This window comes from Urocitellus parryii, chromosome 5 (assembly GCF_045843805.1).
Source record: "Urocitellus parryii isolate mUroPar1 chromosome 5, mUroPar1.hap1, whole genome shotgun sequence".
Taxonomy (NCBI): domain Eukaryota; kingdom Metazoa; phylum Chordata; class Mammalia; order Rodentia; family Sciuridae; genus Urocitellus; species Urocitellus parryii.
The window spans coordinates 14,896,500-14,968,588 of NC_135535.1; positions in this window are offsets into that span (position 1 = coordinate 14,896,500).

Sequence of the window (72,089 nt, forward strand, 5' to 3'; positions counted from 1 at the left end):
AAAAGTTGGTTATGATCTACATACTGTGGGAGCAGGCTCCAAATTCCTCCATAGGACACCCATAGCGCAAGAGTTAACAACTAGAATCAACAAATGGGACTTACTCAAACTAAAAAGTTTTTTCTCAGCAAAAGAAACAATAAGAGAGATAAACAGGGAGCCTACATCCTGGGAACAAATCTTTACTCCACACACTTCAGATAGAGCCCTAATAACCAGAATATATAAAGAACTCAAAAAATTAGACAATAAGACAACAAGTAACCCAATCAATAAATGGGCAAAGGACCTGAACAGACACTTCTCAGAAGAGGACATACAATCAATCAATAAGTACATGAAAAAATGCTCACCATCGCTAGCAGTCAGAGAAATGCAAATCAAAACTACCCTAAGATACCATCTCACTCCAGTAAGATTGGCAGCCATTAGGAAGTCAAATAACAATAAGTGCTGGAGAGGATGTGGGGAAAAGGGCACTCTTGTTCATTGCTGGTGGGACTGCAAATTGGTGCAGCCAATTTGGAAAGCAGTATGGAGATTTCTTGGAAAGCTGGGAATGGAACCACCATTTGACCCAGCTATTCCCCTTCTCGGTCTATTCCCTAAAGACCTAATAAGAGCATGCTACAGGGACACTGCTACATCGATGTTCATAGCAGCACAATTCACGATAGCAAGATTGTGGAATCAGCCTAGATGCCCTTCAATAGATGAATGGATTAAAAAAATGTGGCATTTATACACAATGGAGTATTACTCTGCATTTAAAAATGACAAAATCATAGAATTTGGAGGGAAATGGATGGCATTAGAGCAGATTATGCTAAGTGAAGCTAGTCAATCTTTAAAAAACAAATACCAAATGACTCCTCTGATATAAGGGGAGGAAACAAGGACAGGATAGGGACGAAGAGCTTGAGACGAAGATTTTCATTAACAGGGTTGAGAGGTGGGAGGGAAAGGAAACGAGAAGGGGAATCGCATGGAAATGGAAGGCGATCCTCAGGGTTATACAAAATGACATATAAGAGGAAAGGAGGGGTAAGACAAGATAATTCAAATGGAAGAAGTGATTTACAGTAGAAGGGGTAGAGAGAGAAAAGGGGAGGGGAGGGGAGGGGAGGGGGGATAGTAGAGAATAGGACAGACAGCAGAATACATCAGACACTAGAAAGGCAATATGTCAATCAATGGAAGGGTAACTGATGTGATGCAGCAATCTGTATACGGGATAAAATTGGGAGTTCATAACTCATTTGAATCAAACTGTGAAATATGATGTATGAGGAACTATGTAATGTTTTGAACGACCAACAATAAAAAAAAAAAAAAAAGAAATAATGAGAGTGAATTGCTAATTACCCTGGTTTGATCTGCAAATGCTGCATGCATTTGTTGAAACATCACTGAACCCCATTAATGTGCATAATTAATGCATGTTAATCCAAAAACTTTTAAATTTGTATTTAAAAAAAAACCCGCAAACATACAGGCATCAAAAGATAACGTCCTAGAATGCTCTTAGCAGCATTGTTGGTAATATTGAACTGGAAGCTACCCAGATGTTCAACAGTAGAATGGGCAGATAAATTAAAACGTATTCATACAATAAAGTTCCAACCAGCAACGAGTGTTAATGAAACAGCCCTATACAATAAATGAAGGAATCTAGTGAGAATAACTTAAGCAAAACCAGCCAGAAACAAAAGAGCATGCCGGGTTCGATTCCATTTAAATAAAGGCACCATGGGCCTGTGGTGGGAGAAGACAGCTATGGATTATTGCTCAAGGGCCACAAGGGACAGTCCTGGGTTACTGGTAATGCTCTATTGCTTGATGTAGGTGGAGGCTGCCTGCTTGGGTTCCTTTGTATAAATTCATCATGTCTTACATTTTGATTTCTTGCACCTTTCTAACGTATGCTATAGACTTTGTAATGCATTGGTTAAAACAAATAGCGTGAAATAGTATAAATCAATAGAGTTGAGGGAGGGGGTTTGCCAGAGTCCTTTAGCTCACTCCAAGGTGTCGCTTCTGGGGCCCAGCTCAGCTCCATCACAGAAGGCTGGGGTGGGCTCCACTCCCTCCTCCTCCCCCAAGCTACCTGGACCAGGGAAGCCCGGCCTCCCAGGTCCTCAGCTCCCTGGCCCCTTGCACCAGCCTTGCCCACCGCTCAGCCAACATCCCCACCTTCCAGCTGCCCCAGGGCCGTAGGATCATCCCCGTCCAGAACCACCTGCCACCTCCTGAGAAATAGAGGGGACAAACCAGTTCCTAAGCAGAGGGCGTGTTTCCCTGTTCACCCCCTTTCCAGTCAGTTGCGCCATCGCGGCTCCACCCTCCCGTGGGAAGCTGGCTCCTTGCTGGTACTGAGGGAGGCTCTCCTCTCCTCCTGCAGTGACTCCTCCTTATGGGGGGCTGGCTCTTCTCCACATCCCGGGTGGGTGCCTCGAACGCTTTGTCTCCCTTAACCTCACGACGATCTCCGATGGCAGGTGCCATCCTTATCCTCACTTTCCAGATGAGGAAGGAAGAGCCAGCAAAGGATTTGCCAAGGTGACTCATTCCTGGGAGTGAATTTGTGCATCCTTCCAGGGGACCTTAAGTGAATTCCTGGAACAGGTCCCAGAAGAGTGGGGGAGGGGCGGGGTTGTTCTTTCTAAACATTCTAAACCTGTCACTTCAATTACAGAGGTATACATAATCAGGATATGAGGGATGTGTGTTAAATGCCTGGCAGAGATATAAACGGGAAGGAACAAAGGAGAGGCGAAATAGTCTCACAAATAGGGAAAGCAAGAAACGTGGGTTGAAGAAAGTGGGATGTGAGTGGCCCTCCATAAGCAGCCAGGAGGTGGACAGCAGAGACAGATGCAGGAGGTGGAGCATGCTGGGAACACTGAGAAAGCATGCAAGGTCCAGTTTGCCTGCTGTGCAGAGGACACTGAGAAGCAATTGAGTGGCGGGGCTGGAAGAAGAGGCGGGGTGGGTGCAGATGACAATATGGTAGTCAATTTTATGGGTCAATCTGGACCATGGAGTTTCCAGATACATGGTCAAATGTTATGCTGGGATGTTTCTGCGAAGGTCTTTTTGGATAATATTAACATCTAAATTGATGGACTCAGTAAAGCAGATTTCCCTAGGGGTGGGTGGGCCTCCTCCAATCAGTTGAAGGTATAACTAGAACAAAAATACTGACAGCACCCTGAATAAGAAAGAATTCCTCTTGTCTGACTGCCTTGGAACTTGTAAATCAGCTTTTTCCTGACTTTGGACTTGAACTGAAATATCAGCTGTTCCTGGATCTCCAGCCTGCCAGCCTTCCAACTAGAATCCACCATGCTCTCCCCGTGGTCAGAACTTTGGGTTTGGACTGGAACTAGATCATCAGCTCTCCTGGGTCACCAACTTGCTGACTCACTTGCAGAGGCTGGGCCTTCTCAGCCTTCATGATCTTGAGAATCAGTTTCATATAATATCTATCTATCTATCATCGTCTGTATCTTATTTGTTCTACTTCCCTGGACAACCCTGGCTGACCCAGGCAGAAAAATTGTTTGACACTCAATTCCACAAACAATGACAAACAAGGGAAAGGGCTTAGCAGGTGCGGGTGGGAAGGTTAATGCAGCAGCAGTAGCATGGAGGCATTTCTTCCTAGAGGCAACACCAAGTTCAAGAGCACCTCTTCAACTGGCTCTTAAGGGTTGGGAGATGATGGGTTAAAGGACTGGCTCTAAAGGAATTCTAGCTTCAGGTTCAGGTTGCACAGGTCGCACACAGGCAAGGGGCTCTGTCATCTGGCTTATTTTTCAATGGACTAGAGTATCCACTGAACACCTCCCTTCCTACTCAGTCCTTCATCATTCACTGTGTCCTTCCCCCAGGGGACTCCGATGAACTCTGTTCCCAGAAATACTCTGTGCACATATATGCATGTACTTTCTTACAAACACACTAGAACCTTGCTTTTTTCAGTTGACAATATTACATTAAAGGCCATTCCTTACCAACACATCAAGATCCCCACCATTCTTTTAATGGCTATCTAATAGTCCATGGCAGGGGTGACCATAGTTTTACTTCACCAGTTCCCTGGAGATGGGCACTTAAGTTGCTTTCATTCTTTTTTTTTTTTTTTTTTTTTTACTGGAGATTGAACTCAGGGCCACTCAACCACTGAGCCGCATCCCCAGCCCTAGTTTGTATTTTCTTTAGAGACAGGTCTCACTGAGTTGCTTAGCACCTCACTTTTGCTGAGGCTGGCTTTGAACTCATGATCCTCCTGCCTCAGCACCCTGAGCTGCTGGGATTACGGGTGCGTACCACCATGCCAGGCTCATTCTTAAACAATCACAAACAATGCTGCAACAAACAAAACCTTGTACACATGTCACTTCGCACATATGCAAGCATTTAGGTGACAGAAGTCAGACATCGTCACTCCCCTGCCCAAGACCCTCCACACGCTTCCTGCCACACTCGGAACAATGTCTAAAGTTCTTCCCACAGCTGTCAAGGTCTCCCAGGATCCGACTTAAGGCTTCTCTCCAGTTTTGCTCTTCCCTATCTCACCCTCCTCCAGTCACACTGGCCTCTTGCCTTCCACAAACACCATCTCCTCTCCCCCCCCCCCCCCCGAGGTCTTGGCATTTATAATTCCCTCTGCTCAGGGATCTGCATGGCCTCTCCCTCCTCTACCAGGTCTCTGTTCAGAAATCTTCCCGGAGAGCCCTTTCCTGCTGTCTAGTTTCTTTCATCACTTTCACTCCTCTTTCCCCATCCTATTTTCTTCATGGCACTTACTGCTCCCTGAAAATATGATTGTTTATTTTTATTTCTGTGTTCATTTGCTATCTCCCCAGGAAAAGATAATAAAACATAAACTCCATGAGAGTAAGGATTTTGTTCACTGCTATGTCCACATCTTCAAGAACAGCAGCTGGTATACAGTAGGTGCTCAATAAACATTTGTAGAAGGAAGAGAAAAGTTTAACACTTGCATTCTCCCTCGGGGGAGGTCCAGCTGCCCTTGGTGCACACTGTCTCAATCATCTTAACAAAGTGTCTGCCCTCGGGCGGGGCTCAGGGAATACACATCCCAGGAGTAATTGCCCATGTTCTAGCTACTTCTATGCTGTTTCTTTTTCTCTCTAGATTACAAACTCTCTGAGGCCGGGGACCCCTACCTACGCTTTATGTCACCTGACATAGAGCTTTGTGCACCACAGACTGTGCATTTGTGGAAGTCTGGGTTTCTAAAGTGAATGGTAAGTGCTGGGCACCTACACTCCATTAAAATTTTTAAATAGCAACTTAACATTTCTACTTTCATTATTGGGTTCATTATAAAGAAGGAACACACACATTAAATCAGAGAATGACCATGTGGGGAAGATTCTGACCCTCATTCTGATTCATTGGATGATTTTATGTCTACGGTATTAGCAACCTGCTATTTGACCGTGCCGCAATAATTTTGTTGAATGCAGAATCAGATCCACTTAGAAGATGATTGGGTTCTTTTTAAAGTCCCACTTTTACCATTTTTACAGGATGCATCCTTGAGCTAGCATTTGGGGACATCTTGTTTCGGAAAGTTGCGTCTTCAGTGAAATACAATAGCTGTAATGAGAAGCACTTTTTGGAATAAGCAAGTGAAAGTGAGAAGAGACTTTATTTTTGATCCAAGGGTCACAAGAGAATGAAATCGTCCAACACTTTTGGCCCTTGAGAGAGCTAAAGAGCTGAGCTGAAGCTGTTTCATTATAAAGGGAAGCGGAGAGGGGAAGGAAAGGAGGGACAGAATGTTAGTGTTATTCAGTTAATTTCCTACAGAAAACTCCAAGCATGCCGCCCCAGAACCCCTGCCCTGTGGTGCCCATCTGGAGCTGGGCTTCATCTCGTGGGATCAGGGGCCATGCTCGGGCACTGAGATGACGTGGGTTCCTGTTTCATCCAGACATTTGCTTGTTAGGCACAAAGCTCAGGAGAATTTGTATTCTCTCTGATTCTGGGGAAATCAAATTTAGAAACAGGACAAAGAGAGAATTTTCTGGAATCTAATGACTCCTATTATAAGCCAAAGGCAAAAAAAAAAAAAATGTTAGCTCAGGGCGGCAGGATAATGAAGTTGGTCATTAGCAGCTAGGAAATACCATTCCTGCAAACCCTGCTCTGGTGAACCACGTGAAATTGGTTGCAAGATTACAGATTGCCAATTTATCCTGCACTCCCTGATCTGTCGCATAGCTCGAGAGCTGGGTATTGTCACCGGGTGCCTGTTTGGACGAAAACAAAAGGAAGCTGAAGAAAACTGAAAAAAATCTGCTAAAATCTGGAAACAATGTAGAAGCGTGGACGTTTTCAAAGGTGATCAGATTCTCAAGGATGGAGCAGGATTTCTCATCCACGAAGGAGACCCCTCCCCCATTGGAAGGAAGAAAATATTACCCCCCCTCAACCAAAGGATCATTTAACATGAGAAACTAAAGCCTTTTTGATAAATGACTATGAATGGCAAAGTATCATGCACAAAGAGAAGTTTCTATCTTTATCTTTCTTGTTGATAATGTTTTTAAGATTAGCATGAAAATGTGTACTAGAGTTTAAAATTTGAGGAGAACACGCAGAGCCCATTTTAAGAAATACTGTGTTGAAGATCTGGCTTCTGTCAACTCCAGCTTTTATCATATGGTCACTGGCTTTTAACTGACACATTTGGTATAAGCCTGAAAATATGTTAACTATTACTTAGAGGTAAAGAGGAAAACGCATGGAAATGTGGTGCATTTCTTTAATATGACTGTGCTTCTATTTCTGTGAGCCGTGAAGCATCAGGTTTTACTTGGGGGCATGCCTTCCCCTCAAGAGTGGATTGTTGAGTTAGTATTATGGATAAAAGTCCTTAGTTCATCACTCAAAGATGCATGTGGTGCTAACTGGACCAAGGGTAAAAGTCTATAAAACTCCAAGGCGTCAAAGCAGTGACATGCTGGAGTTACTATTACTGATTTATGAGAACAGAGCTTGTCTGTGTGGTTGGTTTTGAGTCATTTTAGCAGCACACTCCCCCACACGGAAGGGTTTTTGGAGTCCAGGCTGAGAGGCAGGTAGTAATTAAGAACATGGGCCTTAGAGTTGGGCAGATCGCCATGTAGGGTTTGTGATCCTAACCCAGTCACTTGCTTGAGTCCGAGTTTTCTTATTTATGAAGGGAGATAATGATAACCATTTCCTACATTTCAATGATTAGGCCAAAAATGTACATAAATATATATGTAATCAAAACCTCATCTAAAGATAACCTGCCACATGGTAGACACCCAGGAGTTGTGTATGGGTTGAACGCTGAATGGGCACTTCCAAGGCAGACAATGTCCTTAGCTCAGTGTCCTCTGCCTCACAGACCTCTGGGCCCAAGTCACTTTTTTTTTTTTTTTTAATACCAGGGATTGAACCTAGGAGTCTTAGCAACTGAGCCACACCCCAGCCCTTTTTTATATTTTATTTAGAGACAGGGTCTCACCAAGTTGCTTAGGGCCTCACTAAATTGCTGAGGCTGGCTAGAGATCCTCCTGGGTCAGCCTTCCAAGCCACAGCCCAAGTCACTTCTCATCCAAGGCCAACACTCCTGACGGTCCTGAGGTCTCTAAGCTCTTGGTCGCCTATTTGTGCTGTGCTATTTGATTTTCCGTCTCTCTTCCTCTCCCTCTCTGCCTCCCTCTCACTTTCTCCTACATCTCTCTGGTCCGAACTCCAAGGCCACAGAGGGTCTGGAGTCGGGAGAGGTGGGTGAGTTCATCTGTAACCTGTGTACATATGGCACAGGCACAACTTGTGACAAAATCAAAACACAGTTTTCTATTTGTCTAACCCTTTTAAAGTGATTCCATGAACAGACTGGTAGTTCCTCAAAAGGTTACACAAATAGTTATCATAAGACCCAGCGACGCCACTCCTAGGTATGTATCAAAGAGAAGTGAAAATACATGACCAAACAAAACCTGTGTGCCCGCGTTCACAGCAGCCTTGTTCAGAACAGGCAGAAAGTGAAAACAACCCAATTGTCCATCAACTGGTAAATAAAAGATAGTAGCCTTATAATGGAATAGTATTTGGCTAGAAGAAGAAACAAAGCACTGATTCGTGATATAACATGGATAAACCTTGAAAACATTATGCTAAGTGAAAAAGCCAGTCACAAAATACCAGATAATGTGTGGTTCTATTTATATGAAATGCCCAGAATAAACAAAGAGACAGGAAGTAGGTTGGTGGTTGCCTAGGGTTGGTGAGTTTGGAGGAAATTGGAATGATACTAATTGGCATGGGATTTATTTGGGGGGGAGTGTGAAAGTGATATAAAATTGATTGTGGCAATGGTTATACTGGACTTGGGATGAAGAGGCAAAAGTCCTTCTTTTCCTTCTGAGAGGATTCACACGCACCTCGCCAAAAGAACTCTCCCCCCAGATCTTCTCTGGCATGCTGGCCCCTTTGTGTATCTTGGATCTGGATAAGGGATTCAAGGGCTGCCAAGTTGTTCTTAAGGATTCACTTTGTAAATTCTGTGATTGGAATGGGACCCCCCTTGGTCTTGAGGCATTTGAATGTCTGGGCACACTAAGTACAAGTGCCGAACCTACTTGTCACCTGGCCAGGTCCCTGGCCATCTCTGCTCTCTGGGACAGTCCTACCCAGCAACCTCTCTTCAAGACCAGTGAGAGACCTAGGGGACTCTGCTACCACCTTCTTGAAGGTTAGCCACAGGGGCACCTGGGCTAGCCTGTGGTTTTCACCTGGGACAATGGTGGGGTGGGAGCAGGCAAATTTACTCCTTGGCTCAGTTGCTAACAGTTAAGAACAGAAGTCCAGCAGCAAAGACAGTTCTCAAATCCAGGGTACAACATATGACTCACTATTTTTTTAAGAGAGAGAGAGAGAGAGAGAATGAATCTTTTTTGTAGATGGACACAACACAATGCCTTTATTTTTATGTGGTGCTCAGAATCAAACCCGGTCCCGCCGTGCTAGGCGAGCGCTCTACCACTGAGCCACATCCCCAGCCCCCAGTAGTTCATTTTTTAAAACCAAATGTAATCTGTTCCAAGCTGTCCAACTTTCTCCAGGCTGATGGGAGACATCTTGAGGATTCAGTAACTGGGACTGGAAAAGGAGACTCTTTTCTCCTCCATTAGGTAATTTAAGAATTCTGGAATTCATGAGGCCAGAAAACTGGGGTAAGAGGCAACTCCTTCCATCTCAGTGGTTTCTAATTTTACCACTGTTCCTCTATGTGTACCTACTGAGCATGCGTGTCCACCATCCATCTCACGGATGCTGCTTACAGGTGGGTCCAGAAACACCGTGAGAAAATGGTCCCTATGGCAACCTGCAGCCATTCCCCCCTGGGGGTGCTCTTCAGGGCATCAGTCTCTGGCATCCCATCCCCACACTTCTCCAGGTCTTGGGGGACCACTTCCACTTCCCTGAACAAAATCTCATTCCTTCACCAGTTTCTTTGAGTAGATTTTTAGAAATCCAGTGCTGGTCTGGGAGATCCAGTGCTGGTCTGGGAAATCAGATTCTGACTTCGCTATTCCTTTGTGGCTTGGTTGGTTTGCCTGCTTGCTTCACAGTTGACCCTGTTATAGAATCTTGGCCAACCATAAGGCTGGGAACACATGTTCAGGACCCTTCAACAGAATAATTCTGGGCATATGGATTCCCGGGTGGCCACCATTGTAGATTAAACCACAAATGGTGGGAAAGCTGGTAGAGGAGACATATCAGGAGGATTCACCTTCAAGCCAAATTCCCAAGCATGGGGCTGGGGTTGTAGCTCGGCGGTAGAGCGCTCACCTCGCACCTGCAAGACCCTGGGTTCAGTCCTCAACACCACCTAAAAATATATGAATAAAATAAAGGTATTGTGTCCAACTACAACTAAAAAACATTTTTTAAAAAAATTCCCAAGCACCCTCGGGACCTACAGGGCTAGACAGCTGTCATGGCTCTTGTGCTTGTGAGTATAGTCACTGTCTCCCTGTCCCCAGCTACTCCAGGGTCTGTCACAAGTTCCCTGCCATGGAGGATGCAGGTATCTGATAGCACTCCAGCTACACCCACCTATTCCCGGAACCAAGCCAGCCCTTCACTAAAGTAAATTTCAGATTTAGGATTTTGTGTGGAAGGAAAACAATAAGTATAGATTTGTACTCCCTGGGAAAGAAACTAGACAGGCCCTTGCCCCACTTCTATTTTATTAAAAATCCTCTGCTCCTTCAAAGATGCCTGTGTTCCAACCTCTGAAATCCTGGAAATCTCACCGTCTCCCTTCCTGCCACCCAGATAGAGCAAGGCCCGGTTCCTCTCCCCCCACCTCTGGGGAGTCTCTGGTGACCACGTCAATCTGAGAGGGGCCCCCAAGCCCCTCTGAATCCTGATATTGCTTGTCATCCAATTCACATCAGCTTTTCTCATTCTAATGTTTTATACATTTTATCCCCTTGAAGTCAGGGGCCGTGTCCCCTGCTCTGGGCCTCCCATCTCTTCCCTGCCCTCTACCCCCAAATATTGTTTTGATGAAAACAATTATTTTATAGGTAGCTCATGCCCATGACACAGTACACATCAAGTATCAAACTAAGTGTCCACATGCACCCCTTCACAAATCCTCACGGCCGCCTATAAAGTGGGGGCCATGATTACCCCCATTTTTTAGAGAAGAAATAGGAACTTCGAGAGGCTGAGTCTTCTACGGGAAGTAACAAGACTGAGTCTTAAAACTCGAGTCCATCCGACGCCCAAGTGTGCGCTCTCAGTTTCTAAGAGTTGCTGTCAGTGAGATCACAAAGCAGAAAATGGAAAACAAGGGTTACTTCTTAAATATTCCTTTAAAGACCAGTGGTAATCCCAGGAAAGACTCCAAGACTCAAAAAGGGCCTCATCCCCGTCTGACAACTTGCTCAGGGCAGAGAGGGGTTTAAATGTGGGATTCTTGACCCTCGAGCTGACGCGCCTTCTTCCACACCCTGCTGCTCTATCTATGACAAAAACACTCCTTTGGAAAACTTAGTCCCTTTGTACTTCTCTACTGCAGAACAAACCACCCTTTAGCAAAAACCAAAACAGTAATTTTCTGTGGAGTGGATAATCACTCACTCCAGCAAATTGAAACGACAGGCTGTGGTTGGAGCAGGGAGCATGTGAAAAACTGTTTGCTTTGTTTCCCTCTGTAAATAAAAAGTTAGCGGGTATCTGTGTGTACACAGTGTGTCCGCAATTCCCAGTTCACCCACCTGCTCCTGGTCCAGCCACCTGCTGCCCTATTGAATGCTTTTTACAGACTAGGGCAGAACCAAAGAGAATCTAAGTCACTTATAAGCTCTCCTCATTTTAAAAAATGCACGTCCTGGAGAACTTACAGGACAAAGCGTGGGAAAAGCTGACTGGGAGAAAGGGGAGACAGAGAAAGCCACACTTCCCAGAATGCCCCTCCCAGCCCTGACCAGGTTTTAATCGAGGTCAGATCAACATCTCACACCCGCCAGACAGTTCCGCGGTGGAGATGCCAGGAGAAGTGAGACTTGATCTCCAATTTCAAAGGCTCCCGGTGATGGGGTAAACGGAATGTCGGAAGGAAGGAACACCCTTAGATGGGGAAGATTAAAAGGAAATTAAAAAGCCTTCAAGTATCAAAGGAGCTTTCTTCAAGAAGAACTTTCTAGGGACAGTATAGCACACATAGCAGTGAGACTGTCAGACAGCTGGGGTTTGAGCCCTGGCTCCGTTACCAATTAAGGCGCAGCCCTGCACCTTAATTTCAGCATCTGAAAAATAGTGAAGAAATCCATATTTTTATCCTGGAGCTGTCAGGATGGGAGAAGATGTGGCTCGTCAGATACCTGTTGTTGAAGTACTTGGTATGCTTAGCAAATCGAGGTTAAGTAAAGCAGGATAAGGGGTGATAGTGAGATGGGTTTGGGGATTTTATTTGGGAAAAAAAAATATCTGGGAAGTAACCGGGAAGGCCTTCCTGAGGAGCTAGAACTTCAATGAGGTGAAGGAGAGAGCTATGCAGAAAGCGTTCCCCAGGAAGGATGACAGGTTCAGGGTGAACAAGACAGCCAGTGAGGCTGGACTGCAGAGAAGAGGCCAGAAGACCCCAGGAGGTCCAGGCCCATGGCAGGATCAGAGTTTTGGTTTCAGATGTGCTTGGAAGCCATTTGTGGGTTTTGAGGGAGTGATGTGATGTAACAGCCACATGTTGCTGGGTGACAATAGACATGACGGTACTAGGAGTGAAGACAAGGCCATCCATTAGGAAGCTGGGTCACTTAACCAAAGCCAAAAACAATTGTCGTCCCATCGTAGCAGAGAAGGCAGAGGGATGGTCAGATTTGAGCTGTATTTTGAAGACACAGCTCCCAGGACTTGATGACATCATGGCATTCATTTGCTGGTTTGTTTACTGGCCATTTCTGGCAGTAGAAATTCAACTCCAAAAGGGCAGAGATGGGTTTTTGTTTTCTCTGATTTTTTTTTTCTTTTTATTGCTGTAGCATAGTTTTTAAAATAGTGCCTGGAGTATAACCAGCACTCAGTACCTATTTGCTATATATGTATTTAATGGGATGTAAGGTAAAGAGGTATCAAAATGGCTTCGTCATGGATGAACACTCCCACACGCCCTGAGGCTGATTCATTATCATTTGCTCCTATGTTTTTCTTAAGACAAGTGAATGGGAAAAGCACACACATACAGAGAGACAGACAGACAGACAGGCAAACAGAGATTGATTCATTCATACATTCATTTAAGAATCACAGCACATGACCTTGGGAGGTCATCTAATACAGCCCCATGCCCTCAAATGATAAAAATAGTCATGTTCCTTTTGACACAACTGAGAGCTGAAATGACTTACCTAATACAATCAAACCTCAGGATAATAATGGATACATTTATTTTGCATTTACCATACGTCGGGTCCCTTGCAAAGTGCTTCCTCACAGAAGTACTAACTGCTGGTACCCCACTCTAGAGATGAGGAAAACGTGACACCATAGGGCCATACAGACAGGAAATTATGGAGCTGAGACTTAAATCTAGTCTCATTTTGATATTAGAGCCACAACATACACAGTGCCAGTAGTCACATAACCCATGTGTTATACCCACCCATGTTGATCCCTACCTTCCTGGGTTAAGTATATAAGAATAGTGGTTTCTGTGGGTTCCTCCACTGACTTTCATCCTGTCTTTTTGGACCTGGCTCCTATTGAGCTAAGGAAATAAGGTGAGAGTCAATCTATTACTCCCTCTATCCCTGGTTTTAATCTCCCTCTCCCACCATAGAGCAGAATGTGTGGCAGGTTAGCTGGAACATGTGATATTTGGTGTTGTTAGAACAAATTGTGAAAAGCTAAGGGATTGATTTCTAGGGTCTATTCAAAAGACTCAGAAAGCAATTGTAGTTTGTCTTTCTTTTATGTCCAAATCAGTTATAAATGGCCCAGAAAAGGAAAACCTTTCCATAGGCTTCATAGGTCACTGGTTATCTTTGATTACCTTTTCAAAGTTTCCATGCATTTTAAAGCCATATTGATCGAGACTGTTTTCCCATTTCCAGTACTTATTTACGAAATGTTTTATATTAGCCAATAGCTAACGTTGAACCACCAACTCAGTATGGCATCAGTTATAGAGAATTAAAAACTCCAGGTATCTCCCACTATGTTAAACTTTCAAAGATAACAAGTTGTTTATTCCTCAAGCTTTATAAGAAGGTAGCTTTTTATTGAAATAAGTATTAGAATTATTAGAAGCTTTTAGAAATTATTTAACACTTTTGAATACTAGAATTTAGGAGACAGTCACAAAATCAGGTGTTTCATATTAAATATGAAATGTACATATGTGTATACACATATGTATGCATGTTAAATCAGGAAGGGTATGGAATTTTTATCTATTTTAATTTTAATCTATTTGATTGTCTATGAACCTATAGTTTGGACCAAGCACTAGACAGAGAGCTATGATACATGAAGGAATAAATTGCATGTAGAAAACCAGTACAGAAAGATTTTCCATTTTCTAACACGGAGAGATCAAAAGTTCCACTTGCATTTGGCCCATGTCAAGTCATGAAGGCTATTTACTGCCACATTGTCTCATCTGAGAAAGAGAGATAATAGGGCCAATGGAACCTTCAACTACCACACCAACAGCTAACATCTTGGGAAGTTTATGCCAGGTCCTGTCCTAAGCATTTTAAATACCTTAACTCAGCCCTCACAACAACTGTGTGAAGCAGATAGGATTATTATGTCATTTTGCAGATGAGGACAATGTACAATGTAAAACTGACTGACTTACACAAATGATGTGACAAGTGAGTGGCTGAGCAGGGATTTTAAGGCAGGAAGTCTGGCTCCAAAGTCCAGACTTAACCCCAGCATCCCAGTGTCTCTCACCAACCACAAGATTGTCATTTAAATAACATCAGTTTAAAAGCTGTTAGGACATGCTAAGCCTTACTGTTGAAATAGTTCATCTTTTTTTTTCTTTCCTCTTTGACTCCTTGCAACCACCCAATGAAGTCGGGTTTGCTATCCCAATTTTATAAGTGAGGAGTTTAGAACTTCAAAAAACTTTGCTTTATTTTATTGTTTCGACTTTCTTCTCCCATAGTGTTATTGGTGTTAGGAAGGCAGAAATAGGATGAATACTTGAGAACACAGATTCCCAATACTAAAAGGAAGGGAATTAAAAAGAACTAAGCTCAACTTCAAAAAAAGAAAAAATACTGAGTCCAACCCTTGTATAAGGCTTACGTTTTCCTCCATTATCTCTGGTAAGAATTGAACCAGGTTGTTACCTCTAGACCTGGATGGAAAAGCTGAATTCTGTTTCAGACTAAAAGAAGAAAACGTCTCTTCACTTTAAAGAAGTTGAAATAGAACAAGATGAAGTCATTTATTGGGAAAAAAAAATCCATGGGAAAGAGTTTAAAAAGCTGTAAGAATTCAAGACTACTTCCAAATAAACCATAAAGAGCTGAAGGAGAGTAAAGATGGAGAAACTACAGGAAAACTGATTAGTGGAGATGACCCTGCCTCCTATCAAGAGCATAAAGGGTTTCATAGCCAGACCTGGAAATGGCACATATTATTTCTGCCCAGGTCCCATTGGCCAGATGGCAGTCACATGGGCCCTCCTAACTGCAAAGGAGGCTGGGAACTGTAGTCTTCCTATGTAACTAGGAAGAAGAAAATAAAACAGATTTGAGAATATTATTTATGCCCTCAATTATAATAATTTCTACAATTCTACCCTCAGATTTCCACTTAATATTTGAGACGATGCCGCAGTCTGGCTGGGCACAATTCAGGAGCCACTTGTCAAAAGAAACAAACTTTATTTTTAAAACTACAAACGCCAAACAAAACAGCTCCTCAGGAAAAACCCTCAGAGCCCAACTGCCACCACCGGCTTCCACAAGCCTCTCCACACAAACCACTCCACCTCCCACAATCCTCCTGCTCTTGAGGCCGATTGGCTGGGTCAGGTGGGCGGAGCCAAAGAAGTCCCCCAATGAGCAGTTCCGTAGTCTGAAGGGCAGGGAAACAGCCCAATGAACATCACCGCAGAGGAGCCAATCAGCTAGATGTTGCTGGGGCCGCTGTGAGCCAATCATCAGCTGGCAGTCTGAAGGGCAGGGAAACAGCCCAATGAACATCACCGCAGAGGAGCCAATCAGCTAGATGTTGCTGGGGCCACTGTGAGCCAATCATCAGCTGGCAGTCTGAAGGGCAGGGAAACAGCCCAATGAACATCACCGCAGAGGAGCCAATCAGCTAGATGTTGCTGGGGCCACTGTGAGCATCAGCCGGCAGCTGGAAGTTTGCTGGCAGCTGGAAGTTTGCTGGGGCCCCTTTGGCTGTGGCTCTCAACATCTCCCCCTCTCTGTTTAAATAAAACAGATTTGAGAATATTATTTATGCCCTCAATTATAATAATTTCTACAATTCTACCCTCAGATTTCCACTTAATATTTGAGACGACAATTGTATAAATGAACCAAATGAACTTTACCCCTAATATCGAACACTTTTCTTAAACTATTATAGGGAGGACATTAAATATTTATTGAATGAATGAATAAATTAACCTCATAAGTATGGACATGACAAATGAATTAACCTCACAAGTATGGACATGACAAGTTTATCTAGAAGTCTGGGATATGGAAACCAGACAAGGAATTCCCTTTGACTATTTTTCCCACTGACTTTCACTTTCTACCCATAAATTAAATGGCTATAGATTACTTTGAAGAGCATAGAATAATAGAATAAATTCTAGAACATAAGATCAAGGGTTGAGTTTTGGCTTTAACACTTTCTAGGCTCTGCTAGGCCCTTTAGCAGAGCCCTTAACCTCAATGGGCAGCAGATTCCTCATCTATAAAGCATGGTGGGAGTGTGTATATGGAGACTATCCTGGGGCGCATCCAATAGTCCTTTCACATCTTCTTGGATAACAGAACCCCAGATTGTGCTCAGCCCCAGGGGATTAGTTATGATGACTTAAGTCAAGGGAGGCAATTCTTTTAAATGCTAAGTAGTCTAAAAGTAGAATTGTGAACAGGTTATGGACAATGAAATTAAGGGGAGACCTGCTAGAGGCTTTCAGGGAGAGTTTGTCTTCCCTTATGGAAGAGAGTGTGCATGAGGAAAAGGCCCCGTTGGCTCCATCCACTTCCTTCTCCTTGGAATGCAGCAGTGTCAGACTGTGACAGTCTGCTGCAGCTTGCCCAGGACCAGTGTGTATTGCACAAACACTGAAGATTCACAGGAAGATCAGAAGAGCCAGGATCCTCACTTTACATTGTTGAGCTTTTGAAACAACCCTAGGACAACCTATGTATGTCCCACCTTAGTGTTCCATGAAAAAAATGTGCACTCATGGTTTAAAACCAGTTTATTTGCATATCCTGTTACTTGCAGCCAAGAGCATTCCAAACTGAAACAAAGTAGATGACTTTGCTGAGGTCTTTCTACTCCAACACTGTCAGTCTTAAACAATATGTTGAAAGAAAAGAGGCAACTATCCAAGAATCTATAAAGGGATAGGAAACATATAAACAGGGGAGGTGGGAGGAACAATTGAAGGTGGCTAAACCCAGAGCTGGCAACCAGGTGACAAGAATGGCATAAAAGCTTATATGCAAATTGGAATGCTCATAGAAACAGAAAATCGGGCCAGGTCCCTATGGAGGATGGAAGAGAGCTGGTAGAAATCCATGGGAATAAAATTAGTAAATATAACCCAAACAAATGTGCAACTTTATCAAGAAACAAATGACCATTTAAAAAGTCTTTTGAAATGACATTCGTTCAAAGCAGGCACTGTCTTTTGATAAGTAAAAGAGAACTAAAAACCAGTAGCTTTAAAATGATCCCTTTCTGATTAGGTGGAATCTCGCCAGCCAAGCCCACACGGACCCTTGGGCCGAGCACGGGATCTCAGAAGGGGAAGGAAGCAGTACAGTCCCATCCCCCACAGCGGACACTCCACCGAGGCAGTCAGCGGCCACCATCCGGGAAAGCTGAAGGATACACTGCCACTCTCCTTCAGAGTGCAACATCAAAACAGCGGACACTCCATCCAGGCAGTCAGCGGCCACCATCCGGGAAAGCTGAAGGATACACTGCCACTCTCCTTCAGAGTGCAACATCAAAACAGCGGACACTCCATCCAGGCAGTCAGCGGCCTCCATCCGGGAAAGCTGAAGGATACACCACCACTCTCCAACAGCTTGCAACATCAAAACAGCCAGCAGCAGGACCCCGGAGATCCAGGCCAACTGATTCGCGCGGCCTGACCCGCAGCTACAGAAGGCGTGACGCTTCAGAGAAGCCATTAATTAGCAAGCAGGGAGGTTAGGGACTGCCATTAGGTGGAATCCCGCCAGCCAAGCCCACCGCCCACGCCCGGAACAGGCCCAGCGACCTGCCAGCATGGTAGTCACGACACCCCAATTGGAATAGGGACAGAGCAGAGCCGCCTTCCACTCCCGGAACAGGCCCAGAGAGCCGCCAGCGTGGTAGACACGTCACCCCAATTGGAGTAGGGGCACAGCCGCCGCCCGCACCTGCAAGGGAGACTTTTCAAGTATACAAGAGCAACATAAATAAATAGGGGGTAAATTTCAAAAACACAACAGTTGCACCAAGCAGAAAGAAACGCGAGCAGTATGAAAAGACAAGGAAAGAAAGTACCACAAGCAATGCAGGTCAACTCAACTTTAGAAGAGGTAATAGCTGCTACAGATGGAATATCAGATAAAGAGTTCAGGATATATATGCTTCAGATGATCTGGAGTCTCAAGGAAGACATGAGACAGCAAAATCAGACAATGAAAGATCACATTGACAAACAAATCCAGGAAGTAAAAGATCAATTTCACAGGGAGATAGAGGTAATAAAAAACAAACAAATAGAAATTCTAGAAATGCAGGAAACAATAAACCAACTTAAAAACTCAATTGAGAATACTACCAGCAGAGTAGATCACTTAGAAGAGAGAACATCAGACAATGAAGACAAAGTATTTCAACTGGAAAAGAACATAGACAGCTCAGCAAGTCTGCTAAGAAACCATGAGCAGAACATCCAAGAATTATGGGACAATATCAAAAGACCGAATTTAAGAGTCATTGGGATACAGGAAGGCACAGAGCTCCATTCCAAAGGAATAAACAGCCTATTCAGTGAAATAATACGAGAAAACTTCCCAGAATTGAAGAATGAGACAGAATCCCAAATCCTAGAAGCCTACAGGACGCCGAATGTGCAAAATCATAAGAGATCCACACCTAGACACATTATAATGAAGATGTCCAACATACAGAATAAGGAGAGAATTTTAAAAGCTGCAAGAGAAAGAAAGCAGATTACATTTAGGGGTAAACCAATCAGGATAACAGCTGATCTCTCAACACAGACTCTGAAAGCTAGAAGATCCTGGAATAACATATTTCAAACACTGAAAGACAATGGGCTCCAACCAAGAATCGTGTATCCGGCGAAATTAAGCTTCAGGTTAGAAGATGAAATTAAAACCTTCCACAATAAACAAAAGTTAAAAGAATTCGCAGCTAGAAAACCATCTCTTCAAAAAATCCTTGGCAAAACATTACAGGAAGAGGAAATGGAAAATAACATTGAAAACCAACAATGGGAGGTAGGACAGTAAAGGGGGGAAAGTAGTCAAAGAGGATAACAAATCAGGTTTAGTAACATCAATAAACAAATATGGATAGAAGAACAAACCATATCTCAATAATAACCCTAAATGTTAATGGCTTAAACTCACCAATTAAGAGACACAGGCTAGTAGAATGGATCAAAAAACAAGACCCAACAATATGCTGTCTACAGGAGATGCATTTGATAGGAAAAGATATACATAGACTGAAGGTGAAAGGTTGGGAAAAATCATATCACTCATATGGACCGCGGAAACAAGCAGGAGTGTCCATACTCATATCTAATAAAATAGATTTCAAGCCAAAGCTAATCAAAAGGGATATAGAAGGACACTTCATACTGCTCAAGGGAACCATACACCAACAAGACATAACAATCATAAATATATATGCCCCAAATAATGGTGCAGCCTTGTTCATCAAGCAAACTCTTCTCAAGTTCAAGAGTCTAATAGACCACCATACAATAATCATGGGAGACTTCAACACACCTCTCTCACCACTGGACAGATCTTCCAAACAAAAGTTAAATAAGGAAACTATAGAACTCAATAACACAATTAACAACCTAGACTTAATTGACATATATAGACTATACCACCCAACATCAAGTAGCTACACTTTTTTCTCAGCAGCACATGGAACCTTCTCAAAAATAGACCATATACTATGTCACAGGGCAACTCTTAGACAATACAAAGAGGTAGAGATAATACCATGCATCTTATCTGATCATAATGGAATGAAACTGAAAATCAATGATAAAAGAAGAAAGGAAAAATCAAGCATCACCTGGAGAATGAACAATAGGTTGCTGAGTGATCAATGGGTTTTAGAAGACATCAAGGAGGAAATTAAAAAATTCCTAGAGTTAAATGAAAACACAGACACAACATATCGGAATCTATGGGACACATTGAAAGCAGTTCTAAGAGGAAAATTCATTGCTTGGAGTTCATTCCTCAAAAAAAGAAAAAACCAACAAATCAATGATCTCATACTTCATCTCAAAATCCTAGAAAAAGAAGAGCAAAACAACAGCAAAAGAAGTAGAAGGCAAGAAATAATTAAAATCAGAGCTGAAATTAATGAAATTGAAACAAAAGAAACAATTGAAAAAATTGACAACACTAAAAGCTGGTTCTTTGAAAAAATAAATAAAATTGACAGACCCTTAGCCATGTTAACGAAGAGAAGAAGAGAGAGAACCCAAATTACTAGCATACGGGATGAAAAAGGCAATATCACAACAGACACTTCAGAAATACAGAAGATAATCAGAAATTACTTTGAATCCTTATACTCCAATAAAATAGAAGATAGTGAAGGCATGGATAAATTCCTTGAGTCCTATGATCTGCCCAGATTGAGCCAGGAGGATATAGACAACCTAAACAGACCAATAACAATAGAGGAAATAGAAGAAACCATCAAAAGACTACCAACTAAGAAAAGCCCAGGACCAGATGGGTATACAGCAGAGTTTTACAAAACCTTTAAAGAGGAAATAACACCAATACTTTTCAAGCTATTTCAGGAAATAGAAAAAGAGGGAGAACTTCCAAATTCATTCTACGAGGCCAACATCACCCTGATTCCGAAACCAGACAAAGACACTTCAAAGAAGGAAAACTACAGACCAATATCTCTAATGAACCTTGACGCAAAAATCCTCAATAAAATTCTGGCGAATCGGATTCAAATACATATCAAAAAAATTATACACCATGACAAAGTAGGATTCATCCCTGGGATGCAAGGCTGGTTCAATATACGGAAATCAATAAATGTTATTCACCACATCAATAGACTTAAAAATAAGAACCATATGATCATCTCAATAGATGCAGAAAAAGCATTCGACAAAGTACAGCATCCCTTTATGTTCAAAACGCTAGAAAAATTAGGGATAACAGGATCATACCTCAACATTGTAAAAGCAATCTATGATAAGCCACAGGCCAGCATCATTCTGAATGGAGAAAAATTGAAGGCATTCCCTCTAAGATCTGGTACAAGACAGGGATGCCCTCTCTCACCACTTCTGTTCAACATAGTCCTCGAAACACTTGCCAGAGCAATTAGACAGACAAAAGAAATTAAAGGCATAAAAATAGGAAAAGAAGAACTTAAATTATCACTATTTGCAGATGATATGATTCTATACCTAGCAGACCCAAAAGGGTCTACAAAGAAGCTATTAGAGCTAATAAATGAATTCAGCAAAGTGGCAGGATATAAGATCAACACGCATAAATCAAAGGCATTCCTGTATATCAGCGACAAATCCTCTGAAACAGAAATGAGGACAACTACTCCATTCACAATATCCCCCCAAAAAATAAAATACTTGGGAATCAACCTAACAAAAGAGATGAAAGATTTATACAATGAAAATTACAGAACCCTAAAGAAAGACATAGAAGAAGACCTTAGAAGATGGAAAAATATACCCTGCTCATGGATAGGCAGAACTAACATCATCAAAATGGCGATATTACCAAAAGTTCTCTATAAGTTCAATGCAATGCCAATCAAAATCCCAACAGCATATCTTGTAGAAATAGATAAAAGAATCATGAAATTCATATGGAATAATAAAAGACCCAGAATAGCAAAAACAATACTAAGCAGGAAGTGTGAATCAGGCGGTATAGCGATACCAGACTTCAAACTATACTACAGAGCAATAGTAACAAAAACAGCATGGTACTGGTACCAAAACAGGCGGGTGGACCAATGGTACAGAATAGAGGACACAGTAACCAATCCACAAAACTACAACTATCTTATATTTGATAAAGGGGCTAAAAGCATGCAATGGAGGAAGGATAGCATCTTCAACAAATGGTGCTGGGAAAACTGGAAATCCATTTGCACCAAAATGAATCTGAATCCCTATCTCTCGCCGTGCACAAAAGTTAACTCAAAATGGATCAAGGAGCTTGATATTAAATCAGAGACACGGCATCTGATAGAAGAAAAAGTTGGTTATGATCTACACGCTGTGGGATCGGGCTCCAAATTCCTCAATAGGACACCCATAGCGCTAGAGTTAACAACTAGAATCAACAAATGGGACTTACTCAAACTAAAAAGTTTTTTCTCAGCAAAAGAAACAATAAGAGAGATAAACAGGGAGCCTACATCCTGGGAACAAATCTTTACTCCACACACTTCAGATAGAGCCCTAATAACCAGAATATACAAAGAACTCAAAAAATTAGACAATAAGATAACAAATAACCCAATTAATAAATGGGCCAAGGACCTGAACAGACACTTCTCAGAGGAGGACATACAATCAATCAACAAGTACATGAAAAAATGCTCACCATCGCTAGCAGTCAGAGAAATGCAAATCAAAACTACCCTAAGATACCATCTCACTCCAGTAAGACTGGCAGCCATTAGGAAGTCAAACAACAATAAGTGCTGGAGAGGATGCTGGGAAAGGGGCACTCTTGTTCATTGCTGGTGGGACTGCAAATTGGTGCAGCCAATTTGGAAAGCAGTATGGAGATTTCTCGGAAAGCTGGGAATGGAACCACCATTTGACCCAGCTATTCCCCTTCTCGGTCTATTCCCTAAAGCCCTAACAAGAGCATGCTACAGGGACACTGCTACATCGATGTTCATAGCAGCTCAATTCACGATAGCAAGACTGTGGAACCAGCCTAGATGCCCTTCAATAGATGAATGGATAAAAAAAAATGTGGCATTTATACACTATGGAGTATTACTCTGCATTAAAAAATGACAAAATCATAGAATTTGGAGGGAAATGGATGTCATTAGAGCAGATTATGCTAAGTGAAGCTAGTCAATCTTTAAAAAACAAATACCAAATTACTCCTTTGATATAAGGGGAGTAAACAAGGACAGGGTAGGGACGAAGAGCTTGAGAAGAAGATTTACATTAAACAGGGATGAGAGGTGGGAGGGAAAGGGAGTGAGAAGGGAAATTGCATGGAAATGGAAGGCGATCCTCAGGGTTATACAAAATGTCATATAAGAGGAAAGGAGGGGTAAGACAAGATAATACAAATGGAAGAAATGATTTACAGTAGAAGGGGTAGAGAGAGAAAAGGGGAGGGGAGGGGAGGGGAGGGGAGGGGGGATAGTAGAGAATAGGACAGACAGCAGAATACATCAGACACTAGAAAGGCAATATGTCAATCAATGGAAGGGTAACTGATGTGATACAGCAATTTGTATACGGGGTAAAAGCGGGAGTTCATAATCCACTTGAATCAAACCGTGTAATATGATGTATTAAGAACTATGTAATGTTATGAACGACCAATAAAAAAAAAAAAATGATCCCTTTCTATCTAAATTTTATGTGTCTCTGGTTGTTTTTTTGTAACTGTCATCTTTCTAGAAAAGACCACCTATGGTCAGATGATTAGAACAAATTGAAAGTCAAACCAGAATAGGGAATGAAAGAGCTGAAGGTTGTTTACAACTCTCATACAGAAAAAAAAGTTATTCACTGCCTGTGTCTGATTCTGTAGTTGACATTTTTGTAGAAAACCTGTGAGCATTGTCTGGCACTGTATCTGGTATTTATAAGGCTCTCCATAAATATTGGTTGAATCTTGATTTTTGTGTACTTAACTGTTCTATTTAGAGCAGTAACCAGAACAAATTGAAGGGCATCAGTTAACAATGAACAAGCAAGAACACTTCTAGGATCTACCAGAGGGACATAAAAACCTCAGGTACCACTTGGAACAACAGATCAAATCTCGAAGCCTGGTATTTGGGTAACATTTTTTAATATAAAAATGACCAATATGTATTGAAAGTGCTATGTTCCATACATTGTACATTCATTATCTCCTTTTGTGCTCAAAATATTCCTCTGAACCAGAAATCTTTATTTATCTTTATTCTCTTCATTTTACAAGTAAAGGAACTAAGAATTAGGTTCAGTCACCTCACAAGGTCATTCAGCAGAGAAAGTACCAGAACCAGGACTCATGCAGCCTCATTCTCTCTGACTCTAAAATCCACTCTCTACCACTGTACTACACTACCTCTCAGGAAAAGAAAAATAAGAGGAAGATGAAAAGGAAGAGAGGGTTCTGTCGCAGTCGGGGTGAGAAGAAAGTTGCTTCTCCGGGGAGGCAGGATCAAAGAAATGCAGGCTCAGAGAAGGAAGTGGAAATCGAACAAAATCTTCCTTGGAGAGTTGAGAGCGTTGGGGAAGGGAGAGGACTCAGTGTGGAACAGGTAAAACTAAAGAAATAAAATGAAATGCTGACTTCTTAAATAATCTGGGAGGGGAAAGAACTGGGCAAAGAACAGTTAAATTCAGTTAAATTCAGATATCAGTGCATCTGGACTTCTCTGCTAACAGAAAATCTCCAAAACAAGTTTTTACCTCCTCTACTGGATTCTTCCTAATTCAGCTTTTTTGATATCTGATGGAGCTCTCATTCTGCAAAAAGCAAAACATTTGATGAATCCTCCTCTTGCCTTGTTAGCAATTTCTTCTTTTAGAAGATCCAGGGAGCAATGAGGAGGGGCATGTGACTGGGGGTGGGGGGACTTTGCTGATGAGATCAGATTTTTCAAAGGGCATGTACAAGAGGGAATGAGGGACACATAATCAAGAACGAATGCACAAGACTAGCAAAGCCCCGTAAGAATAAAGTCAAAGTCTAAAGCCCAAATCTCAGAGGCTGGTAAAAAATACTAAGAACAATAAAACAAACAAACAAAAAAGAATTCTTTTAGTTCATATAGAGAATGGATTGACTGCTTGGGGTTGAAAAACAATGCTAACCAATTTTTTTTTTTTAAGTAACAAAGGGCGACAATGGCAAAAATCGAATTAGAATAATTATTAATAAAGAGGTTAAGGGCAAAAATGTACATGAGATCTAGAGGAACCATCAGAGATGTACAGAAACCCTGGTTGGGCAATAGCAGAGCTGTTACCACCCCTAGGTTTCAAGGGCCCAGAGAGAGAGAATTTACCAGAACCTGAAACAAGAGGGTTATTTAAAGCACAGAGGGTTGAGAGAAGCAGTCTCCTTCCAAAGAAGGACACAGCAAACCTAAGGTTACCCAGCAAGAGGGGAACTAGAGGCACTGACCTTCTCTCCTCCCTTCCTCCATTCTCCTGCCAGAGCTCCCCACCAGCCAAACTCAGCTGTGATCTGGAGGGTTGGATGAAGGACAGGCAGGGGAGCCTCCTCGAGCAGGAAGCAGATTGGAAAAGGCTAAGAATGAATCTTGGAGATCCACAGAAGATAGCCTGCAACTGCTTCAAGGCCTGGCTTTGTGCTTCTAAACCTACCACATACAGTGGGCACAAATAGTAGCAGAACACATCTTTCAAGCTCTCTCTGACTCTAACCACTTCTGTTTGCTTTATCTATACTTATTTCTGAGCTGCTGTTAATGGGGCAACTCTTCTTCCACGCTGCCAATATTCTTGCTGCAAAAGGCCTCCTTTCTACATGGCTGCAAAGGATCAGGTTCTGTAGGGCCGTCCAGGTTTTGTGGGATGAGAAGAACCACATGTCTAATTGCTTTTAGGCCTACAGCAGAGATAACTGGTGCCAAAGAGTCATGTTTCCCTTCTATTGTTTAGTCTTGACTCTAAGAAGCAGCCACTCAATGAGGGAATTACATATCCAGCCTCACTTTCTTCATTTTTTTTCCTTTTTTTAATGTTTTTATTTTTGAGGTACCAGGGATTGAACTCAGGGGGCACTCCACCACTGAGCCACATCCCCAGCCCTATTCTGTATTTTATTTAGAGACAGGGTCTCACTGAGTTGCTTAGTGCTTGCCGTTGCTGAGACTGGCTTGGAACACCTGATGCTCCTGCCTCAGCCTCCTGGGCCTCTGGGATTACAGGTGTGCACCGTCATGCTGTCTGCCACTTTCTTTTTGATAGGGGTCAGGTGATTCATTCTGGCCAATGGAATAAGAGTAAAAATGATGAGCATCTCCATTAAAGCCAAGGCATATGTCAAGTCTCTGGTATGACCTCTGCTCACTTTCCCTTCCATAGCAACCCAGGTCATGTGTAAGAATGGTACTGAATATCCTAATCCTTAAATGACCACTTACATGAAAGCCACTCAGGAGAGTCATCTGACCAGGATATCTACATATTTATAGTGAGAAGTAACTTTCACCTTGTTGGTAGTTAGCTTACCCTGACCAATGTAAAACCCTTTGCCCTATAGTCACTTCCTATAATCCCCTTTCAACTTCCCCCCACCCCAGGGTGCAAATTATAGTAATTGGAATAAAACATTGGGGTAGAAAATCACCTACTAGCTAGATATCCAAATTACTTTCTTTTGGTGAGACTGCAGTTTGAGGCAGTTCTGGAAGCAGAAAGAATATGGTATTTGGAGTATTTGAGTCCAAGTTCTACCACTTATTTATGCAGCCTAACCTTGAGAGATCCCATCAGCTCTTGTCTCTGTCAAACAAGGATATTAATAAAGCTTCCCTGTCAAGTTGTTGTGAGGATCAAATAAGATAAGGGACATGGAAACATTCTGTTCACTGTAAAGCTGTGGGCAAAATTAGTTCTCTTCTCCATTAAGAGGGAGTCAAGTTGCATTTGCCTTTCAAGATCATTCTCTCTGGACATGGTGTTGTCAAATTAATTCCCAGCCCCTTCTTTTCTCTCTTGGTCAGGTTCACTGCCTTCCACTCTCACCTCTATTAACAAGAAAGTAGCTCTCTTTATTGTTTGGAACTTTTGTAATTTGAGTTTTGCCCAAGGAAGAATGATTTTTTTAAAAAAATGGGTCCAAAAACAAATTAATAGAAATAACTTCTGTAGATTTGGAGGCCATGGTTTACAGTAAAGCTGGTTCTTTGCCCTGGGCATGTTGAAGTTGTTGGATTTCTCCGGTGCACACATACACACAAAAACATGTATCCAAATGCCCTGCTTTTTTATTCCAAGTAGAATATAGCTTTTTGCTATTTTAAATTCCCTCTACCTTTATACATAAGTGTTTAAATTGCTGAGGTTTTTTTTTTTAAACTCAAGATATAAAAAATAGATGTAATACAGTCCTTTTGCTTTATAAATGAGAAAACAGAAACTCAGGAATATTTCATGACCCAGTTTAAGCATTACTTCCTCCAATAAATTTTCCATTTTCTCTTCCTCATGAGCTAAGTGGGTACCCTTTCTCTATCCTAGAACTGGTTGGTGAGGGGCTGGGGGTGTAGCTCAGTGGTAGAGCACTTGCCTAGCACGTATGAGGTACTGGATTCTATCTTCAGCACCACATAAAAATAAATTAATTAAATAAAGGTATTATGTCCATCTATAACTAAAAATATTTTTAAAAGCAAAATAAAACAAAGAATGATTGGTGATAAAACCAGATTCTGAATTACTTATAGGTAGGAACCAAATCTTTTCTGAATCTGAGGGCCATCTGACCTCCATCTACAATGACTTCTTCGTGGCCACCTCTAGCTGCTAGGGAGATTGGGAAAGAGAGTACAGTTTTTTCTTGGTATTTGGGGGAGGTAATTCCAGGGCCCCCTGCATTCCAAAATCTACACATCCTCATATAAAATGGTATAGTATTTTCATACAACCCATCCACACCTTCCTGTATATTTTGAATTATGTCTAAATTGCTTTTAATATCTAACACAATATAAATGCTATAAATGCTAACACAATATAAACAGCTATTTATAAAAGTAAATAGTTGTTATACTGTATTGTTTAGAGAACAATGACCAGTGAGAGGAAATGCCTGTAGATGTTCAATACAGGTAGGGCCATTGTGGGCCCAGCTACATAGTATCTAGTCAAAGCCTGAGGCAAATGCTCAAGTAAGGAGGGATGAGGGGAGGACCAGGACCTGTGAGATAGTGCAGAGTATGCTTACACTACCCATCACTTCATTTGCCTGGATTCAGCATAATGTTTGGTGTGTGACAAATTCAAGTTTTGCTTTTGGGAACTTTCTGGAAAGTTTTCCATGTATGTTTTAAACCCACCGATGGTTGAATTTACTGATATGGAACCATGGATATGGAAGGCCGGTTGTATTTAGCTGAGCACATTGTCTCCACGAACAAAATCAGGATCTAAGAGCAAGGAAGAGGGCGTGGATACTGAGTTGGCTACTCATGTGTCTGCTGCAGCCTGTGACATGATTAGAGCTCAATAAATATTTGTAGCCTGAATGTCAGCATCAGACATACAAAGTTGAATGAGAAGATGAAGTTCACCTGAATGACAGAACAGGAGCTAGGAATCCAGTGTTCCAGCCCACAGCTCCTCCTAATACCTGATGCTGCCTCCATATCATAAATCCACTGTCATGAGTACCTGGTTCTGCACTCTTTTCAAGAGTTACCATCTTCTCTCTGCAGTATATTAATTTCCTTAAAAGATATTCAACCAATTTTATCAGGGGTTTTCTCTCCAATTCCTCAGTAAAATGAATATGACATTGATGGGAATCTAATAAATATAAATCTTGGGGGGGGGTTGTAAGGTTTTCCTAGTTTTTGACTTTACTTACTTCCAGACTTAAATTTATCATGACTTGTAACTTTATCTCACCCAATACTACAGAGTTATTAATAACTTGCCCTGCTGAATAAATCAGAGACCCTGAAAAATTGTGGAGTAAGCATTTGTTATGTACATATGGGATTTACCAAGTTTCCGCATTTGAAAATCTAATATTAGGATTCACATGTTGTGCAAGGCTTTGCAGAAGAAAGACATTTCACATCTTCTTGACTTTGAAAATAGGATACACTTTGCATGCAAAAAAAAAAAAAGTCTGCGAGAGTATAGTGATTTTGAATAAATCACCAAGAAACAAGGTTTCAGTAAACTATAAGAAACACATTACCAAAATAAATTCAAATGCAGTGGGAGGGGGGAATTAAGTACAAAGATTTACGTGCACGAATGGATCAGGAGTTAGCAGACTGCACTTGAGGTTGGAATCTGCTTGTAATTATCAGGGTGACCTTGCAGAACCCCTTTAACATTTGAGGACTTCAGTTCTGTCACCTGTGAGAGGTGATCTTTACCCTCCCCGCCACATGCATGTTTAAACTGTAATTTTATTTCTTAAGCACTGAGACAAAAATAATTCATTTGTGAAATTATGCCGTGGCAAAAAAAAAAAATGCTCTCCTGTTACGAGTGTTACCTTGGATTTAAGGCTGATGATTTAAAATTTTTTATTTAGCATGGATTATTATTATTTGGACATTTTGTTATTTATTTGCGATTTATAGGTTTGCAATCATTGGGCACATGCCTTTTTAAATTCTATTCTTTCACTTAATATTTTATCTTCCATATTTGTCTGCACATCCACGAAGTCTTCATAATGATGGTTTGGGCGGTGCCATGTTATCCCATTTGGATGGAAGGTCACAATTTTGGAGTCATCTTCCCTCCCTCTCACCCTCCACATGAGTTCCTCAGCACATCCTGTCAGCTCTGTCCTCAGATTACATCCAGGATCTGACATGTCCCCACCTCCTTTACAGCCCTCCTTATCCAAACCACCACAATCCTCTGGCTAGATGGTCTTCATGGCTTTCCAGCCGGCATCTTCTCTTCCACACTTGCCTACTACTGTGAATTTCACGTGCTGCATTGGGAAAGGTCTTTGCAAAACATTAAGTTGTGTCTTGATCCCTCTCTTCTCAAAACTCCCCAACAACTGTCCGTCTTGGAGTAATCCACGTCCTTCCGGTGGCCTAAGGGGTCTACACTGTCTGGTTTCCCTTCTCCTTCTCTGATCTCATCTTGGACCACTCTCCCCTGGTTCACTCAACACCAGCCCTCCTGGCTCCCCTATTGCTCTTTCCAGGGTCACTCCTGTCACAGAACTTTGCAGTCATTGTCATCTCTGCTCAGAAAGCTATTCTCCCAGAGATCCTCCTGGTTTACTTAATATTTTCAGGTTCAAAAGTCACCTCCATAGGAGAGCTCTTCTCTCATCACCCTATCTAAAATAGCAGCTGACTCAGCATGGTTTATGACTACCTGAAATATTATGTGTTTGTTTATGAACTTCTACCTAAACCGCCAGCACCCAACAAAATGGAAAATGCACAAGGACATCGACTTTGATTCAATGCTGTAACCCCGCACCCAGAGCAGGGTGATCTGTAAACAATTGTTTTAATGAATTGATCACATCATTTTATAGGTGTAGAATGTCAGGTTAGGAATCTGGCTGATAGAACAATTAGGAGATGAGACAAAACAAGCAAAGGGATTATCTCATGAAGATTCCTGTGCACTGTGCTAAACCTTGAACTTCATCACTGCCTAATCAGAAGCCATAGAAAAACTTTAATGACAGAGATGAAAAAATCCTATTGTGTTAAAAAAAATGCTGCCAATAGTGGAGAGAATACAGTTGACATGAAGGAGACAGAAAGCAGTGATAGATACAGTATAGGCAGGCTATTGTAAAAGTCCATTGAGGAAAATACGAGAAATCCCAGTTTGAGGATATAGCTCAGTGGTAGAGCTCAGTGGCATATTCAGCATATGTAAGGCCCTAGGTTCAATCCCCAGCACCAAAAAGGAAAAAAACCACACACACACACACACACACACAAATAGAATTATAATGTGTTCCATCAATTCTACTTCTGAATGTATAACCCAAAATATTGTAAGCAGAGACACCAAGAGATGTGCATATACCCATGTTTGTAGCAGCCAAAAAGAGGAGACAACTTAAGTGTCCATCCATGGAAGAATTGAAAACCAAAGGAGGTATGTACATAAGATTCAGCCTCTGGAAGGCAGGAAACTCTGACAGTGCTGCAATATGGATTGCTCTTGAAGACACTGTGCTGAGTGAAATAAGCCAACCACAAAAGGGCACTTCCTGTATGCCATCAAATCCACAGATAGTACATGGAATGATGGCTAACCAGCTGGAGAGAGGTGGGGAAAGGAGAGTTATCATTTAATGGGTACCGAGTTTTGGTTTTGCAAGATAAATATAAATTCCATGGACAGATGGTGGAAATGGTTGCACAACAGTGTGATGGTTAATGCCCCTAGGCTGAACACTTAAACATGGTTCAAGTGACACATTTTATATTGCATATATTTTATTACAACTTAAAAAAGAAAAGCTCACGAGAAAGGCAATGTGAGCCAGAGCCTGGGTAATGGAAGGAAAAATGGTCAGGAGGGGACAGATTCAAATGACATAAATCTGCATCATCAGGATTGAGAATCATGGCCTATGGGAAGTGAGAACAAGGAAAAGATGACTCTCAACTTTCCAGATGTGGATCTGGAGTGGGTAGAGGGCACCTCTGGAGGAGCGGGGGGGGGGGGGTGGATCTGAGAAGAAAGACAAGGAGCTTGGAATTCAGTTGGAATTCTCTGTGGATCTTCTGAAGGGAGGTGCCCAATAAGCTTTGGACATATGATGCGGGACCTCAAGGGAGAATTTGGGGCTGGAAATATAAATTTGGCATCTGTAACCATCGTCATTGGAATGACTGGCATCCTTCAGAAAGTATGTTGAAGAAAGACAAGAAGGGTTAAGGGGCAGAGATCTTGAGCCAGAAAAGGAAGAAGGTACTAGAAAAAAAAAATACATTGAAGAATGAGTTCCAAGACCCAGGAACCCCAGGGAGTTAATCAACAGAGTGGTCACAGGCGCCAAAAGCTCTAACATGTTCAAGAAGTTTAAGTACTGAAGTAGATCCCTTGAATCGAGCAACCAGGGAGATCACTGGAGGCCGTGGTAGGAGTAACTTGAAGAGTAGCAGATTTTAATGCCAAATTGCAGTGAAACTACCAAGGAGGAAACAGAAGGTAAAGAGATAAATAGAAATTCAAAGACAAAATTTCAGTATAAATATAAATTATAATATAGATATGTATATTATACAGATAGACATGTAGATGTATGTATGATCTCCTACAACGCAGATAGTCTATCTTGCTAAGAAAAAAAAGAAACCAAAACTACTCAACTGGGGGTGGGGACACCATTTTTGGGGGGAGGGGGGAGACAACTGTGCCAAGTGACTTGCGTAGGTCCCACCTACTCAGACCTGAAAAGACAAAACCAATAACACAGCTAGCTTACAAGAAATAGTATCTGTGGTAGACGTGGCAGCTCTACCCATCTTCCATTCTCCTTTCCATCAGTAACAGATTTTATTCTGGGCATCAATGTGTTGAGCAAAGTCTATTTCCCAGCCTCCCTTGCAGCTGTGAGTGGAAATCTTCGGGCAGGGTTTTTCAGGAGATCTGAAGAAGACTAATTCAGCAGGGCAGTGCCCCCCTTTTATCTCATGCCCTTTCAATTCTCCCTTTTTGGAAAGAGGACGTGATGGCTGGGATGGCACCTGTCCAATCAGGCTTCACATTAGGCCTATGGAGCTATTCTGAGGAGGAAAGTTGGAAGCTAAGGGTGATGGAGCAGAAAATCCACCTAGGCCCCTAATGCCACCGCAAAGACAGCAGAGCTTTCAAAAGTGTTTACCTAAGGGCTTCTCACAGGTGAGAGAATAAACCCTCCACCCCCTTGATTGTCGTTGGGTCTCTGCTGTCAGGAGCTGAACATAATTCCCAACCATCATCTTAAACACCTGACTTTGAATTACCATTCTGTTCAGTCCTGATATTCTCCAAGAGCAGCCACTAAATTACTGCAATATTAAGAGCCCTGAAAAAGATGGCTGCTTGGGAAATACCCTTACCTAGTTTCTGGGACCTAAAATTCCTGGCGTAAGCTGGGCGTGGTGGCACATGCCTGTAATCCCAGCAGTTCAGGAGGCTGAGATAGGAGGGTGGTGAGTTCAAAGCCAGCCTCTGCAAAAATGAGGTGCTAGGCAACTCAGTGAGTCCCTGTCTCTAAATAAAATACAAAATAGGGCTGGGAATGTGGCTTAGTGGTCAAGTACCCTTGAATTCAAACCCCAGTACCCCCCCCCAAAAAAAAAACCAAAATTCTAAAATTCCTGGCATAGGGGCCTGAGTCTTATTTTACCACTCAAGATAAGGTTTAAATCACAAACATCTTTGAAAGAATTGTCTCACAGACATGATGTCTCACAGCCTTTTTTGGGGGGCTGGTCTGGGTTCTGATTAGGGCAGGGAAGAAACATGGTATGGATGAACACCTGGGGAGGAACAGGTAGTAAAGAAGAGGAGCTCAAGGCAGAGCCAGGCAGTCTGGCCCTAGGGCCCAAATGGCACATCCACAGCCTCAGAAGTTTGCATTAGGGTTTACCCAGGGGAGGGGCCAATAAACAACTGCTGTATATAGAACATTCCAAGCAAAATGTCATGCATTCTACTTACATTATTTCATTTACTCTTTACAATACCCTTGTGAAGTTAGGTGATACTGTTCTCACCTCCCATTTACAGATGAAAAAGCTAAGGCACAGAGACATTAAGTAGACAGGATACTTGAAAGGTGGCCCAAGATCTCTCTCAGGCCAGAGTTTCAACCCTAACCAATGATGTTTTTAAATACTAACAAAGTCAACCCATAGCAAGCACTTAGGTGCCAAGCAAGCATTCTACACACACTAAATTTAACAACCTCACGAGGTGAATATGACTCTTGTCCCCATTTTGTGGAAGAGAAAACTTAGGCAAAGAGTGGTTAACAAACTCACCCGCATGCAGCTGGACAGTGGGATTTGAACCCTAGTTCATCTTACTAGTAAATATTGAGGGGAGACATTTCTTCTAAACTTTTTCAAAGCCCCCTCATTTTTTATCCCACAAAACAGCTCTAAAATAAAAGACACTGTGAAGTACATTTTAGTTTTCTAATACTTTATTTCTGTTCAAAGCAAACACGGTACACATCCACTCACATGGGCATTAATGACATCCAAGAGATAATAATATCCGTTATTCTATAAATTTGGAAGCATAGAGGTCATGTGACTTCTCAAATACAATAAAGAGATCAAAATATTGGCGTGGTGCTGAGGAGGGGTAGCGGTCCCCTTCCCTGATCCTGGTGGGCCTTAGTAGGGAGATGAAGAACAGAGGTCTTCTACCAAACCTGGATCATATAAAGGACTCATAGGCCTTGGAATGCAAGAAATTTTTAAGATGAAATTTCATTTCCGCACCTCATCTCCTGCATTGGAAGCAAAGGTTCATTTTTCACTCCTGAAGAATTCAGTCATCACAGCGAATAGCCTGGGAACGACGGCCACGTGTTAAAGACTCAGGACCTGGGGCTATAGATGCCTGGTGGGAAGGAGGCGCCATGGATCATACTGAAACCCAAACAGCACCTTGGAAGAAGAAGGGGTGGAGACCAGCAGTGCTCCTACCCTCAGCTGCTGCTCTCTGGCCTTGGGCATGTTCCCTTTCCATGTCAAGCTAAGTCACAGAGAGCAGTAGAGGACACCAAAAATCTTCCCAGACTGAGGCTGGAATTGGCATTTGGGTGCATGGGGCCAGCCTCCCTGAGAAGGTCTTGGCCTCTTCTGTTTGTGGAGGCCCTGAAATGGATGAATGGGGTCTCCCCTGCTAAGCTCTCCAACAATTCAAGCTGGAGGGTTCTAAAAGGAGACAGGCCTCTGAGGCTGCTTGGACTAATTCTGCCAGCATGCTGCTGCAAAGGGGACATAGCTGCAGACCAGACCTCTGTCACCTGGCACTCAGCCACCTAAGTTCCACCATGTTAAATTTTCCCCGTGGAGCGCTACAAATGCATTTTTGGTTAACACCAATTTTTGTTTGGATTCAAACTTGCTGACTGTGATTTTTTTTAAATAAAATTAAAGCAACAATGAGAAACCATTTACTATTTTCACTTGAATTTTTATGGTAGCAAATGCTGAGAATGCATGCAATGATTTTCTAATTCTCAGTAGGCAGAAATAAAGATTGGCAAACAGCTCAGCAAGAGCTTTAAAAAATATTCATATTATTTAACCTACTAATTTTACTTGGGAATTTATCCTAAGAAATAGGTAGAAGGCCAGGCACAGTCATGCATGCCTATAATCCCAGTAACTTGGGTAGCAAAGGCAGGAGGATTTCAAGGTCAAGTCCAGCCTGGGCAACTTAGTGAGACCCTGTCACAAAATTAAAAAGGCTAGGGATGGAACTCAGTGGTAAAGCACCCCTGGATTCTGTCCCCAGTACCAGGAAAGGAAGGAAGGAGAGAGGGAGGGAGGGAGGAGAAATTAAAACTATGGTTGGCATTTAAGAATATTATAGCAAACACCTTTTTGAAATCTGTCAAGAATAACTCCAAACACCCTCACTGTTGTAGAAATTCCTATCTCCCTGTAGTTCAAATGATATCATCTCTCCCACTGCAATCCCCTGGCCACCAGTGATTGGCGGCAGTGGGCTGGGCCTGTGACAGTTCCCACCCCTTGGGTTCAGAGTTGGACAGCTACTTGGACAGTGATTCTAACACTTGCACCTGAAATACTGCAGAAGTTCACTGTAGCATTATTTATAATAGCACAAGTTTGAGACAGAGATGTCTTCTAATGCAGGATTTGTTAAATAAACTATAATACCCCTAGAAAGCATTACAATCACATTATTGGCATCAAATGTGCTGGGTAAGATCTCCCATTAAAATATCCTCCCTTCAACCACCATGTCCTCTATCGGGAGCTGCCCTGGATGTAGTTGACCTTCAGGTCCTGATTCTGGGGGCTCTGACCAATTACTACATTTTGTAGTGACTTGGGCATTGTCCCAGTTCAGATAGCAAGGTGTGGCTTCAGGTGTAGGCATACCCTCTGGGGTGAGTTACACTCACCATTTCCTTTGTAATCCTACCCCTTGCCTCATTTGAATGGCTTCTCCCCAATAAAAGAGTTCAGCACCTGCTCCTCACCGCCTGTGTGGGAGCTGGGTCAGAGAAGCCGTCACAGAACCCAAAGAAAAAGGTATTTCTCTGTCTCTGTGTGATTACTTTGTGCCAGCCCCGTTCACCTGGAGTGACCCTGACTGGTTTAGTCATGCGACGTGACAGTCCTCCTCCTCTCACACCCATTTCTCTTCCCTGTTTCTGTAAAGCTCCTGGAAAGACTTCTCCAGAATCACTGTGATCACTCCTCCCCTCCCCTTCTTTCCAGAATCCCCTTAATCAGTCTGCTTTCCACTTCTTGTCAAAGTCACCAGTGACTTCCAGGTTGCCGGGTACATTAGCCAATCCTCAGTCTCTGTCCTTCTAGGCCTATCGTCAGCATTTGACATAGCTGAGGGCCTACATGTTCTTGACATTCTTCTATCTTTGCCCAGAGCTCAGTCCTCATGTACGGATGACTTCCAAGTTCCCTTCTCCAGCCTGGGATTCTCCCTGAACTTCACTCCCACTTCAAACTGCTTATTCTACTTTCACATTTGGGATGTCTAAGAGGCCTCTCAAGTTCGAATTCTTAATTCCCCACACTCCCAACCCATTCCTGAACCCCACTGTTCCCCGGGGCGTCCAGTCTAAGTAAATGGCACAACAATCACTTTGTTAACTCAAATCCATATATGAATAGCCGTTGTCCCTGGGTAGTAGTATTACAGGAGATTTATATCTTTCTTTGCATTATTGAATGAGCAGCATTGATCAGAGGAGGAAGCAATCAATCATATTGCAGAGAGAAAGAATTGAGAAATAAAGGGTAAATGGAGACTCCGTGCATTTAAGGCCATGGGTGCACGAAACAAAGATCTTCTGGAGGAAAATAGAACAGGTAAAATTAGGAAGTAGAAACTTCCAAGTGTGATTGTTTGCATCCTAATGACTAAGAAGGTAAGGAAGCCAAGAACATCTGGAGTTTGACCTAATAGAGCAGCAGGTCTATGAAATGAATGACGATTGCAGTCCTGGGCATTGCCACATGGGCTTAGCTAGACCATGAAGTTCAGGCTGGGTCCTGGGCTACGTGAGAATGTTATCTGACACTTAGCTCAAAGTTCCTTCTCTTTAGGCTTATACCTGAAGTAACACAAAGAGGATTATTAAGACAGGATGCAGAGGAGAGAGCTTACCCCTGCTGTCTTCTCTTATCTCAGAGAGGTGCAACTAAGCTTAACCCAGCCCACAGGAAGTGTAGCCCAGGAGCATGGAATCACAGCCTCAATGCCTCCTGCACCCCCAGCTGGGACAGTGGCTAGAAATAACTAATGTGACTCGATGAGGCCATTGCTCTGCTTCTTAACCAGGCAGGTCAGCTAAGCTTAAGGTGCTAGTTCCAAGCCTTGAAATTCTGCATGAGAATAATCTTCCATTGTCTGTCCCTGCACTTCAGGGTTTTCTGTTTCTGTTGAAGGGCTTTCTTTGGGAAGACCAGCCATGGAGATCTGTACTAGCAGGGCTCTCCAGAGAAAAAGAGCCAACAAGATATATAAAGAAGCAGGGAAGAAGGAAGGGGGCATGGGACATATTTTAAGGAATTAGCTCACATCATTCTGGAGGCCTGAAGAGTACACAGTCAGTTGGGACAGGCAAGCAGGCTGGCCTCCAGAAAGAGTGACAGTCTGAGTCCAAAGGCCATCAGCTAGATCTCCTGTTAGCTCAGGGGGAGTTCAGTCTTTGCTCTATTAAGGCTTTCGACTGATTGGATGGGTCTATCCACATTATGGAGAGTAATCTGATTTAGTCTAAATCTATCGATTTAAATCTCATCCAAAAAAAACACCTCCAGAGAAATATCCAGAATAATGTCTGACCAAATATCTGTGCCCCATGACGGATAAAATTAATCACCTCACTTCCGTCATGGGATCTCTACTACATGGTGGAAAATCTGCATGCAAATGAAATTCAAAGAGCCACACATGGCCTAATGGGCCCCATCCTGGGAGAAGGTCAAAGAGAGGTCTGGGAAGTGTTAGTGGTGTTGAGGGATTGCATGTGAGTTATTATGAACAGCTTAGATTGAGCCTGGGCAGGTCAGAGCTTCCAGGTTCCAAATGATGTTCTCAGGTCTGTTGCCTTCAGATGAAGCCCATGTAGATCAGAAATCACATGGGTGCATACCCGTGTTCCTCCACCTACTCTTCCCACTGGCTTTGCCTGGAAGGAACCTTAGACTAGAGAGTGTCAGGGGCTCACTCACCTGTGGATGGACAGACACTGGGCTACAGCAACCACAGTTACCTGCTGAGTATTTTGCTGAGCATACCTGAGTATGGTTAGAGGGGAGGAACAAGAAACAACACATACTTTGCTATTTCATAAATTTTCTAGAAAAAAAAACACATACTTTTACAGAACCTAACAAAATATTTTAGAATAACAATATAAAAAAATGTACTTGTTGGAGGAAAGCAGGGTACATAGTTGAGGACAGGTCAGGAAACAAGTGAATACGAAGAGAACTAGGAAAGACACAAAAACAAATTTCACCTCTTAGAAGCTTCCCCCGTGCTTTGCCCAAGTCACTGGCTGAACTTGATTCCTTTGTTCTTCAATCCATGCCATCAATCTAGCCCAGCATCCTTTACTCCTGACATTGCCTATTATTTGATCCTTACTATCTATTTTTCTGAGCTTGACCTCTCAGGTGGAATCTGATTAATTTTATTAAAAAAAAAATGTTTATAGGGATAGTCTTAGCCTTTTTCCCAGAGAGACAAGTGAGGTTGCCTTTGTTATATTGATTTTTTAAAAGTTCTTTTGCCATTTCTTATTTATAAAACCATAAATTACAGAGCCAGATGATATCTGAGGGTCCAGCAAGTTCAACTGTCCGGGGAATAGGAAATTGAGGTCCAAAGGAGGTCAGCGACTTCCTCAAGACGTTGAGCAGAGACAAGCTGAGGCTCCGTCTCATTTCCAAGCTCTGTCTGCTGCACCACAGGCAGAAAAAGCAAGTGTATATCAGAAGGAAGAAGCAGAATCCCTTCCTGCCGGCAGAGGAGGCACGTGACCCCTTCCACATATGGCACGTTCGTTACTCTGGGAATTAATGGTTCAATTTGGTATTAAGCAAAATGGCTCACATGGCTGATCTGGCCCTAGTGAAGGATCAGCAAAACGGAGACCTGAGTTTCTCTGGGTGATCATCGGAAGCAGTCCCTGAAGGGGGAAGACAAACGCATCAAGCCTGTCTGCAAAGGCAATTTTGGGCCATGGTCTGATTGCTGGATAAATCACACCAGGAAATTGAAATGAGTGGTGAGGATGGCACAGAGCAGGGTGCATGCTAGGGTAGCACATATTTCTCTTTTCCTTAGAGAAATCACTGGATCAGGAGTGGAGAGAGGAATCGTGCAGAATGTCCAGGGAAATAAGGAGAGACAAGGAAGAAAAGAGCATATATGAGATTCATAAATCAAAAGGATAAATTGATCTAGAGGTTGTATATAATTAAAAGAAAGGAAGAAACTGATGGCTGAAGGCTAGGCTGAAAGGGGAAAGAAGACTTAAGGCAAACAGAAACCCCAAAGTATACTTTACCTCTCACGGTTCCTTGGCTGGGTGATTTATTCATAGAGCATTTTTTAATGCCACACTAGACTGACATGACCACAAAGCACAGAACTCCTATCCTTTCTCCTTGCTAACCTGCACACAGAGAATGAAAATTAGTGTCATAAATAAACCATGAACAGGAGATTACATTTATTTTCGTCCTAGCTATCAATCATTTATTGACTTGCTCACTAATTCAAAACATTTATTGAGCATCTAATATGCAACAAGCCCTGTGCTAAGATACAGTAATACACAAGACCGCTGTGTCCTCTGACTTTGCTAAGCTAACACTGTAAGGGGGAGAAGGGCAGGCTACAAAGCCACATAAAAGTGACCAAGGTTATTAGCTATGCTACAGCTTGGGTATCAGGACTGTATTCCGCTACATGTAGCAGAAAATGAGACCTGGAAGAAATTTAAACAAACAAGAGTTTGGGTTTTCTCAAGTAATAAATACACAAGCAAATAGGCATATTTTTCATACATAGAAATACAAAAATGTAGGCAAGTCCAGAGAGCACACAACTCCTCAAAAATGACAGCAGGACTCACACTGGGTCAACTGAACTAGACAGACAGTATGGTGCAGTGTTCAAGGGCAGGGATGTCCACCCAGGCTGCCTGGATTGGTGCTACTCACCAGCTCTTATTAAATCTTATTCATTAAATCTTGGCTCTGCTACTTTTCGGTTCTGTGACATTGGGAAAGTTACTCAATCTCTCTCCACTTCTCCAGTTTTCTTATCTGTAAAGTGGAATGGAAAGGACAGCCCCTCCCTCCTAGGTGGATGGAAAGGACTAATGGTGTAACACGTGCGAACCAGAGGAATGGCGCATTGGGCCATACGCGCTATAGCAGTTACTACTATTTGGGCCCTGGAGGCCTTAGTAAGTAGGATTTTTATCCTCAGGCTTGGCCCCTTGTGGTCTGTCTCTAGAAGACTTTGCATCTTTAGGCATCAGTCAGAAAAACAGGGAAAGATCTGAAAGTGGCAGGCGGGCTCTCTCCGGTCCTCTTCGCATCAGGAATACAAGTTTCTCTGCAAGTCCCGCCCAACGGACTTTGCTTTTCTCTCATTGGACAGAACTGTGCCACATGGCCACGCCTCCCTGGAAGGGAAGGACCCTGGTTGTAGCCCAGTTCATGGGCTCATGGGTGGGGCGCTGGGGACTGGGCTGTGGGCATAGACACAGGCTGGTTAACAGTTAATAAATTCCCTTTACACCAATCAAGCAGGTTGAATTTAAAGCTCCCCACCAGAGTCTCATTCCCTCCCCACAAGATAAGGTTCCCCAAGTTATTCAATTCCAACCTTCCCAGACAACTCAATTATCTACTGCGTTTCTAATACGTACACAGAGCTCTGCTATGGGCTCCAAGAGGCCCTGGAAATTTAGAAATGATTCCTGACCTTATAGACCAAAACCTCCCTTTGACAAGAGGTGGCCTAAATGATGGCTTTCATGAACACCATCGGAAGAAATCTGGCCATAAGAACCAAAAGTCTTAGAAATGCTCATATCTTTGGCCCAGCAATTTTATTCCAAAACTAAACAGTTGGAAAGCTGGAAAAAAAATTACATCCACAAAGATGTTGACCCTGTGCTGTTTTTGATAGCCAACAAGTCCCATAACTGATTATTAAGCAATCATGAAACTTACGGCTGTAAGGAGTTTATCGTGTTATAAGAAACATTATGGGAATTTTTTGTTTTTTATTTTTAATGTTGGGAAATATAATATTATGAGAAAAATGTTCATTATACACTACTCCATTTGGGGATGGAGTTTGCAAATGTGTGCAGCCACTGTCCTCTCTCGTGGTTAGCATATGGTTAGCATATGGACATTGGAATTCAACTAGTTCCATGTTCCAGCTCTGCAACCCGCCTGTCACTTAATCTAACCTCTCCAATCCTCTAAATACAGCAGGGAAAGCCAGAAGAAGGAAGGGAAATGTTTTTAAGAGGAAAGAAATGCTTTAGCAAGCCCCAAGTGGGGATGGGGGTGGAGAACACAAAAGAGGCCATCCCCATTAGAATAGATCCCTATCATGTGCACTCTGCTTCTTTACCCCAAAACCCCTCCATCAATCACCTCAGCGAGACTTCTGTGCCCACCCACCCCAGAGAGCAGAACAGAAAATGCTCTCTTCCTGTGGTCACCAGTGACTTCTATGTGCTGCTCTAGTTTGGATCCTGAACGTCCTCCAAAGGGGGGTCTACATGTTAAAGGCTTGGTCCCCAACTGGGTACCATTGGGAGGTTGTGGAATGTTTTTCTTTTTGGTGGGGGCGGGGTGGGTACTGGGGAGTGATCTCAGTGATACTCAACCACAGAGCCATATCCCCAGCCCTATTTTGTATTTTATTTAGAGACAGCCTCACTGAGTTGCTTAGTACCTCGATTTTTGAACTTTCGATCCTCCTGCCTCAGCCTCACAAGCTGCTGGGATTATATGTGTGGGATTATATATAATTATATATTATACGGCACCAGCTGAGGTTATGGAAGTTTTAAGAGGTGGGGTCCAGTGGGAGATCTTTGGGTCATAGAGGGCAGGATCTTGAGTGGGGACTGTGGGACCCCCTCCTCGTTTTCTTTGGCTTCCTTGCCACAGTGTGAGCAGCTGGGCTTCACCCTGCACCCCCACCATGCTGTGCGGCCTTATCACAGGCCCAAATCTATAGGGTCAATCAATCATGGACTGGAACCTCCAGAACTATTAGCCGAGATTAAGCTTTTCTCTCTGTAAGTTAATTATCTCAGGTTGTTACTACAGTGGTAGAGAACTGATTAAAATAGGTGCCAAATCTGATATTGCTGGGGTGTAGCTGAGGGACAGTACTTGCCTAGCATGCACTAGACCCTGGCTTCAGTCCTCAGGAAAAAGAGATTAATAAATCTCTTCTTTCTTTCCTTCCTTCTTCCCTTCCTTCCTTTCTTTCTTGTCTTCTCGCTCTCTCCTAATTTTCTCTTTGACCCCTATTGGCCACTTTTCAGTTTCCGCTGTTAGCTTCTACTCATCTGCTCTATCCCTAAATGTTGGGGTATTGTCAGTCTGGGTCTGGATATTAGATAGCTGTCCAAGGCTCTCCAAGATAGTATTGACTAGCCTTCCAATATTACCTTTATGCATATTTTAAGGATGACTCCTAAATTTTCATCTCTAGCCATGACATCTCCAATCAAACTCCAATCTCATTTACCCAACTCCCTACCCGACATCTGAGACGCAGCAAGTTCAAAGGAGAACTCACGATTTTCCAACTGAAAAATCTGGTCCTTTGCTCGTCACCTCCTAAGAACTCATCCACTGAGTTACTCAAGCCCCCAACTTAGAATCCATCTTTAAGTCTCCCATTCTTCAAACCACTCCCTTCCCCCACCACAGTCTCTTGCCTTGGTCAGTTTCTAAACTGGTTTCTTAATCAGTCCCTGTTCCCATTCTTTCCTCCCACAGGGATTCTGTAAGCCATTTATTACAAACTTGGTGGCTTAAAAGAACATGAATTTATTCCTGTACTTCTGGAGGTCAGAAATCTAAAATACTCTGTCTGAAGGCACTAAGGAAGAATTTGTGATGGTTCATTTTCTGTGTTGCCTTGATTGGGCCACAAAGGGCCCAGATATTTGGTCAAATGTTATTCTGAGTGTTTCTGTTCAGGGTAATTTTAGATGAGAATAACATTTAAATGGGTGAACTTTGAGTAAAGCAGACCCCCTCCCACAGATCACCCTCCATAATGAATGGGACCCATTTGGCAACGCATTCCTCTTTGGGGTGTGTGGCTCCTGCCCATTTACTGAGAGACCCAAAAAGCTGCTAATTTTGAGTGGACCCAGAACAAGAAAAGCTCTGCAATAGGCCCAGGCTGCTGTGTAAACTTCCGACCATTTGGGACATGTGATCCAGCTTTTTATAGGATAGTTGTCAGGACACTCAGGACCCATCAGTTAATCTAGAGTGGCTTCATCTTTACATCCTTAATCATCTCTTCAAAGAATCTTTTTGCTAAATAAGGTCACATTCATAAGTCTAGGACGTGGGCCTAATTTTAGGGTCATCATTCAACCCACCATCTCTGCCTATCGTCCATTCTCCTTACTTAGGGAGACTGATCTTTTTTTTTTTTTTTTTAATGTAAATCAGTCAATGTCACATGACCTTTTATAACATAAATCAGTCAATGTCACTCCTTGAGTTTTTCCGTGAGCTTCCCTTGTACTTAGAAACAAACACAATTCATGATTATAGCCCACTTTGACCCTTGTTTATTTCCCTGACCTCACCTCCTGCCTCTCTGAGCTCTGGCCACATTAGTCTTCCGTTGGTTCCTGGAACGAACACTTAATTCACCCTTAGAACTTTGGCATTTACTGGGCTTTCTGCTAGGATACCATATTATCATAGTCTTAGCTCTATCTTGTCGTTAAAGTCACAGCTCAAACCTCACTTCCCCAGTGATAGTCTTCCCAGAGAATCCAATCTAAGTTAGTTCCCCTTTCCCATACTCCCTACCTCTGCATCTGCTTTACATATTTGCTTACTAGTTTATTGCCCATATTTCAAGATTTCAGAGACTTTATCTTGTTTACTGCTATATTTTCCAGTGCTTAGTCAGAACAGAAGTCTGAAAGAATATGTATGGGATAAATAAATAGTGCATTAATAACAATACAAGTAGTGCCAAGACTAATGACTCTTGTTTACAAGGATAGATGTTGAGTAGAATTTGTGGTTGTTATCCTGCAGGCTGAATCCAAATCTTAGAACAAAAAAATGCTAGATAGCACCACATTCCAATGTCAAGCTTTCCAGAAAGACTAGCCATTGGGATCATCAGCCTCCCTGCAGGGCTTGCTGGAGTGGCCCCAGAGATGGTGCAAATACTCCATCTACTACGTAAGATTCAATGGCCATGAGAAGTGGGAAGAAAAAAAAAATCATTGACTTTAAGGGAAGTGCAATATTTATGGTAAAAGGATAATGCTTCCCCTAAGCCAGAAAAACTTCTTGTAATGTTAAGTGCTACGGACTGAATTATATTTCCCCAGAATTCATATGTTGAAGCCCTGTCCTCTAATGCAATGATATTTAGAGATGAAGCCTTTAGGAGATTATTAGATTTAGACGAGGTCATGAGGGTGGGCCCCTAATGATGGGATTCGTGCCCTTATAAGAAGAGGAAAATATGCCAGAGACCTTGATCACACACTTTCTCTGCCATACGCAAAACAGAAGGTAGTTATTTGCAAGCAAGAAAGATGGCTCTCACTAGACCTTGAACTTGCAGGCACCCTTCCCTCAGACTTCCACCCTCCATTGCTGTGAGATTTAAATTCCTGCTGTTTAAACTGCCCAGTCTATGGCATTTTGTCATGGCATCCCAAACTGACTAAGACATTGGTGGCACTTGCTAAAAAGAAGAACTTTCCTTCTCTAGCGACTTGTTTGCTGATTTCTGGTTGCCTGCTGGTTCTACTGTCAAGCTGTCCCCAAGCTAAGTGTGATGAGACAGCTCTTGAAGGATGCTCTAGAAGCCCAGGAGTGGCCCATTAGCCTCTTTTTCCCTCTCCCCACTTTGGAAAAGGAGAATGGCTACTGGGTGAAGTACTTAGATTTGGGGGCCTTTGGAAACAGAATGGTGTTTATTTTACTTGACATTATTAAAGATAGATGCCTTGGTGGTAGGGAACAAAACATTCACCGTGCAGTGTGATATGACTGGGAGGAGATAGGATAAGACCCACTACATCTCAGCTCCCTGTAGCCTTTGGAGGGTGCAGAAGACCTTGGAAATTTCTGAGGCTCCTAGCAATAACAAGGTAAGTATAAAAGCAGGAGTCTGAGGAGAGCTGGTGACTTTGAGGGCAAGTGCTGGGACGCCAGCTGAGGAAAGTGGTCCTTGAGAACAGAGGAAGAGCATGACCATCCCAAGAAAATAACATGCACCTCATCTGCAGGAAGACCACCACACCAGCAGAGGGTGCTAGCACTAGAGAGAACTGAAGGGAAGCCAGGGGCCTCCCCTTTACAATGCCCCCCCTGGTGGACAATTGCAGAATGCCTCTCTCTGCCCACCTTTCCTCCAGATACTCTGCTACAAAAAAATCTTAAAGAGGGGCACTAGTGGATGGTCTTAGGTCATTGGTGTTGTGTCCCTGAAGGGGACTGTGAGACCTGATTTCTTCCTTTCTTGTATTTAATTTTCTCCCATTTCCCAGCCATGAGATGCAGAGCTTTACTCTTCATGTGTTCCCACCATGATGTGCTGCCTCGCCACAGGCCCAAAAGCAATAGGGCAAACTGGTTGTGAACTGAAATTTCCAAAGCCATAAGTAAAATAAACCACTCTTCTTTATAAGTTGATTGTCTCAGGTATTTTGTTACAACAGAAAGCTGACTAACACAGTATCTCATGGAATCCTTGCAGCTCTTCACTGAGAGAGCATTTTGCAGATGAGGGAGCTGCTGGTGCCCAGTAAATATCAATTTCAGACATTGTGTGCAAAGGTGCGTAAGACACAGCTCCTGCTTTCTGTGACTCATAATACAGCAAGCACAGAGCCAGGTCAAAGATAAGTAACAAACCAAAGTCGAGGATTATTAAATAGCAATGAGAGACGTTGCTATATGAGTCTACAATGTGATAAAAGACTGCATGTAGGGAATGAATCACCTGGAGGTGCAGTGATTGCCTAAGCCTCCAAGCAGAAAAGAGCATTTTTGCTGCATCTTAAGATTGTTCAGGTGTGGAAGGCTAAGAATGAAAATCGTGAGAGAGGACCCCAAGAGGTGGAGTGCAGAAATAATCAGCAAGACCACACACGTGGATTTCAAGTCTTCTAGTCTGACTCCAGATGAGTCTTCAGATCAGCAGACCTTTACTGCAGGTGGGACCTTCTCCTGCCTCTTCTCTCCACCCCTCCAAAGCCCCTCCCTGGATTACATTGCTCTACTGTTCAGCTGCAGCTTAGACGTCACTTCCACCAGGGTGCCTTCCCTAACTCTCTTGTGGGTTCCCATTGCACTTTGTGCAATCTCTCTCCTCTCTCTTGGTACCCATTGCCTTATAACTGAATTGCTTATTTTCTTGCCAGAGTCCCTCGCCAGCCTATTAGCTGGGGAATACAGTACCATTCGCTGTTCAGGGTCTGGCTGTATCTGGAACACTGTACATAATTTTTAAAATATCTGCGGAATGCATCTCTATCTCTAAGTCTCCTTCTAGGCTAGGCTAAGAAGTTATTTTCTTTATCCCCAAAGCATGAGGGAATCATTCAAGATTCCAAAGCAGATGACCAACATGTCAAACAATTATAATTTTTTTAAAAAAATAAACCCCTTTTGGAATAACTAAATCTGTAGAAATGTTGCAAAAGATAGTACAGAGCTTGGTCCCTCTTGTTAACATCTTACAACCGTACAACTAAAGAAATCAACATTGCTGTTACTATGAACCCAGCTGCACACATTATCCAGATTTCAGCCGATTTTTCATTAATATCCTATATCTTTTCCAAGATCCGGTCTAGGGTGGCACATTGCATTTAGATGTTCTATTTCAAAAGCTACACTTTTATTTTAGACATCTGATCAGAGTGGGCAGCTTGGGAAAGAGGCTGAAGGTAGAGGAGCCAGTTCAGTGAGAATTGTTAAAATCCCAGGCTCAGAAACTCAGCCTAAGAAGGTGACAAAAGGAACAACAGAGGGAGCAGCAGGACATATCGACAGAGAAAAAAACAAAACTCTGTAGTTAGGAAGAAATTGGAAATGATCTATGGGTCTCCTTGCTTCCCTGAAACTCAAAGCCAGCTCCTAATTCCAGGGCTTTCCCTGACCCAGTTTCTGTTCTGTCCCTGACATTTTGTGTCCCTCATTCCTGCTCTTATTTATTTATTTTTTCTCCTTAAGCACTCATCACTAATGTGCTGAATAATTGACATATTTATTTTCCGTTTCCTTCACGAGAGCAAGGATTTTTTCATTTCTGTACTCTGCAGCCTAGAACATTTCCAAGCCCACAGGAATCCATGCTAAAGGGTCTAGCCATGAGGAACCTGGGGGTCGGCGGGGGGGGGGGGGTGGCATGGAAGAAATGACATCTGAGAAAATCAGCTGGAAGAGAGAGACTCAGTACCTAGCACTTGTGTGAAGTCATGCTAGGGCAGCAGTCAGGAACATGGGGAACAAGGGAAGAAAATCCCAGATGTTTATTGTCTCCTCGCCCACAATCCGTGAGTTCTGCCTGAACCCAGTGCCCCCCAGACAGGCCACTGTCTCCCGACACACTGCTGATATCATTTCACTCTCCACAAAGCCCCTGTGACATAACCCAAAACACTGGGATGTCCTGGACCTAGAGCAAGCCCAAAAAGAGCTAGCTAGGTGGTGTGGAGTCCTCCATTTTTATCTCAATTTCCTTATTAAAGCAAGAGAAGGTTTGCAGATCCTGTGATTCCAGGACCAAAGACTGAAAGCCAAGCCCCTCCTTGCCTTCATATTCTGTGATCCCAAGAAGGGTACAGTTGAGGGCACTCTATGCTCACACAGCAGTACAGAGCTGGACAGCCAGGGCGGCCAGAAGTGAGGCCTTCTAGGGGTGCAAAACAAATCTGTTTGTTTCAAGAAGATGCCAGAGAAAGGGTGCAATTTTGCTTTCAAACCTCGAATCCATTGTCCCTGCACTACGGTCATCTCGTTCTTCAAGCGCCACCTACTGGTAACTGGCTTTTCAGCAGCAGACAAAAGACTCGATTTGGTATTTCTAACTAATCTTGTTTTAATAAATGTGTTTCAGGACAAAGTATTTAAAAAGAAAAAAAAAAAATCATGTCTCCCATAGAAGAGCGTCTATATCAGGTTTACCACTTAGAAGGGAAATGGAGTTTTCCAGGCTTAGTCAGTAGTTATAAGAAAGAACCAAACTTTTCATTTGCACTTCTCCTTTACAAGGGATCCCTTGCTTAAGAAAGCAGGCATTCTCCTGTGCCTGTTCACCACATTTGAATGACGGAATTTACATTTTAATTATAGTAAGGGACATCGCTGCTTTAAAGAGTCCCAAGAGTAATCCTTTCCTAAAGAAAATAATCACTCCAGAATGTTGGCCTCTCATTGAATGTGTTTCGAATCTGGGCCCACCTGTTCTTGTGACGTGGGCTCTGGGCAATTTTAAATGACAGCCGTTAGCTCACACTCTCTCTAAAAACAAGCTAAATACACTCAAAGCCCATTCTGAGCTGGCAGCAAGGCCTGTGTAAGAGGTTATTTATGAGGTGCTATGCCTGCCTGGATCTGGGGGGCAGCCCAGATGGGCTCCATACTCTTGTCTCTCCCAGAGGCCTCTGCCCAGTCGTCCCTGGCCAGTGGCCATCCTTAGGAACTTCCATGCTAGGATACTTGAAATCATGGTTTTGCTCCTAGCCCATCCTCCAAAGAGAAGAATCTAATGTAAAAGAGAGGGGGGAAAAAAGACGTAAGATTAGTTACTACAAGACAAAAGGAGTCTATTTTAAAAGAATTATATTCTGGCTTTGTTGTGGGCAAGGAGCTGAGAGAACATTATCGTGAGATCAGAGGGCCTGATATCAATGCTGTTCCTATCAAGTAGGATAATTTAAGACCAAGAGTCTTTAAATGATGGTTTTATCCTTTTTTTTTTTTTTTTTTTTGCCAAGAAAGGCAGGTCTTGGGAAATCTAGGGATGGTGACCCTGTTTCTCTCCTCCTTGAATTCTGAGTTCAGAAAGATCTGTATTTAGATCTCCGTCCTGCCTTTTTCTCATTGTCACTTAAAATGCTGAGTGAATTATTTCTCCTATCTGTGACTCAATTTTCTTAGCTATAAAATGGAATAATAAGAGCATTTATCCTGCTAGGCTGCTGTCAGAATGGAGTGTGATACTCAGCACAATTAATGGGCTCAATAAATGGCAGTGACCACCACCAGTAATGATATTGAATGGGATGGTTCATTTGTTAATACTGATAAGGGGATTTCAAGGCCAGAATGAGGAGTGGAAAAGGCCCTGGGTTGGAAATCAGAAGACCTAAGGCTATTGTCCGAAGCTACACGTGTGACTTAGGGCAAGTCTAATGGGTTCCTTTTGGGCTTCAGTTTCTTCACTTACTAGATAAAAATCACTAATGTCCCTGGTCCTTTTCAGCTCTAAGTTAAATCAAGGGGCTCTATTGCTTTCAAAGTAGTTTTAAAGTTCTCAGTGCTGGAAATATGCTGTTGTGATTACAAAAATGAGTATTCTCACTGGAGCCAGAAAAATATGTCATTCCAATCTTTAGGTTGCTCCCCGTTAAAACAAACACACACACAGACACACACACACACACTAGACCTCTCATAAATTCACAGACATTTTGAAGCACAAAGACTTCCTTGTAGATTGTTATGAAAGGTTTGGCTTGAAATGAGGTCAGGGAAAGCAGAGCGGGAGCGCCAAGGCTTGGTGGAGGGATCCGCATGTGGGCTTTGTCAGGGCCTCTCTCCACAGGGCTGGGGCTGCTCCCAGGGTTTAGCACATGGGCTTCCCCCGAGGAGCAACTGCCCATTGGACTTAGTTATATCCAATGGAGGAGAAGATTGTAAAATGAGCAAATACTCCCCAAGGATCAGATTTTAGCCAACACCTTGTACCTTTCAAACTGCGGAGTACCACATTGTGGGGAAATGACCTTGTAATCCAATCCGACTGCCAATGTGAGGTCATTTCAGAATGGAAATGATTCTGGATCTAGAAATCAAGTTTACGACTCGTCTGATTCCAGCAGCTTTTATTGACTCTTTGGCTAGATTGGGGGTAGGTACAGTTAAGGTAGGCAATTTGGAGGCAGCTCACTTGCTGAGCAGCTGAATTCTCTTTTCCAGAAAATTTGACTCCATCTCTATAATGAATCAATCCAAGAACAAGACCCTTAAATGGACCATAAAAAGCCAAACTGAAGACATTGTATATTAACTCTTGACAAGCTAAGCAGGAATACAGGAATTTTCCAATAAAATCAAATATCTCCCTTAACAGGTAACTTGTTTGATTTGACTCTGTTTTGTTTTACAAATAAGTGAACACTATTCCAGTGGAATTGCTTAGGGAACGATTGCTGAGAACTATTTTCTTGGTCCACTTAGGAAACCACCAGCCCACATTTTTAATACAAAACTAAAAGTAGATGCTAGAAAACTATAACAACAAAAACAAAGGCTTCCCTTTCTCTCAGAACCCAAAGAAAATCATGAATATGGTCTTATGGTTTTCTTATATATTTGTAGGCAGACATTGATAAAATGGGGATAGAATCCACAACTTTATTTAAAAATTGCTATAAAGAATGTTCACATATTTTCAAAAAGAAAAAAAAAAAGAGTCCTGTGAAGTGAACATTGGGCAAGTTAGAAAACGGAAACAGCAATACTAAGGCTTAGTGGGCATCTGATTGTGTTGGGGCTCAGAAACTGCTGCCCCAAAGTCCTTGGAACTGAAGGAGGTTGAGGGGCCTCAGAGCCAGGAAGGCCAGTGTGTGAGAGCTGGGGGTAAAGAGACTCTCTGACCTGCCTTGTCTGGAAGTAGGTCACAAGGCCTTAGATCTAGTGGGGTCCTGCCTACATCGAGGGGAATGAAAGCTAAACAGAGAGAAGAATCCAATAGGCCTTGTTGGGTTCCCCGACTTAATTCTATTACCATTATGTTACTGCACAGGCAGGGGTGTCCCGGGGGTCCCAGGTTCTTGGCCTCAGGAGCAAAGAACTGAGCTAAAAGTGAGAGGCTGGCAAACTAAACAAAGGTTCATTAAAAGCCAAAGAGCAGTGGGAGCGAGGGGGACGACAGACCTTGCAAAGCCGCGCCAGGTCTGGTCTATACAGTGGAGCTTTCTTTAATTGGATGGAGCTAGTTCTTCCCCTTTCTGTCCTGGGAGGATCTGGGATTGACTGGCATCTTGATTGACAGCTGTTTGGACATCATTTCTTCTCTGCTGATCTTCCCCCAGAAAATGAACGCGGTTGGGGGTGGGGGGTTGCAATGCTAATGATTTGGTATTAGCATTACATTGAGTTAACTTGAGATCAGTCGGTGCCCCAGACTTTTAGGGGCTTGCATTCCCCTTGTGGTGCCTAGCTTCCTGTCTCTGACTGCAAGGTGGCCCATTTTCCCCTCACAGGAAGGGGCTTCGGGCAGAGGTTAGGTGGGCTAGGGGTGTTCCCCTCTCTTCCTACTTAGCCCATCCCCATTCCCTATCTCTTACCTAACAATTAGGTAGTTCCCTTTTTGTCCACTCACATTTCTACTGAACTGTCTGTTCTTAATTAAATCTAAGCATAAAAATAGACACTTTGGGGCTGTGGAGGTAGCTCAGTGGTAGAGTGCTTATTTAGCCTACTGAAGCCCTGGGCTCAGTCCCCAAGTACCACACACACAAAAAAAAAAAATTAAAGATAAAGAAAAGAAATTAGTTTTCCTTGGGTCTTTGGATATGCTTTTCTGAAGGCTCCTATTCCATGCAAACGTATAATTAAGTAAATTCATTAGACTCTTTTCTTATTAACCTGTCTTTTGATACAGGGCTTTTGGTCACAATCCTCATGAGGGGTGAGGAAAGGTAAAATCTTTCCATCTCTACAGTTGATATTCTGGAGTATAATTTCAGAAAACAAAAATAACTTGAAATTTAAGAGATGTCATTTCTTTACAGAGGTCCCCCGCCCCACACACCAAGTCAGGCTATTTTTATATTTTGCAGGGGTTTTGTTTTCTTGGATTTTTTTTTCTTTTAATCTCTACAACAGCCCCAGACCTTTTAATTATGTCCTGTACATTATTTTTAGTGCTCCCATTATTGGAAAGATACTTGGAATCACCCCCCAAAATGTAACCATAAAGATCCTCAAGGGAAGTGAGTGATTAGAGCTGCTGTATGACCCCGGATGGAAAGGATTATAGTATCCAGTGAGAATAAAAGATGGCAATTAAAACTGATTGAATGTAAGGAGACCTCAAAGATCTGTCTATCAAATAGTGTTCAAATGAGTCTGCAGTTGGCTCTCTTGGGGTTCAAGGACTTGGTTTCTATCAAAGTATCCATGTTTTCAATGGAAATTCTGATGGGATTAGGAAAACACATTTCATTAAATGACTCACTAAGGGTCAATTTCAGACTCTCCCCCCTGGTTCTTGGTCTTCTTATCTCAGACAGCCTTCGGAATTCACTAGACGCTGTGCTTCTCTAAAGAACTGCCCCTGTTCCTTAGTCTCCACTTAGTCCATTTTCTTTATTCACCCTTCTAGCATCATGTACTTTAACCAACATGACCCAATCATAAGTTAATCACTGAATTAACAGTCCTCCCCACCAGAATTCTCCAAGAGGGCAGGGACTGGGATTGTGTCACTCACCTCTATATTCTCAGTACCAGGTACAGACCAGGTACAGAGTGGAAACATGATCAATTTTTATTGCATGGATAATTAAATAAGCACATCATATCCATCCTTGATCATGGGAGATGACGGAGGACATGTGCCCTGTGTAGCACTCCACACATGGAAAATCACTGTGTGATGGAAACAGTCAACAAAAAGCAGACCGCAGTCAACAACAATCAGACAGGACATCTGCAGGTGGTTTTGTGTAAGGAGGAGAGGCTGGTTTGCAGTCAGAAAGCTCAGGGCATGGCCCACTCCTTCTCTGTTAACACCTAGCTATTTACTCATGCAGGCTGTCTGCTTTACTGAGCTCTCCCATGGTGCTACCTATAGAATGGTATAACAAGTAAAAACACCATCACCAGCCTGGCAAGTTCTGGTTGCAAAGGGAAGGAAGGCAAAACTAATCTACTTACATATAGCCATGAAGACACTGGCTTCAATCCACTTGGGATTTTTATTTTCATGGAGCTTTACCAAAAAAAAAAAAAAGATAGAGAAATCTCCAAAGACTTTGTTGATTTATTATAGATTGCATCTGTATTTTATGATGGGCTTCTAATGAGTACAGTTTATCTTTACTAATTTGACTGTGTTCATTCTATTTTGGGACCTTGGACTTGTATGATAATTTCAACTTTGTTTACTCATATAGCTTTCTGCTTATTTCTTTCCTTTGGTTTTTGGTTTTTGGTTTTTGGTGTTTTGTTTTGTTTTGTTTTGTTTTGGGGGGGGAAGGGTCTTGCTATGTTACCCAGGCTGATCTTGAACTCCTGGGTTCAATTGATCCTCTGGACTCCTTCCAAGAACCTGAGACTACAGATGTGCATCATCAGGCCCATTCATTTGACATATTTCACATATCCTTTTTTTTTTTTTTAGTTGTGGATGGACACAATATCTTTATTTATTTATTTATTTTTATGTGGTGCTGAGGATCAAACCCAGTGCCTCACACGTGTGAGACAAGTGTTCTACCATTGAGCTACAGCCTCAGCCCCATTTGACATATTTTTATCAAAGGCTTATGATGCCAGTGTATTCACCCATAGGACACAAGACTGAACAAGACAGATACAAACCCACCTCGAAGAGTAGTCTAGTGGACCAGTGCGGACATTTTTATAGGCAATTGCAAAAGTAGAGGGTCTAGCTCCCACATGAAATTTGGGGAGTTTTTAAAATACCTTAATTGGTAAGCAAAACTGAATATACACATTTATGTGCATTTTTCATTGTTTTCAGCAGATTCTTAATCATCCCCAATCTAATGGTTGAGGGGAGACAAAACTACCTGCAAAAGTCACAATCAAAGCATAAATATCTGCAACTCAGCTATTTTGAACTAGATGTACCGTGCAATTGGGGCCAGGATGAGGGGAGCTATGAATTAGTTACCAAAATATCCAGCTTAGAAATTCTGTGTGTAGACTATCCAAAGTGAACAAAAAGTCAGTTATACTAAGTGGTGGTTTTGTGCCCTATCATCCCCTTCTCCCTCCCTGTGAGATGATGACACGCCCCCACCCCCTGACATCAGGCTTGGCCACCTAGCTTCCCTCACCTAATGAAATGTGCATGGAAACATTGTATGCCTCTACCAAGCAGAAGCTTTAACAGCTTCCCAACAGCTCAGCTCTGCTCTTTTTTCTTCTCCCACAAGATGGGACCCAAGTGTGGGGCTCTGCTCCCGCCTACCTCCCAGAATGGGAAAGACTGGGAGCAGAGCTGACCAGGGAGTTAACATGGGATGTGTGGTGGTAAGTCATTGAGATGTGGGGCATTATTTGTTATCACACACAATCTAGCTAAAATACACTAGATCAGCCTGCTTTGGCACACCAAATAGGATTCAAATAGAGGACTTGGGGACATAGAATAACCACACTGTCCTATAGCAAGGCAAGAAATCCCACATCAGGGAAGTCTATGGTCACGTGGACAAATAAGTCACTGAGACGGGAGAGATGTTTTGAATAACCTTTAACAAGCTTGTGGAGATCTCTGATTCTAACACACTGAACCCAAGGATAGGACATTCCAAGAACATTCTTTTCAAGTTCCACAGAATAATTTATGAAAAATGACTTGTGTACTAACCATGAAATAGATTTAAAAAAAAAAACAACCTCTGACTACAATGCAATTAATTTAGAAATCGATTTTTAAGACAGAAATAATCACACACTCGGAAATTGAAAAACAGACTTCTAAATAGTTCATGGGACAAAGAAATTATAATACAAATTAGAAGATATTTAGAACTGAATAATTCTGACAAAAATGACCTTAAATATATATACTATAAATGAAAATTAAGCATTCAACTCTATAAGGTAGAAAAAGAATAAAATAAACTCAAAGAAAGTAGAAATAAATAAAATATGAGATCACAAATTTTCATGTACAACAAACACAAAACAGAGACTCAGTGAAACTAAAAGTTGGGTTTTTCAAAAGGACTAAGAACATTGACAAATCTGCAATAAGATCAATTAAGAAAAAAGAGAAAGTATAAATAAACACTGTTAGGATGATAAAAGGTTAAATTTTAGAGAGAAAATAAGATGATATTATAAACAATTTAAAATGATGAATATCAGAAAAATATAACTTATCAAAACCTGACTCCAGATGAAATAAAAAAAAAAACCTTGTCAGATAAACTGAAATGAGGTTGAATAATTAATCAAAAAATCTTTCCACAAAAATTACCATGCTCATATAGTTTCATGGGGAGATTTCATCAAATATTTAAGGAACAAATAAAATCCAATGTTAGACCAATTCTTCTAGGATATAGAAAAAAAGAAAAATCTGTTCCAACTTATTTTTATAATGCCAACATAAACATGACATACATCAAAGAAGATACTTGCGAATCAATCTAACCTCTCCAATGAAAACTATAAAACACTAAAGAAAAAGTTGAAAAAGACCTTGGAAAATGAAAAGGCCATGTTCTTGGATCTTGCAGGATTAATGTTGTCAAAATGGCCAACTACCAAGTGCTAGGCAGATTCAATACAATTCCCTTCAAAATTTCAATGACATTCTTCATAAAATAGAAAAATCTGTCATGAAATTCACTTGTAAAAAAATTAGAAACCAGAATAGCCAAAGCATAGTGAGAAAAGCAAAGTAGGAAGCATCACAATATTGGGCCTCAAAGTATACTAGAAAGCTATAGTAACAAAACAGCATGGTACTGGCATCAAAACAGGCATGAAGACCAACAGAATATAATGGAAGACATAGAAACAAACCCACCTAAATACAGTTATCTGATACCAAACAAAGGTGCCAAAAACATAAGTTGTAGAAAAGAGCATTTTTAACAAATGATGCTGGGAAAATTGGAAATCCATATGTAGTAGAATGAAATTTAATCCCTGTCTCTCGTCCTGCACAAAACTCAACTCAAAGTGGATCAAAGACCTAGGCATTAGACCAGAGACCCTGCAACTGCTAGAAGAAAATGTAGTCCCAATGCTCCAACATGTTGGCTCAGGAATTGACTTCCTTAGTAAGACTCCTAAAGCACAAGAAGTAAAATCAAAAAATCAATAAGTGAGATGGCATCGAATCAAAAAAACTTCTTCACAGTAGAGGAAAAAAGAGCATGAAGAGAGAGCCAACAGAATGGAAAAAAAATCTTTGTTACTTGCTCCTCATATATAGAGCATTAATATCCAGGATATACAACGAACTAAAAAATTGACACCAAAATAATAATAATAATAATAATAATAATAATAATAACAACAACAACAACCCATAACCCAATGTCCAAATGAACTAAATGACACTTCTTTTTTTTTTTTTTTTTTAATATTTATTTTTTAGTTCTCGGCAGACACAACATCTTTGTTGGTATGTGGTGCTGAGGATCGAACCCGGGCCGCACGCATGCCAGGCGAGCGCGCTACCGCTGAGCCACATCTCCAGCCCCAAATGACACTTCTTAAAAGAAGAAATATAAGTGGTTGCCAGGCACAATGGCACATGTGTGCAATCACAGCAGCTTGGGAGGCAGAGGCAGGAGGATGGCAAGTTCAAAGCCAGCTTCAGCAAAAGCAAGGTACTAAGCAACTCAGTGAGACCCTGTCTATAAATAAAATACAAAATAGGGCTAGGGATGTGGCTCAGTGGTTAAGTACCCCTAAGTTCAATCCTAGGTTAATCCCCCCCCAAAAAAATACAAAAATGTTCAACATCTCCAGCAATTAGAGAAATGTAAATTAAAACTACATTGATATTTCATGTTGCTCCAGTCTAAATGGCAATGATCAGTTATACACATAACAATAAATGTTGGTGAGGGTATGGAGGGAAAAGTACACTCACACATTGCTGGTGGGACCGAAATTTAGCACAACCCCTCTGGAAAACAGTATGGAGATTCCTCAAAAAACTAGGAATGGAACCACCATATGACCCAGCTATCCTACTCTTTAGTATATATCCAAGAGGATTTCAATCAGCATACTACAGTGACGCACCCACATTGATCCTTATAGTAGCTCAAATTCACAATAGCCAAGCTATAGAGCCAACCTAAGTGGTGCCTTCAACAGATGAATGGATAAAGAAAATATGGCATATATACACCATGGAGAATGACTTTATTCAACTAGTAAGTGGATGGAACTGGAGACTACGATGCTAAGTGAAATAAGCCAATCCCCAAAAGTCCAAGGTCAAATGTTTTCTCTGATAGGCAGAAGCTAATCCAACATAGGAGGGCAGGGATAAAAAACGAATAGAAGAAAGATCAGAGGAGTATACAAAGGGGAATGAAGAGGATGGGGAAGGGATGGGATAGGGAAACACAGTGGAATGAATCTGACCTAACTTTCCTATGGATGTAAATGAATATACCACAGTGAATCTCATCATCATGGACATTTACAAGACACTCGTTTTTTGGTTTTTTTTTAATGATAAGTAAATAGCAGAAAGATCAGTAGAGAGAAGGAAACAGGGGCAAGGAGGAAGAGAGGGAAAGTACTGGAGACTGAATTTGAACAAATGTATTCCATTCTTTCATAATTATGTCAAAATGAATTCTATTGCTATAAATAACATAAAAGAACCAATAAAAAGAGAAGAAGAACCAGGTAGAAATTGTTGCCTTATCAGACAGTCATGGCGATAAATCGACGAACGAAACAGAATAAACCATATCCTGAAGCAGACGCCAATGTCCCTGGGAACTTGATTTGATACAGAGAAATTACCCAGTGCATGTCAAAAATCACCCCCAAACAGAAAACATTCTGTAATGTCTCATAATTCTGTAGCTGGACGAGCCAGGTCTTTTGTTTCCCTGGGACTCAGTCATGCAGCCCCATCCTGCTACTCGCTGTGCCGAATGCAAGGTCCAAAAGGACTGCTCTGGCATGGTGGGGGCCCTGGTGCCACTGCTGGCTGGTTTGCCTACATTCCCTCCGACGGGACCTCCCTATTTGTTAAAGCAAGTTGCAAGACCAGCCCAGATTCAAGAAGAAGAAAATTATATATTACCTTTTGATGGGTAGAAGAGGATACATACAGAAAGAGGATGAATGATTATAGTCAACTTTGGAAACTAGCAAGATGGGTTACAGGGTATAGTGAGAAATGGAGAGCCTCTACAACAGGTTGTCCATATTGAATAAATGTACCTAGATCTCCATCTCAAGTTCAAGGCTTAAATATAGAGAGTCAAACTATAAACCTCTAAGAAAACAAGCAGAACATGCTTAAAACCTTGGAGGAGGAAAAGATTTCTAAAGTAACACACAAACAGGCCCAAACCGTAAAGAAAAAAAAAATTAATTAAATTTATCTACACTAAAATGCAGAATTTCTGTTCATCAGAATACCATGAGAAAAAATGAAAAGATTGTGCTATAGACTGGGGAAAAAATTACAAAATATGCAACCAACAAAGGACTGTTATCCAAAATATGTGAAGAATTCCAAAATATCAATAAAGAAAAGACAAAACACAATTTTGAAATGGGGAAAAGACTTGAACAAGAACATCACAGAGGAAAATACATGACCAATAGCCACTAAACATGAAAACATTCTCATCTTTATTCTCACCAAGACTGTAATGAGATCATCACATCAAATTTGTTTGGAGTCGAGGAACAAGAGGTACTTACATACTTTTCTAGTGGAAGCGGAAAGGAACGCTACCAGTTTGAAAAATAATTTGACGTTGATTAATAAGTTTGAAGATGCACAGGCCCTATGACCCAGCAAAACTACTTCTCAGCATATTTCCTGAAGAAACTCTGATACAAAAATATCAGAAGAAAAAAATGTTTAAAACTGCAATGTTTAGAATAACTTTTTTTAATTTATTCTAATTTGTTCTACATTACATCAGAATTCATTTCAATTCATAGTACACAAATAGAGCACAATTTTTCATGTCTCTGGTTGAACACAAAGTAGAGTCACACCATTTGTGTCTTCATACATGTACTTGGGGTAATGATGTCCATCTCATTCCACCATCTTTCCTACTCACATGCCCCCTCTCTTCCCCTCCCCCCACCTTTGCTCTATCTAAAGTTCCTCCATTCCCCCCACGCTCCCCCTCCCCATCCCCATTATGGATCAGCATCCTCATATCAGAGAAAATATTCGGCATTTGGTTTTGGGGGATTGGCTTACTTCACTTAGCATAATGTTCTCCAACTCCATCCATTTACCTGCAAATTCTTTTAATGCTGAATAATATTCCTTTGTGTATATATACCACATTTTCTTTATTCATTTACCTACTAAAGGGCATCTAAATTGGTTCCACAATTTAGCTATTGTGAATTTTGCTACTATAAACATTGATGTGACTGTGTTACTATAATAATTTTAAGAAGAAATTTACCAAAAAAAAAAAGAAGAAATTTACCATTGATAAAAGAATGCATAAGTAGATGGTGGCCTGTTATTCAAAAAATTTATTTTTAATGGACATTGATAAATTGTATACATTTATGAAGTACAAAGCGATGCTTTGAGAAATGCATACAACGTGGAATGATTGAATCAGCTAGATGGCATCTTTGTCACCTTAAGGACTTATCATGCCTGTTTAACTGAAGGGCTAAAGGCGTTGACCAAGAACATCTCCCCCATCCCCAGCCTCTAGCAACCACATTCTGATCTCTGCTTTTATGAATTTAATTCTTTTTAGCTTCCACATATAAATGAGAACATGCAGTACTTGGCCTTTCTGTGTGTGGCTTGGTCTTTAAATAGATACGAATCCAACAATGAAAATGAGGGAACTCAGCTGGATTTCAAAAGCATAAGGTGAGCAACAAAACCCCGTGACAGAACTGTACTCAGTGTCATTCGACTTACATGAAATTGAAAAATACAGGAAACTCGCCGTAGGTGGATTAGAGAGTGATATATAATAAAATCTTAAGGAAAAATAAGGGCGTGATAAACATAAAATTCAGGCATTTGTTATCTTTGGGAAGGAAGAAGGAGGAAGGAATCAGAGGCACAGAGTGGCGTCAAGGCTACTGGTAATAGTCTGTCTTTAAACCAGGTACTGCATATATGGGTATTCATGGTGTTATGATTCTTTAAACTCACATGCACATTATAGTTATTACTTCATAGATATTAAGTGTCCAATGAAAGCAATAAAAATTTGAATCTTTTAAAAATGTCCAGAATATAGCAAATGATAAATGACACAGTAGTCAAAATAATAAAATTTCAAACTGAGAGATTTAATTCCTTCTTCCTTGTTTCCCAAAATACTGTTGTCCATGAGCAAGTTATGCCATTAGTATAGAACCAACTTGTTTGTGTCTTTCTACAATGTCAGAATTTATTGAGTAACAATAAATTCATAGGCTGTACCATTTTTACTGAATATTCATGGCTCACCTGAGAGTCATAAGCTGAGCAATCACAAGTTTTATTCCAGTCTTAACTACTTATAACACTCAAGTGACACATCAATCACACATCGTACTTTACACAAATATATATATATATATATAGTTACTGTAAAGCTAAGAAAGGGTTAAGGCAACCAACCACAGGGCTTTAGGAGACTGAAATAAGATTAAAGGCAGAGAGCAGATACAATTGAAAAAGCCTGCAGAGCCAAAACTAAGGAACTTATTCTAGGCCAGGGTCCTGACTGATGGCTATTTCAGAGTATCAGCTGGGAGTGGGCCTCGTGTGATCATCAGGGGCCGGAGAAACCACACTGTGCTGAAGCTCTAGGACAGAGATTCAAAGACTCATCTTTGTGTGACTTTCCTGGGCAAGGACCCCGATGAGTAACCAGATGATGGGGGATCCGTGTACCAGTGTGTCCAGTCTTGCTGAGCTCCTCCTTTTATGGGTCTCAGATAAGAGGGTTGCTTCATTCGGTGCTCTTGTGTGTTGGATAAGCTCATGGGCCTGTTTTTTCGTGATACAAGTCTAAAACGGCCATGACTCCATGTGCTTCTGATTAATTCATTCAGAGGTGGGCTCATTTTCATTAGCATAATTAATTGACCATTTTGTGCCTGATGGTTTTGCTGGGCGGATAGTGGTTGCTTTGTATCAACAAGGAGTAGAGTAATTCCACCTAATCACGGAAACTCAAAATGCAGTAATTCAGGCTGGGGTTGTGGCTCAGTGGTAGAGCACTTGCCAGCATGTGCAAGGCACTGAGTTTGATTCTCAGAACAACATAAAATAAATAAATAAAGATATTATGTCCATCTACAGCTAAAAATATTTTTTTAAATAGAGTAATTCATGGCAAACTAATGCTTTATAAACTGGAGTAACTTGGGGTAAGGATCAGCCTAAAAACTGCTGTTCTATGCCCCATGGGGTACCTCAGCAGGGCATGGCCTGCTCTCCACAACTGTGCAAAGGAGCAAGTCCTGGTTTTCACCAGTAATTCTTCCTCTCCATCTTCAGCAGGAAACCTAAGGAAATGAGAAAGCAAGCCATGTGGCTACTTGGGAGAAGCTTCTGGAACCGACAGTAGAATGGAGAGAGAGAGAACTAAATTGGTCTTTGTCCCAGAATATCTAAAGTGAATCAGAGCCACTAGCAGGGTGATGGTAAGTCACCTTGTGACCTGTGCAGGACATCAGCCCTACCTCACCTCCTTCCACTGCCCCTCAACGCTCCTCTCATCTTAATTTAATATTACTGTGATAGAGATCCTGGTTTGCATTACAAAGCTCTTAACTTGACACCAAAAGGCTCTGTGTCTAATTACTATTTCTTAATCCCCAGCCTCCCCACCCAGGCTCTGCCGGGCTGCCTATGACGGGAGGAATCCCACAGTCCCATCGCTTTTCAAACTTGTTACTTTCTTTCCCTCTTTGCCTCCCCTCATCTCATTATTTCTTGCTTAGGGTGGTCTCACTGCCATCTTGAGTCAATATTCCATTCCCACCAAAGAGATGTCTCTCTTCTTTTAAAATATAAATGGGATCAGTCCCCTGCTAAAAGAGTCATCAACTCCCTTTAAACTCTCAGAAGTGTCCACAGTCCTGACATTGTAATAGTTTTTGAATTTTGCCAAGTATTCATCTGTTTCTCCACATGAAATTTTTCCTAGGAACTCCACCAACATGGATAAACCCAAGCCTCGTGTTCAAATATTTTTCCTGCTCAAATAAGTTCAGTAATATTTTCAAAATAATTAAAGAGTAAAAGACTTGCAATAAAATATGTTCAATTGACCTAAACAAAGATAACCAGATAAATTTCATTTACCATATGAAGTAAATGAAATCTAACTTTTTCCAAGAGAAATTAAATTTTACTACTATTGAACATGTCTATCAGTATTCTCAATTTGGGATTCCTGCCCATTACCCTAGTCCTACTAAGTACAAGTCTTCCTGATGGGCTCTCAGAAAACTCTCGTCCTTTTCTTCATATTAATGCATTTCTAAGAGTAAGGGACCATGCAGTTTTGCAAACCTTACTTCCCAGAATTTTAAACTTAGCTTCTCCCAACATACCACGAGGTCTTGCAAAGTTGCTTAGTCTCTTTGTATTTAAGTTTCATCACCTTTAAAATGAAAAAAAAAACCCAATATTTATGTGAAAGTTATTATAAGGATAAAACATGACATGGTACTGATCTTTTGGGGGCTATTCATCTCCCCATCTACCTTGGAATCACACTGAGGGCTTGTGAAAGAGATTCCTCAGCTCTGTTCAGCATTGCTAAACCCAAACCTCAAATAGGAAAGATGAATCGAATTCTATATTCTGACCTGAATGTGTGGTAGGCAGAATTTTAAGATTGACTCCTATTATTGTTTGGATAGAAAGTGACCCCCCACCACCAAAAAAAAAAAAAAAAGTTCACCTGTTAATGCAGGAGATGAAATGATTAGATTTTGAGCGCTGTAACTCAATCAGTGGATTGATCATTTGAATGGATTACTGAGTGGTGACTCTAGGTGGTGACTCTAGGCATGGCTAGAGGAAGTGGGTCATTGTGGACATGCATTGAGGATCCTCTATTTTATCCCTGGCTCTCCTCATGCACTCGTGCTGCCAACCCCCACCTCACCCTTCCTGGCTGCCATGAGCAGAACTTTCCCTCTCTGTGTCCCCCTTCCACTCCATGTCCCCTTCCACCACGATGTTCTGCCCGCCTCAGGCCAGAGGGATGGAGTTAGCCAACCATGAACTGAAACCATGAGCCAAAATAACTTTTCCTGCACTAAGTTGTTCTGGTCAGGTGTTTTTGGTCACAGAGATGAAAAACTGACTAACACAACCCCCATGACCCTCGCTCTTGCATAACGGGGGCCCTTTGAGCTGGAGGGAGTTTGTGATCATGTGAGCCAGGCTACCGATAGGAGGGCTCCTATGGCTGGGCTTCATTTGAGCACATGGTATGTGTGTATTCTACCCTTTCAAGGCTGAGAGTTTTCTCCTGTTGATAGCCTCCGAGAACCCAGTGGAGCTGGCTTGGACTTCCGACTTAAGAGAAATATGAGATAATAAAATGGAGGTTGCTTTCGGACACGACACCTGTGCTAATTTGTCAGGCAGCAGTAGAAAATGAATTCAATATCCAAACTTGGGAATGACTCGTGACAAGATCCTCTTCCTGTCCCTCGCCCTGTACACCCACTGGTTTTGATGATCTCTGTCTACATCTGGAGATGGGGTTTGGGGCTGGTTGGTTGGTTGGTTGGTTGGCTGGTTGGTTGGTTGAACTGGAAAAAAGTGAAGAGAGGTATTTTCATGAGGAGAAGAACTGAATAGAGAAAAGGGTGAAAGGAAACCCCAGAAAGGTGATGAAGTGGTGTCTAGTTTTCAGCCCTCAAGGAGAAAGAAACTGAGTTTAAAGGCAAATGGGGCTATTCAAGAAGAATTTGAGGGGATCTGAGTATAAGCAAAGCTTCTTTAGAAGAAATCATGAGTGGGCTGATATGTAGGTCAGTGGTAGAGTGCTTGCCTAGCATGTGCAAGGCCCTGGGTTCAATAGGCAGCACTTAAAAAAGAGAGGGAGAGAGAAGGAGGAGGGGGAAAGGAGGAATCAAAGAAGAAGACACTGTGAAGGAAACCATATCCACCATCTACCCAAATCCTTGGAACACATTGTGCAGACACCCCAGGATTTGAAATCTAACAGAGTAATTGCAAGCAGATCTTTTAGTGGAGTCCTTGTCGGGATCCCGGTCCCTCCCATACTAGGTGGTAGCAGGGATGGGTCTTCTCCAATCTGATGCATGGACAGTGTTACAGACACATGACCCTCAGGGACAGAATGAAGATTGAAGTCACATCTTGGAACATCTTCTGGAAACAACTAGGGTTACTGATGGGGATGGGAGGCAGGTGGAGGTATAACTACTGACTAGCAGAACCCGTCAACAAGCTTCCTTTAGCTGACAATAGAGTTCTACAGCCCCAATCCCCAAATGCTCTTCCTGGCCTAACTCTTAATTTGAGCAATAAATAGTGTCTGCCTGTTGTAGTTGGCCTTTCTCTCTCAAAGCTGCCCTTTGCCTCCTGCCTAAAGGCCTGCACTTGCTTTTGATCACTATTTCCTGGGCATGAAGATTGTACCAAAATTTGGTGTCAGCCACAATATTTGCCAAAATCTGTTTGGACATTGGCTTTGACCTTGAAAAGGCTAAGTAACAGAATGCCAGCTTGAATGTCACTTCTGGCCTCTGCAAATGTGCATATGATCAATGAGCAAGTAACTGCACAGTTGTTATTGAATCCAACCAGCAGAACAGTGTCAATAATAGAAGAAGATTATCATTCAGAGTCATTATTAATATCTGATTACATACTTTCAAGAATAGGTGAGCATTTTATATATAACTTATAGAAAAAAATGTGTGTACTTTGAATTTTCGAATTCTATGACTCTGTTGAAGTATACCTGCATTTTCAACTTGTGAGAGTATGCTAGAATAGCTAATGATGATTGTGAAGGTTTTTGTTTTATAAAAAACATTATTGGTAAATCTCTAATATATAAAAAGAGAGAACATTAACAACTAGAAATTTTTAGGAAGAATACCATACCCTTTTTGAATCAATAAAGTTTTATAAAAGTGTAAATAATATAAATCAGAACAACAGATATTAAACTATATCAAAATCCTAATCGTTATTAAAGTGTTTGGTGGTTTTGTGTTTGTTTGTTTGTTTGTTCACTTTGTGTGTGTGTGTGTGTGTGGTGCTGGGGTTTGAACCTAGGGTCTTGTGCATGTGAGATAAGCACTGTACCAACCAAGCTATGTCCCCGGTTCAATGTTTGGTGTTTTAACACTCATAACATTAAATAAAATCATCTCTAAAACTATTTGGCTTTAAGTTATTTCGTTCCATTTACATTGTGCATTTTCAGTTGACTCTGTGTGTGTGTGTGTGTATGTGTGTGTGTGTGTTGTTGTTGTTGTTTGTGAGTTTGTTTGGTTTTGGTACCAGGGATTGAACCCAGGGGTGCTTAACCACTGATCCACATCCCAGCCTTTCAGCTCTTTTTTTCAGAAGGTAATTAGCATGCAGCCTAATGAAGCTGGATTACTGACTGTAAACAGAAAGATAAGAGGCCACTTTCATCATTTTTCTTCAGTCAAAGAGAAACCACAAGGCAGACAAGGGATTTTGGAATTGCCTTGTCATGTACTTATCCAAGATGTTCAAACAAGATGAAATAGCAGCTATTACATTTTTAAAAGGCTGCTTGAATAAGAGAGAGCCTTTTATGCAGCACTTTGCAGATTAAAATACCAATATAGCAGGGCTTGCTAACCACCGAAGACAGCCTGCAGAGAGAGTGGTCCATAGGCCAGAACCTGCTGAAAAAGTAGCCACAGCAATGTTCCTTATGAGAGCAAGTGCTTCTTATCTGTAATGATGTGCCTATCATACTTGGCCGGAGAAGATGCTAAAATTGGTGTGCATGCCATAAAAGCCAAATTGTAGATGAAAATGCAGAGAACTGTTACCTTAGAAGCCAATTTAATGGATCCATGGCCACGTTTCTGGACCTGAGATCTAAGAACAAATTTTTCTCAAGTGGTAGTGTAAAGAAGCAACTACCTACAGAAATAATAGGAATAAAACGTGGAAGTAATTTGATGTCTGCTTCAGAAAAAAATAAAAGAGAGAGAGTGTGTATCTTCTTCAGGTAGCAGACAGAGATTTTCTTTGTGAAATGGGCTCAAAAATTTTGTCCTTGCTATTAAACAAGTCTTCAGTCTAAGAATCAAGAATCTTTGTCAGTTTCGACCAAAGGAAAAGGAAAGCTTACCAATTCAGTGGCGACTGAGGTTTAAAGCTAATCAATCAGGCTGGCTGGGTCAGCTGGGAGAACTGGGCCTTCTCCAGGTGGTTTCTCAATAGCACACAGGTCAGCCTGGGATTGGTGGCATGGTACTAGTCACAGGGATTCAAAACGAGAAAGCCAGCCTAGCCCTCCCCTAAAATGGCTCCCATCAAGGTCTCCTTTGATCTTTCCAGTGGCTAGGTTCAGGGAAACCACTTTAGTTTGTACTTCCTTTTCCTGAACATGCTACAGCTCTTGATACCAGTCACCACTCATTTGGTCTTAAAACCAGTGACTTCTAGTTCAAATGAAACTCTTCCAGTTTCTTGATCAACCAAGCTGATGAAAAACTCTTCCAGTTTCTTTATCAATTAAACTGATAGCTACGGTCCCCAGCAGCCACCAGAGACCCTCCCATGGGGGCAGCCTTGCCATCAGGGGTCAGACTGCATCGAAGTTTCAATGACACAACTACAATGTGAAATCGCAAGACTGTGTAGTACTCACAGTCCTGGGGGAGGGGGTGTTCCATGGCACACCTGGATACCACACCTGGAGGTCAGGAAACACAGGTGGAGGCAGGCGGTGGGGAGCACCTAGGCCAACATCTTTATTTGTTTCCAGGAGTTATCCCGCCTAAAAATAGAACACAGTCTGAATATTTTTAGGTTTTCTCAGTCAGTAGAGGATTTTCTCAGCCACCATGGGTTTTTATTCCATTGATTTTGAATTTTCCCCTGGGTCCTCTTGTTCCCTCTTCCCAAGGATTGATCTAAATTCCAAGCAGGTTGGAAGCAAAACAGGAAAATGTCTACTTTGGAGTGGTCCTGGGCACTACACTGCCGTTGTTTAAAAGGTAAGTGGCAGCTGAGCTTTGGCTGTGGATGTACTCCCACACTGCCACCTGTCGAGGTCCTCCTGCCCCTCTGGCATGGTCTCTGCTGCTTCCTACGGCCACCTGCACTGAAACTGAGAGCTCTTTCTCCTGCAGTTTCTAAGACTTTGGTGGGGCCTTTGGAAATTGTACTTTTTCTTGCAAACTGACCTAAGTTTATTTATCTGTCCTATAATTGCCAGGTTCTCTGGGTAAGGATCAGGAATGTCCCATGATTAGAGAGAATGATGTGTCTTCTCTGCTTAACATCACTACCTGATGGTATTGTACAATGAGAGGAACCCACACAGCCACTATCAAGCAGGCATGAAAACTCACACAAGGGGGTTTCTGTCCTTCGTCTTAGAGCTGACAAACATCTTCCATGAAAGCTTCAATCAAAATGCAACAATAACACTGGAAGCTTCTAAGGCTAAGCTTTACAAAAAAAGAAAGAAAGAATATATATATATATATATTGCAAGTTACATACCTAATTTAAAAATGTCTAATATCTGTATTTTTTTAAGGTTAAAAAGGAGCAGGTAAAGTTAATCTTTTGGTTCCTTTGTTTTTAACTGTTTTTGTCCTTAAATAAATAAACAAGAACACAGATACTGATCACCTCGGAAAACAAATGAATAGCTTAATGAGTTATTTTAAGATCGAGCCCCTGGGTGACTACCATCCAAGTCAAGAAATCAGATTTTGCTGACAGCCTCAGAAGTCTCTGCAAGTGTTCCTGCCCAATCTCAACCCACTCCTGCCTTCTACATGTTACCAATTTTTAATTTTTCTTCTATTTAGTAAACTTTAGTTTTTGAAACAGTTTACGTTTACAGAGAAAAAGATTATTTAGTACAGGGACTGTCTGTACCGTACATATACCTTCACACACACACTCTGTTCCCCCATTATGAACATCTTAAACATCAATGTGGTACATTCTCTATAGTGAATGAGTTGATATTGATATATTATCAACATTCATCCACTGAAATCTACAGTTCATTCCCATTTCCTTAGCTTTTACATACTTATTTTTTTCCCATCCCAGGATCCCATCTAGGATACAACATTACGTTTAATTGTCATGTGTCCTTGGGCTCCTCTCGGCTGTGACAAATCTCAGACTTTTCTATGTTTTTGATGATCTTGGCTATTTTTGAGGATTATTAGATTTATGACAAGGTGTTCATCTACGGGAGTATTGATATTTTCCTCATGATTAGATTGGGGCTGTGGGCTGTTATGATGATCACAGAGGTAAAGTGCCACTTTTATCATATCAAGGATGTTGGACCTTGACCTTGTTGAATCAAGGTGAAACTAATTTTAAACATATTTTACTTGTGCAAAAATATCTGAAATATCATCCTCTGCATATGCACTCTATATTAAGATTATTAAGGAATAGTTTACTTTCTCCTTTTATGCTGTTTTTTTTTTAAATTTTCTTTCTTTTTTTTTTTTTAAAGAGTGTGAGAGGGAGAGAGAGAATTTTAATATTTATTTATTTTTTTTTTAGTATTTGGCGGACACAACATATTTGTTTGTATGTGGTGCTGAGGATCGAACCCGGGCCGCACGCATGCCAGGCGAGCGCGCTACCGCTTGAGCCACATCCCCAGCCCCTATGCTAAGTTTTATACTTTCAGCACATCTCAGTTGGGGTCAGACATATTGCAGTGCTCGATACCTGTAAGTGGTAGTGGCCACCATCCTAAACAGTGCAGTTCTAAGAGGCTTCTGCCTCCCAGAGTTCAAGCTGAAAATGGAGCCCAAGCTCCCTCCTTCTGAGTGCTCCAAGTGTATCTAACTTTAGTTCCTTATCTAACTTTCTCCTCTCTGGGTGGGTACCCTCACTTCCCTGTGTCCACGGGATCTTTGCATCACTGAAGGGACAGGTGTCACATGTGACTCAACAAAAATTATCCAAACACCTATTTTGGGCTGTGTGTGTCTATTTGTTTATTTTGTTTTACCTAAAAACCAAGAATTTGGGGTCTGGACTCTACTGGTCTTGGTGTAGACTCTGCTTCCCACTGGGGCAATTTAAATGGCTAAGCCTCCTGATAAACCTGAAGATATTCAAATGATATTTTGGAGCAGTTAGGAAACACTTTAGTTAATATTTTACAAAATCACTTTGTCACACTCATTAATAACCATTAAAATTACAGTTCTTCATAAGCTGAGATGAAAGCAAGAACATAAGAGTACCTTCATCATTGTATTAATCAGCTTTGCATTACTGTAACAAAATTCCTGAAATAATCGGCATATTGAGGGGAAAGGTTTATTTGGGCTCATGGTTTCAGAGGTTTAAATCCATGGTCACTCGGTCCTGTTGTTTTGGGCCTGTGGCAGCACAGTATATCATGGAGGAAGTGGTAATATGTGGTAAAGGAGGCCTGATCGCCTCATGATGGCCAGGAAGCAAAGAGAGAGGGGAAGGGGCTGGGGTCTGAGTATCTCCTTTAAGTGCCATCCTCAGTGACGAAACTTCTTCCCATTAAGCCCCACCTTTTACAGATTCCTCCACTCCCCATAAGCGCCACAGGCTGGAGCCCAACCTTTAACTCACTGGCCTTGGGGAACATATGTCCAAACCACAGCAACCATCAAATGCTCTAAAATGAGCTATACACAAAAGTATGCATCATTACCTTTCCAGGAAAGTCATTTGTAACTAATTCATGATGACTACCTCTGGGTGATCTTGCATTTTTCTCTCATTCATAAGAGTCAATATTTGACTTTGGACTCACAGATGAAGTTTTGCTTTTCAAAAGCTTCTCAAATGCTATTGAATTTCATTCCAATCTATACAGCTCTGTGGATGGTTCATTTCCATGCCAGTTCCCCACAACTATTTAATTCCTACGTTCCTGAAATAAATTACATTTGAGCTGCACTTTGTCGGAAACAATGCTTTGACATGATTCACAGGCCCCTCAGCATAGAAGGCTACATAACCAAAGTGTGTTTCTCCTACACAAGTGACCCCTTAGGAGGAGATGATCCTTCGGGAATATTTCCTGACCTCAGGCACTCTCCATCTTCCTCCACGCTCCCAATTTACTTCTCTTGAATTCTTGGATTTTATCACAGCCGGAAACTCTTTGGCAATCTTGCTAATAGTAAAAGCTCTTACAGAGAAAATGAGAAGAGTGTTCTTTTAGCTCATATTCTGTGGAGCAGGGGAGATGGAAGGTTGGTGATGTGTACGCAAAAGATTATTCTTAAACTTAGATTCAATGTGCTAAAAGATTAAATTTAAAGCCTAGTTTCAACTTTAGATAGGGCAAAGGGGAGGGAGGAGAAGGGAGGGCAGTGGAGAGGGAGGAAAGACAGTGGAATGAGAGGGACATCATTACCCAAGTACATGTATGGTGTGACTCTACTTCGTGTACAACCAGAGACATGAAAAATTGTGCTCTATATGTGTACTATCAAGTCAACTGCATTCTGCTGTCATATATAACAAATTAGAATAAATAAATAAATTTAAAAATAACCCCCCAAAAGCCTAGTTTCCCTTGAGTTCAATATGTAAATTCAACATATGAATCTTATTATTCTATTGATAAGTCTAGTACATTTTAATAAGGAACTTTGATTAATATTCTCAAGTTGAACAAACCAAACTCCCTCCAACCAGTTCTGTTTACAACCTTAGTTTAATTGAATTTCCCTTAAAACATTCTAAATTGCATTCATAAATTTAACATTTTCAATTTTCTATTTTAAGCACATTAATTACCTACCCCGACAAGCAAAACATTCCCAAATACTTATAGACTAAATTAAATTTATAAATATAATGAATCTCTTAAATTAACATTCTAATACTCTACTTTTGGCAAACCATAAAATCCTCTTACATCTTTCAGCAATAAACTCCAAATCTAAACTCAATTTCTCCACTACATATTTCAAGTTGAAATCAGAAGATGAATCTCTCCTATGGTCTCATGCATCCAGTTATTTTAATAAATTTCAGTATTTATTATAAATACTGAAAATGTGAAATATAGTTTGTCCCTAAATTTAAATACACAAGTGTTAATGCTATGTATTTCATCTCTTGATCTTTCTGTATTTAATTCTATATCTTCCCAAAGCTAGAATATATTAATTCACTCCCATCTCAAGAAAATTGTGTTTATTTCTTGGCCCAAGGCAGGATGTGAGTCCCAGGGTGATTTTTCCAGCATCAAAAATGGATGCACTCAACATTT